Source organism: Salvia hispanica, chromosome 3, assembly GCF_029641045.1.
Source record: "Salvia hispanica isolate PSC_SH4W2 chromosome 3, Shi_PSC_v1, whole genome shotgun sequence".
In the NCBI taxonomy this organism is placed as follows: domain Eukaryota; kingdom Viridiplantae; phylum Streptophyta; class Magnoliopsida; order Lamiales; family Lamiaceae; genus Salvia; species Salvia hispanica.
Window position 1 is genome coordinate 53,188,958 of NC_142694.1, and position 72,089 is coordinate 53,261,046.

Genomic DNA, 72,089 nt, shown 5'->3' on the forward strand with positions numbered 1-72,089 from the left:
GTAGAATATCCACCATGGATATTGATCCTTCAGTTTATGCTAAAAGATAAATTTGGGGTACAATCATCGCCCTGGCCCATATTACTTCGCCAGGATCCAATTTAATGTTGTAAATATCTATTATAGATGTCATTCTCTTATTGGATGAATGCAAATCTGAGTTTGAATTCCAAACTGAACAAAAATTTATCTTTTTCAATATTATTATTTTATACTTTCAATTTCAATGCAAGTATTCTACACTGTCACAATATGGTTGGTAGGTTAGCCAAAACAAAAACCATATTCAAAATTAGGAATTATTTTTAGCCTCTAGATCATGAAAATTAATTATAGTAAATCAATAATTTTAAATGAAGCTATGGTCTTAAATTCAAATTCCATAAAAATTACAAATTTGAGTTAATACACATTTTTCTAACTAATGCATACATGTTAAAAGTGAAATTTCATTGTCAATTGTTTTTATTTAAAAACTTGTTTTTTGTTCAAACCCTACCAAGTGCCAACCTTAATGTATAAAGTAAATTATTGTAAATTACGCTTTCTGCATCAGGACCACGAAAGTGCAATTTCTTTATACGATAAGTTCAAATAATTTGGATTTTGTACACAAAGTGATGCTTTTATTTCATGATAAATCCTATCCTATAGTATATAAATTCACATGGGCATATGCATTCTCATGTGGCAATGCCCCATTACAGAGACGATAGTTACAAGAAAAGAGTAGGATATGTTAGATGGAGAGGAGTTGGTATATATTTATGAGGAATGAATTGTGGTAATTAATATTGGAATTAAAAGAGTAGTATAAAAAGGAGAATGTGATGAGACGAAAATAGAAAGGAAAAGGGATGGGTGGCCTGTGGGGACAAGAGCATTTGGTCTTGGAGTTTTGGGTGATACATTGCCACAATCCACCAATTAATGCGTGTGGGCCCCTCGTTTTTTGTTTAATTTTTTTTTAAAAAAATAAAAAAATGAAAATGTGAGTATGATGTTTATAAATGTAAAATGTGTCCCACTAGGGTTGGTTGCTTGAGAAATGCACAAGTCTTGTTTACGGCTGTGTTGACAAGTTGCTGTCAATCTCTACAATTCGTTATTATTATTATTGCTGCTGCTGTTTCATTTCTGGGATCTGCTGCCTTTTTTTTAAATGCTAAACCTATATATTTTTTTCATCTGACAAATCTTCTGTATAAGGATGTTGTTTCATCACAACTCAAAATATATTGGGCTCAGTAGCATTCAATTAGATTTTAATGAAGTTTGGGTTGGTAAATAAAAAGCAGTTTTTTTTATCATTTAAATAGGAAGGGAGCATATTCATGGAAAAGGAGATGAACCTGACAGTGAGCAATGTAAATCCAAGGATCTGTTTGGGTTTTAAAAATAGAAGAACCTTGCTGGATTCGAGAAAAAAACTAGCTTCTAGCTCCTATCTAGCCTCTGCCTTTCCCCCTTAGCTTTACCTTTGTAAATATTCCTCCCCCTTTCTCTATTTTTCCATTTCTTTCTACTCCATTAAAATAGAAATTATTTGCAATACAAAATTTAGTGATCATGTTTATTTTGCTACTACTATTTATACAAAATGTTGAGAATTATCCAAAATAGTGCATGCAATGCAACATTATTTAGTAGCCGTACTATACAAATAAAATAAAATAGTTATTGGAAAATGAAGAGGATAACGCCAAATGAGAAATGGAGGGAGAAAGGGATCATTCACGGGGGTCCAGTGTTTGGTGCAATAAAAATAAACACAATGTATAGTATATAAATACATATAATTGAAAAAAAGAAATACGTGGTCCATAGCCATGGGAATGGGATATATTCTGAGATTTGTAGTAATATGATAGCACGCGTTTTAAATCAAATTTGGAAAAAAGCTACTTGTCGCAATCCTTCATTTTTTTGAATTACTGCTTAAATTGAAAAATAAAATTATTAAAATTAAAGAATTGGGCGAAATAGAGTGGACGGTAGGGAAATATATGTGTTTGTTTGATATGGGAAGAGTTTAGAGTGGGGACAGTGTGAACTGTGAAGTAAGGTTTTTGCATTCAAATGTAACATTTCTCCTTTTACATTACCAAACAACAACACCTATAACTTCTATAAATATCTTTTACACAGAGCCCCCCTTCTCTCTTAACACCTTTACTACTTTCTAATCCTACCTCTCTCCCTTTACTTATTCTCCCCTCATCTCCACATCACACACATAGGTAACACCACCATCTCCAAATTATGAATTAAATAATAATAAATAAAATGGAAGATACATTATCGTGTAATTATGTTGTGGACCAATTAGAAAAAGTATGTTGAAAAATTTGGTCCTTTGCCAACCTTTATCTCTCTCTAGATGCTTGATGAATTGTTGACTTTTACTCCTAATCTGGTATGAAAATCAATCTTAGTCCTTAAATTGACGGTGACATTAATTAATCAATACTAATAATCGGTTTGTTTATAAAAACCGATCTCCCTTTATTGTGGAAAGATTTAATTAAGTTTGATTAATTAGATGAAGGGAGTGGTGAGGGAGTGGACACGTCATCGCATTTGCTACGTAATTATGCATACTTAAACACCTAATTTGTTCATTTTGGAGTAGCATTTGATTATGCCTACCAAAACATGCATGGGTGTGAATGGATTATGACTCTTCAAATTTAATATGTTCGAGGCAAACAGATATAAATCCTAAATGAATTAGTAGGGCCTAGGCTAATTAATTAATTAATTAAGGTCCTAGTAAACTTTTAATCGTGCTATAAACCCCCTTTTGTAGATGCTGATACATATTAACCTAAAAAGAAAAAACACATTGTACAACTTACAGCTCTATTCAATTAGCTAATTAAAATATTTATTTCACTCTCTAGCAAAGGACGCCTTTCCAAAACATGAGGGAATCTCTAATTTTTAGTACAGGCAGAAATAGAATCAAAATCAACAAAACAACATGTTAGTTATTTATCCCTATGTATTGGAATCAAGAATCTAATGACTAGCTAGGGTAAATGGCATTTAACCCCACGTGTTTCCTTCTTAAAATACACGAACACTAATTAACAATTATAAAGATATGGTGTAATAAAAGGCTACAAACAAGGCACGATTCTGAATAATTTTAAACTACTAGTAAAAGATATTGTTTGCCACTGCGAAATTTAAAATTAAGTTGATGGAATACTTCGTATACATCACCTACACACCTATGCTTCAAAAATGACTGTAAATGAATTACTAATAGAGTTGAACATTGACATATGTACTGTTATAGTCTTAGTTATATTTTGAGAATATTATTGGTCGTGTCCGTTTAAATATGTCATGAATTGATTAGTACGGAGTATTTCAGTATCCAGCTTAACAATGATCAAACCAAATATTATAATTACGAATCCAAATGTTTATATTCGCAACAAATCTAAAATATTTTTCTTTAATTTTCGTTATTCTTTAAAAATGCATAGACAACTGAATAAAAAAATAGTAGTAATACTATAAATTAATGAATTAGTATCAAGTCTTCTCGTGCTTGTATCCTTAATTATTGAGTCGACCTAATTAGGACACGATAAGTTGTATTATCACTTTCCATATATTACATTCATTCCATTCCTTGTCTTCATTATCTATTATGCAAGTTTGCGCCCCCCTCCACTCCTTGTCATCGCCACCATGGTCACCACCACGTCGATGGGTATATTACACCACAAGATGACTGAATCTTTCATATTGTAATTGTATGGTTCTTGTATCATGTTGAGTTTGTGTCGTTATCGTGTTATTACTGTGTTGTGTTAATATGAATAGGATTGTGTCACTACTATGTTGTGCATTACACGCGATCGAGGCGTGTCGGTTAGCCTAGGGTCGACTGACCACTTTCCTTTTTTTTTTCTTTTTAATAAATCAACCGTTGTGCTGATTTTAAGTTTTTGTTTTATATTTCTCAATGGTTCTTTTCTATATTTTTAATTCTTCGTTCTATAAATACGTTTATTCTCTCATTTCTCTTATCCCATCCCAATTTATTTAATTTTCTTAAAATTCGTCCATCCAATTCTTCTATTTCTCCACATGACAACATCAAAATTTATAGGCCCAAACAATTTTAACTCACTTAATATCGACCCAAGAATGCACTAATAATTCATGCGACAAACTAAATTATTAAACATGCAATTTTAACTCACTTAATATCAAATATGCAATAAACTAAATTATTAATTAGCTGAGAATCTATGAACAAGCAAGACCTTTCACAAGCTACATTACACAATTAAACACTCAAAATTATATTTAAGCAGTACCCATTATTTTAATTCTTCTGTTTAATTCACAAATATGTATGAAGTGTGGCCTTAAAAAGTGTAGTATGGTGATACGCAAGGAACTGTCTTTTAGTCTAAAATAACTATACGGCCTAATCTGCTGAGTTTTATATAGAATTGTAAATTCATCTCTGAATGAAGCAACCATGTGAATTCCCAAAAAGTAAAACTAACAAAGTGGTAAAAAAAAGTGTCATATTTCCCGACCATACCATATACACACATATGTCGTCCAGAGATGTTACAAACAATATGTCATCATCTCATTTAAATAAAATCAAATACTATATAATTATAACGCGTGTGCAATTAAAAATTGTGATTGATGATATTGAAATATGAAACGGACCGGTAGATGATTCCAAGTGGTAGACAATAAGTAGTTAAAAAATATAGTCGTAATTAATTAAGTATATATAGATAATGGATAAAGTAATTATCCAAGAGGAAGGAGATATTATGCAGACTGAGTAAGTCAGGTAGCTGGCAGTTGGGGGAATTAGATGAAAAAGCTGTGTTTCTAGGGATTTGTGAATATGCATGGGTTCCGTTAGCTTTGTCTGCTGAGATGGAATGGAATGGAATCCAACATACATACATATACATATACATATACATATACATATATATGTATGTGACAATGTGTAGTGTATCATCAATATCATTCACCCATCATCATCAACACCTACTATTCTGCTAGCTGCTTCATTCTTCCATCCCCATTTCTAATTTCTAAACAAATATATTTGAATGAAACATATATATTGGGGGTCTGCCCCCATCCTACACACCTACATTCATTCATTGCCTAAACTAACATGAATTAAGCCTGCATCTACACTCATTCATTTCCCATTCCCCTCTCACATATTACTCACAACATAAAGAAACCTACTACTCTACCTACTTCTCTCTAAACCTTGTTTTTTTTCATGGGGACCTCTCTATCCTCTATTCCCCCCAAAAAGTGAGAGAAATCTGCCTTGCTGCAACCCTCTCTCTCTCTCTCTCTCTCTCTCTTCATTGTGACAGCCGGACTCTCTATATGTCTTTCTAGTAACTACTTATGCTGTGTGAAATTTCTAATTAAACTACTTAGTAGTATTAATTAATATTATAAAAATATTGGTGAAGGGGTTTGGATTAGACACAAATTTTGTTAGCTAGTGAGACAGGCATATATATACATTCTTGGAGTTGTGGGATTTTTGGGATGTTGTACAGTTTTGACTTTTGAACTAGATTGTCACATCGCAAGAATTGCTTTGCTTATGACAACTTTGGGACTGCACCTAACTGAAAACTAAGTCCCATTTTTCTGCAATTCTTTTTAGTTACATTTCCATCATGTGTGTGTGTATTATCAATACACAATAGGTCTATGGAAGTTGAGATTCACATATAAAAAAGTTAATGCATTATGCTACAAGATCCAATTCTCATTAAATTTAGAATGTCAGTAATGTTAGTGACTGATCAAGATTCTAGTACTGCTACTTCTGAAAGTAGAGTTTTGTTCCCCGAGACAAGCACAAACCATTATGATTATGTTATGCCCACAATATTGCTACCTAAGAATTGGACACTCATTAATTAATCCAGAGACGAATTACAAATTTCAATTTGTGCGTAATTTTATGCTATCATTACTTCCCTGCGAAACAAAATCAAATGTCCCCTAAAATTCCATATTTTTTGGCTTGCCATGTAGGTAGGTTTTCTCCATTAGTGGTTAGAGTCCTTCTTTTGTGTGTTATGTTGTGAGAACCTATACTCATTTCAGTCCATACAAGAAAGATAAATCACATTTGAGAAGCATAGGTGAGATTTAAAATTGAAACCTAAGAAATATCCACTAGGGATTCTATGCATGGGAGTTTTCTATATTCTAGAGTACTTAATTATAAGATTTGCAATTCAATTTCTTCTATACAACTACACATTGATGATCATACCTTATTGGATCTAATTTTTTTAAATAGTTAAATTCATTGCTGAACTAGGGTTGTTTTATTGAAAAATAAACGAAAAAATTCAAAACCCTCGGACGTCACAAATCAAAGATTTAAGGGTCGAGCGTCATTACAACCTTTACAACGATAACCGGGAAATTAAAGAAGAGGAAAAGGATTCAATAAATGGGAAAAAAAGAGAGGAAGCTTTGTTCTTTCTTCAGATGAGTTCAATATGATAGCAGCATATGTAAATTAAAGGGGTTAGTAGTACTTAAATACTGAATCAGGCTCATCACAGCACCAGCATACGTTCAGACAGCAAGAGCATTATTAGTAATTATGAAAATCTGAGAATCATATTTAGTTAAATCGAACATTTAAAGCTGCCAGAGCATATTCCACATATCAATTGATTTGATATAATAAGACATATGATGCTGCACATGCATACAAGGTTTAAGCATGCATGGTTATTTTAGGTTAACTTTTTTCTCTTTTTCTCTCTACTGTAAAGTGTGTGCTTCTTCTTGACCTAAGCAAATCAACACTTCTCTCATATACAATTACAATATAAACTTCAAATAAAAACTCATATACTACAAATACAATTATTCACAAGAGTTTAGCTAGGTTTCATTCCAAACACACACACTTATAGATCTGTTACAAAAGTAAAATGAGGTAATGATTCTTGACTAAATTATGCTATAATCATAGGGTGGAGTGGCCACAGTGTATATGTTATACAATATCCATTTATATCAGCATTAAAGAAAAAGAAGATTATTGGTACCGAGTATATATCAGCAATGGCAAGCAACTAAAGCATGGTCCTGCACAATTTTTCACAAAGTACATACACAAAATGTATAAATATATGTGTGTGTGTATTATACAGATGCAGAAAGCTTTTCACTTGTTATACAAGTAGCTAATACCATAAGTAGAAAAAAGGTCCACTGATTGCACTATATGCTCATAGCTCGAGATTTATCAATTTAACGCCATTCTGTTATTTGATACTCCCAAAATAGACAGCCTTCATATAGAATTGAGATGAAAAATAAAAATTAAAATATAATCACATATTCATGGGAAGTCTCTTCATGTATATTTATTCAGCAATTACAAATACTTGTAATTAATGCCAAAAATGGTGGAATTTGCCATCAGCTAGCTGCATGCTTTTGCAACTAACATAAGAATTTAGGTCCTAAATGAAAATGCACAATCTTGAAACAATAAAAATAGGGCCACAGCCACAATTGACATGACAAGGTAGAGGAAAAATGATATTGTCAAGTCGAAGAGGAAACATCGGTTTCTAAGTAATTGACCATTTAACATCATGTGTGGAGATGATGATATAGATATACTCTTTTCATCTCATGTAGGGACCAAACTCACCAATTATATAGCTACAAGTTTTCATTGAGATGAAGTATTGAATTTCCCTTCTCCCCCTCACTATCAAATCAAACTGCTAATTCTTCTATTACTATATATCTCCACATAATTATTTTTCCATCACTTACATACATACATACCTTAATATATTTTCTCTCAGTCTCTCCCTCTCTCTCTCCAGATTCCCTTCTTGCCTCGTGTAAAACTTATCTGAAACCATACACACACCATGTTTTGCATATGTTAGGCACAAGATAGTGTATGTGTGTGTGTGCAGCATTCTTTATGAACCACTAATTACTAACTAAGGACTGTTAACTGCTATCTTTCCATAATGTCTGCGATTCAATCCACACCCTAGTAGTATAAAAAATGAAAACAAAAACATCTCTAATGAGTGTTAGGCTCTACTCTTATCTAAAAAGATAAGACCAACCTAATAGTATTTCATTTTAACAAGAATACTTAGATTACCTACACCAACAGGCACACCTTAAATTCAAATAAAAGTGTTAATTCATCACACTCATAAGTCCATATATGCATATAGCATGCAAATGTGAAAACATTTAGGAATTTCATCGAATTGGCAGAATTAAAGAGAAAGAAGAAGAGAATTGGTGAAAAGTAAAAAAGTAGAAGAGCAGAAAAACACAGAAAGTGGTGATAAATGCAAGGAAATAGGCGATGATAGTTGTACATGTACCTCCAAAAGCTGCGAAGGCAGCAGTAGTTGTGGGTGTGGAAGAGATATAAGCAATTAAGACAAAAGGGATAATTCTGCAATCTTTGTTGATTATGAAAGAATTAGAAAGCAGAAGTAGAAATAGAAATAGAAATAGAAATAGGAATAGGAATAGGAATAGTGTGTATAGTCATAGATACAAAAAACATAAAATAACGAGGGAATTGAAGGGAAATGTGTGTTTCATTTCATCTATTTATCCAGTAGTTGCAGTATTCTTTGATTTGATTGTACAAAGAGAATAGAATACTCAAAATCCCCAAACTCAACAATGCAAAATACCTAAATATCCAAATCCAAATCCAAATCCAAGGACATGGATCCCTTCCCTTTGTCGTGAGAGGGCGGCGCCGCCAGCAGCGGGTGGTGGGCCGCGGAGGAGGACAGGATATCGCATTCATCCGAGTCAGAGATAGGACAGTCCATGTTCACGCCGAACAGCCTAAGTCGCTTTGCTGCAGCTTTTCCCTGGACCACCGGCACCGACTCGAACACCATCTGCTCCCTCTGCCCCTGCCCCGCCGCCGCCGCCGCTGCTGCTGCCGTCCCAAACGCCGCTCCTCCCCTCAGGTACACTATCGACCCGGGGGGGCACGGGCTTCCGTTCACCACACTCCCGTACGCGTAGGGCCCGTACCCCGTCGGCGGGTGGTGGTAGTGGTGGTGCGTCGTCGTGTGGAGGTACTCCCGCGGCGGCGCGGGCTGCGTCGGCGGGATGAACAAGGGGCTCCAGGGGTGGTGGTGGAGGGCGCGGAAGGAGAAGTGGTGCGGGATGCTGGAGGAGGCGTGGAGATCCGGCGCGTCGGGGCGGCGGCGCCAGTCGATGAAGAGGCGGTCCTTGGCGAGGTCCCCGACGCCGCGCTGGAAGGAGACGATGTCGCCGGCGTCGAGCTTCTTCTCCTTGACGAAGCGGGACCATCCCTTGGTCATGACGTAGCTCTGGCTGCTGTTCCAGTAGGAGTAGCGGAAGCGCCAGGGCTTGCCGTTGCGGTCCTCGAAATTGAGGAGCAGGCCCTTCTCGTTCGCGGAGGAGTCGAGGGGGAAGTACTTCTCCGCGTGCTGCTTCGGAATCACCAGCCGGTTCAGCTTCCCCACGTCGCTCGGCGTCACCACCTTGTCGAACATGTGCTCGCGCTGCACCGCCGCCGCCGCGCCGGAGCTGCTGCCCTCGCGCCGCGCCTGATCCTCCGCCTCCTCCGCCTCGCCGTAGCTGCTGTAAGGCCTCGGGTGGAAAGACATGATTGTGAGTCCAATTTATGTCGAAACCTGCATCGATTTAGGGTTTGGGAGATGGAGAAAAGAGGGAATTCAGATTTAGAATTAGAGAGATGAAAAAATCGGTCTCGTCTCGATTCTCATCTATGTTTTCTCTACTTCTTCTTCTTCTTCTACTATGTTGTTGACCTTTCTCGCGAGTAGAAAGAAAGGGAGAAATTAAAAATAAATTAAAGAAAAAACAAAGATAGGATTTTAGAGAGAGAAAGTTGAGAATGAGTGTATGTGTGAGTGTGTGAGTGAATATAATGGATGCAGGTTATTTTCTTGGTGGGGTGCCTCGCCCACCCCAGAACCTGCACAGCGTACCCATTTTCTTTCAATTTATATATTCCTACCTAGGAGAGAGAAACATCGAATATATTGACTTCCTTTTTCTTTTTTACATATATACTCCATTAAATTAATTTTAACCAGAAAATTAAACAGTATCATTTCCTATAGAGAAAAATAAGAATAATTAGAAGTGATCAGAAGAACTAATTTAACTTTATACTGTAGTTTGAGCTTAGTACTACTATATATTTCCATGTAATTTTGTATACACGTGCGTATATCGTGTTACACTATCTTTTCAAACGAACATTTCTATAAATTTTAGATTTACTTAACTAATTAATATAAGCATGTATAAATAAATGCATTCAATTATTTGTCAGATAATTAAAAGTATCTAAATATAGGTCGCATAGCCAATTTAGATGATACTCCCTCCGTCCGTCGTTAGGAGTCTCATTTATAAATGACACGAGTTTTAAGAAATCTTAAGAAAAGTGGATGAAAGAAAAAGTTAATGGAATATGGGTTTCATTTGTATATATTAGTTTTAAATGAAATGTGAGTGGAATGAGTAAGTGAAAGGGGGACCCTATTACCATTTATAGTCAAAGTGAACCGAGACTCCTATTCGCGGATGAAGGGAGTATGAATCATTAAAACATAATGATGTCTAGAGTTAGAATAAATAATTAGCAAAACTTTGTTGAGTCAAGTACTCTCATCCCATAAAATTATACTATAAATTCATCTTACTATAGAAGTATATATAGATATCTTAAAATTATTAAGCGATGAAACCAAGAAGATATAAGAAAACAAACTAGATATACCCGCGAGATAGGATCGATTGTCCTCGCCATCAATGAAGCTCGATCCTTGGGGCTTGATTTAATCCTTCAACTCCTATATGAACTAAGGTATATGGAATATGGTAGATGATATTTAGAGTGTTGTAAGATGTGTCTAAAAGTATGAAAAAGTCTGAAAGAGTCTCTGAAATCGTCCACAAGGACCTCCTTATATAGATAGGAGGAGATTGGCTTGACAAGACAAGAGATCTAGGGTTTCTGCATAGCAAACATTCTAGCACGACATTGGGCACTCTCTGGTCTCGGACACATCCAAGCAAGTCGTTGGGTTGGCATTATTGTCAAGCCAGCGGGTCAAGGATCACTGGCTTGGATAAGTTATTCCAGGACACTCCCACGGAGCTTCGTGTTGGAGTTTGGAGAAGCCAACAAGTAGTTGGGTTGCTTCCGTCTCAATTCGATGCCAACTTTTGCACTTTGTTATCTCTTGTAAGTCTATTTTCGCATGGAATGGTCAATATATCAAAATAGAGAAAGATCAATCTTAACTCAAGTAATATGTTATCAAAGCTGAGCAAGTCTAACCCCTAAAATAATGGAAAATCCGTCTGGATCATTTATAATTAAGTGAGAATTAGATGTGATTAATGCATATCTAATTATGTGGTCTCCCTGAAGTGGTAGTGTGCACAAGTTCTCCCTCTTTATAGTATAGGAGTAATATATAAAATGCTTATATCTTTGTCCTAGAATCTTTATTTTTAATACTTAATTAACAAGAGTTTCTAAGGAGACATCCCAAAGCCTATATATAACCAAGTCTAAGAATGTGTATTATATAATTGTAAAAATATATACTCCGTACTAAGCAAGACTCTGTGAGCTTATTGATTAGAAGAGTATTTATAACAATTACTAGTAACAGTCTAATAAAAGTGTTATTAACGTGTAGGAGTAGTACTGTAGTAGATAGTACTTGCCGTTGAATTAAATTGTTAAAACAGAATTGAGACAATAATTAATTAAATAAATGGGTGAAATAGAGCTAAAAGTGAAAAGGAATTGTTTATGGAGGAGTGGGGGCCCATCGATTACCTGGCTGGGTTCATGTGAGCTCGTCCTTGTCATATGTGTGGATTTTATCACCATACTATATGCATACACATACTCTGTATCTATATGCACATGTCTATACAATTTAGATATATATATATATATATATACAATATTCAACTACACCCATCAAACTAACACCTCCATTATTTTATTCAAATCCAACTATGCCTAATTATAAAGGTCAGATTATTTAAAAGTATTCCTAGTGTAGTAACGGATGCATTTGCAGGCAGTGTATTCTTCTAATAAAATTTGAATTTAAATTAATCAATAGAAATATATTATTCTTGAATTTAAGATCACAATTAGATTCTATTAAGATGGATGCGACGTGCATTTGAATCTCTTAAAATGACTCTTTTAAATATATACAACGATTCATCTGGCATATAGGGAGATAATAGTTTAATTAATTCTTCTTCTATATGGAAATAGATTTAATATATAAACATGTAAATCCATATGTAAGATGCTCATGGGTAGAATATTTCGACGAAATGTAAAGACTAATTAAGATTCTAATTTACAATATTTCCGGTACGAAATTTAGATACACAATCGTTTATTGGTCACATTTAAATGTAAGAACTAGAAGCATAAAAATATACTAATATACTACTTCCTCAGTGATGTGTAACTTTCATAGCATATCTACACATAAATTAAAAGCCAGCTGTTTAGCTCGAAATTTCATTTGCAATTATGTAACTTGTCGGAGAGCTGCTCAATTAATTATCTATATGGCCAGGATTAAATAATTAAGCTACAGAGTATATAGGTATAGCTGTGTGGTGGTGAATATTAATTTATAGTACATACCATGATTATTTAATCACACACGCATATATATAGTATGATGCTGGATGCATGTTAATTTAATTAAATTGTAGACTAGTGTCTGTTCCTAACTAATGCCACGTCTATGTTAATAATATAAGTAGTTTGGGAGTTAGGGTTACTTACATTATTATTATTATTATTATTATTACTATTATTATTACTATTGTTGACTTACTGTTCAAAATTTAGTCCGTACAACACCCTTAATTTAGTTTTTAGTAGGATTTAATTAAATTAGGAGAAAGTCTTGCTCTTGCACACGTTCTACAGTATTATCATTTACTTTTTCCATGTTAATTACACCGACATAAATAAATATGATTTTAATGATGAGCCAGATTCCTCAACTTAATAGTGTTTTACGCCATATTTTATGAGTTTTGATCATATTTTTTTGTGGGAGAGAGTTGTACACATAAATTAACTGATGTCACACATGATTTCATCGGCTTGAGTTTCAGCAATTTTTTTAGGTTCGAATTCCTTTCGACATGTCATTAGTAATCCATGTAGAGTATTGTCGGCAAAAAGGGTTCAATTGTTAAAAATACTAACGAATTTCAACTATGTTTGATTTTCAACCCGTTTTAAAATAGTATTTAATTTTAGCAAATTAGACGTATTCAAATCTGTTTTATTGTTTAAAAATATTTGAGTTGAATTAAGTGAATCATTATAGTGTAATTATATAAAATAATTTCTCAACAAGCTCGAATCTACAGTTAATTAACGTAACTTGCAATAAACCATATATTTATTTATTGTGATTTGACTTGATGTATTAATATTCAACCAGAACGGTAGATGAGAAGAAAATCTGAGTTACTTAATTTATACATACACCATCAATAAATCAATTGTAATATTATCTACTTAAAAAGGGTATACTAAAACATCAACTACAAGCTGTACTCATTTTCCGATTTCCATTATTGATATAGCACACAACTGATAATGAATAAATTAAATCCAATCAAGTATTGGCTACGTGAAAAAAATTTAATTGGAGTATAACTTTCGTCTTTTAAATTTTCGATATGCAATTTAATGTAGGAAAATCTCACCATATACTTCTCGCTGTCGCACGTTATTAAAATTGATGCTACCTATACCAACTAAATTATTTACGTACTGTATCATTTAGGTAAAACAATTAATTTCATTAAACAACTGCACCACTTGAATTCTTAAAAAAAAAAAAAAACTGAATACACTTGAAAATTTAAATGCAAATACAAATAATTGATAAGAAATAAATAAAATTTCACTTGGGACCAAAAGAGGTTTTGCCTCACATGCATTAGACATAATAAATACAAGAAAAAAGCGAGGGCGATTTATTATTATAGATTGAGATGCGATTGAAAGTAGTAATAAACAGTTTGTCATTGCCATTACTCTTTCACTTTCCACTTCTTGCCCTCGCCTAAGCTCTTTTATTTCTTTAGGTGAACAGTGTAGCACTCTTTTCCAGGACCACCATTAGTCTTTACCCAATCTATATCACCTAATTGTAAAAACACACACACTAAACATCCATGTTGCTTAAAATTTGATCTTACATTAGATTTGATGAAGCCCACAACCCTTAAATTACTATACTAGGAGTATATGTTTTTGGCAAATTGTCAAGATAAATTATGAAATATAGTCAAATTATGGTTTGTCCCATACTTTTCAATATAGGAACGATAAATCACGAAGATTCAGAATTTCGCAATTATCTCATATGTCATTTTTCCGATGAAACCTGTGATGATGTGGCAACTAGATATCAAAATTATAACAATCGTTTCTAGGTAAACCACACGACATCGTTATGTGTCACGTTCTGTCTACGTAGATAAGTCTGGTTGCCACATCATCACATCACATAATTGGAAAAAAGATAATTGCAAAATTTTAAAACTTGGTAATTTATCATTCCAGTTTTAAAAAGTACGAGACAAACCAGAATTTGACTATTCTTCGTTATTTATTTAGCAAAGTGTCTTTTATCATTTATAGTCCTCAAAGTTATTAAGTAGAATTATTGTTGGACCCTCCTCCAATAATCTTTGTGGGCATAAATTAGATTGTATTTATGATTGTATAAACAAAATTATAATCGGGAAATGTCGGATTAATGTAGAGAAATGTGGGTGGATGCCCTAAATCTTGATATACTATATAATAAGATGGTACAAGTGTCCCGTGACAAGGGATAGACAATATCTAAAAATGTATGTGTATGGGTGTGTGGATGTGGACTTGTAAGGAGAGTTATGGACCATTGGTAGCATGATTAGTTAAAGTATATGTGTCTATGTGCCCCCTCCTCTAATGCACCTATATACATCTAATGCCTAATAATAACTCTTTCACATTAATTACACCATTTTTTGTGGTACATTTATTTATATCCCATATCTCATCAGATTCCATATTTCAATCAAACCCCCCCACTTTTTTTTAACAACTAATTCCTTTAATTATTTCCCAATTCACTAATACTCCATGCTTTAATACCTTTTTATTTAACTCCCAAATCCCAAGTCCCTCATCTATGCCTTCATTTTCAATTTCTTGTTTCTAATTTCAATATTCCTCACATATTTTCTACGTGTTTATGGATTGATAAATATACTTTATAGTATAAACTTCGGAATTATTTTTTATAAATGATGATTATTAATAAAAATAATCAAACTTTGCAAACATATTCAATTTTGGCTTGCGATTGAAAATTTTGACTTTAAAAAACTGAATCAAACTTGTTGAATTCTGGCGTGGAAAATACAATGATAAGGTGGGATTCAAAATGACTTAAATGATTGTGCTCTTTTATTGCAATCAATGCAATTATATTTGTGTGACGATAAAGCCTATCTTCATTTTAAATTGTTTCTATTTCAATCAAGCAATTAATTGAGAGTTTAATAATTATTATTGATCATTTCTTAAAAGGTTAAGTGAGAATTCTACATGGCTCCATTCTAAAATCTCTTGATGATAAGAAAAGTCGTCAATGAAATTTATATTAGTAGTTTTAGTTCTTCATTAAAATCAATATGAGATATTGTTATGATTATTTTTTTCTTCATATGTTAACATTCTCCTTTAAACCCTTTAAACCCTTCGAAGTGAATATTGGATGTGTTGGACTTTTTTACTAATAAAATTGGGCCAGCCCTTTATTAGAATTAGCCCAAATTTAAAGCCCAAAAATATTATTGGGTCATTCAATTTTTTTTAGTTTCAGTCTACATTTATATTAGTTAAATTTAGTCTATAATCAGCGATTCACTCTAGTAACATGGTAGAAATCAATATGATTTCATCCTAAAATAATTGGTAATAAAATTAGGGGCTTATGAAACTTATATACCACTAGTTTCAATTTTGTTTTTACATGATATTGATATTAGATATTGTTATAGTTTTTTTTTTATTTGAAGTGCCAACACCATTTTCATTCATTATATATACTAGGAATCTAGCGAAACAATTCCACTTTCAGTTGATGGATTCTTGGTCACGATGACAAAATGTATATTTTCAAGAATTTCGACGTCTGTGCTCCAAAATTCAAGATTATATTTAAAACTTTAGATATGTGACATGTTATATTGATCATAATTGAATGTGTGTAATATAAATAAAAACGGTACGCTATACATATAGCTAGCTAGCTAGCTAGTGTTTAGTTTTTGGGAACAAACCGTTGAGATTAACGCGGCGAGTTAAATGAGTCACTCATAAGATAGGATCATCACTAAGTCAATGTGAGACAAAATTTAATAGTTTTAATACGTCATCTCATGTGTGGGCCGGAATGATACATCGGTCTTCCACCCGTGAGGTAGATAGATAAGAGATAAGGAGAAATCCATCATCGACTTGGGTTCGCTCTGAAACCATATTAGAATTGAGTCACTCACCCCCTTAAAAGGCCTTATAAGGAAAAAAGTTATCCATATTTATATAAAAGAGTTAAGAAGGATCATCACCAAGTCAACATGGAACAAGACTTTAAGAGTTTTAACTGGCCGCTCATTCTTTTGGAAAATCATGCCTGCATTGAATTAGATTCGTGCTATGATTATTGTAATGTAATATTATTGTCCTTTACATAAATACTTCATCCAATCTCAGATAATATAATTAATTAACTATAAACGGTTATAACAACAAATATAGCTATCACACGTTTGTAATTAATTAGAAGATACAAATGAATGTGTCCTAAAAAAAGTAAAAAATTAGATTAATTTGTCTTTCATTTAAACACTTTTTTTTGCTTTTTAATTTTTTAATTTTTTTTAAAACAATTTCAGCGCATGTAAATGTGTCTTAATTTTTGTGTTCCTAAAAAATACTAAGTTTTTTTTAGTGTAATTTTAAAAATAAGAAAGATTTCTTGTGGATGCTATTAGAATGTTGTTTTTCCAATTGAGACTGTAATACTCTTCTTTATATCATTTCAGATTTTTCTCATAATGAATCTCGAATGCAATTCTATTTTTCAACTATTCGTGTATCCGCGCGTATAAAAGTTCATTTCTAAATCAGAACATTGCTCCAGTGTTTTTTTTTTTTTTTTTTTTTTGTCAAAATGTCCAAAGCTCAAGTACGTACGATTTCAGTTATCCAGAGGATGACATGCTTTTGAAACCAATCTCAAATATTAAGATAGAAAATAGCCCACTTTCATTTTCCATACATTAAAAAACATGTACTAATATTCTTTGGGAAATTTAATAATTTATGCATAACTTTCAATAAGAGAGACTTATTACACACAAGAATATATAAAAAAAAAAAGTAAAATCGAAAGATATACTAGAATCTATGATAGATTGACTTGTTTCACCAAATACATCACCTAGACTAAGACAGCAAAAATAGACGCAAGTCACAAAAATGTATGATTGAAAATTGAATTGACCCATATAAAAAATTAGAAACAAAACATACTTTTGGGCAAACATCAATAAACAAAGTTCTACTTTTACGAAAAAATAAGACTAAAATGATAACCCCATACCGCCAGGTATAGATTTTAATCGAAGAAGAAAAAAAAGAGGAATTAAATTTGGTAGCCAAGAAGAGCTGAGAATGCCATGTTCTGTTTTCACATGTATAGTTTGATTCCAACTTCATGAGACATTGGTGCGTGCCTTTTATTTAATTCACCCTTTTTGGCCCGGACAACTTCACAGAATAAATTCATCTATTTCTTTCTTACAATTCACTACTATGTTATGTTTCTTGTCTTTACGTGTAAATGATACTAAAACAATAATTTTTATTTAATTGGTTGTTTGTCAATATAAAGCTCTGTGGAGTGGAGATGATTTTTGAGAAAAATGGGAGTACTACAATTATTATGCATGATTTTTTAATACTATTATATAGATGAGGTGGAGGACCAGTACTTATTCCTCTTGAACATGAGATTGTGTGTATTATTATAGGACGGTTGCTGTCGAAATAGGTATATATCTCGTGGATGTGTACTTGTAATTGAACGTATATATGTATAAGTACAAAAGTCGGTTTGGTGTGGATATTTGTGTATAAAGGTGAAGAATTTTTAATTCATTATACTATAAAACTCGAATTTTAAGATGAATTTAAAATTTGAATTTTATATAATGAACTAAAACAAAAATGAAGTAAAAATGATCTAAGGGGGGGCTCTATTTTAATGACTTGTTTTTGTAATTTGTCTTTTTGCATTTAAAACTGATTTTGTATTGACACATGTCTATATTTGTTCTATATACAATGAGTGTTCATGGAAGACGGCTGGGATATCAGTTTTTTCTAATACAGTCAAATTAACAGTGTAAAAATGATTTTTTTTGTTTCAAGTTATATGTGATTATACTTTATACTAACTCGTCCCAATATATAAGATGGATTAAAATAAATATTTTAATATTATGAGAATGTGAATATGTGATAACACTTGTATTAAAGGATTAAAGCATAAAGTAACTATTTGCACAAAACATAAATTACACTGAAAAAATACAAAAATTGTCATCTCCACGATACTAACTTGGGTTTGCATTCATCCAGAAAGAGAGATGCATTGTTATACATAGATTCTTCATCTTTGAAAATTTTAACTAGTTTCTTATTTTTTTTGGATGATAAATCGCGGGTAACACCCGAAGCAACTTTACAAATATAAGAAATACCTAAAGAAATACCTAATTTATCATGAAGAAACCAACTATGAATGCCTTGCGTGGTGATATGTCACTTAATTATAAATTTTCCAATTTTCAAAAAAACTTTTTTTTTTCTAATGAGTTGGGAGTGAGACAGACTTATTCTCTCCATTAACAATATATTCCTTCCGTCCTACTCAATATGTCCACTTTTCATTTTTTAGTTTGTCCCACGTAAGATGTTCACTTTCCATATTTTGAAACAAATTCAACTCTCCTCTCTCCTCATTAAAATACCCAACAACTTTTTCTCTCTTTACTACTTCTTCCATCTCCCATTAATTGGCACCAATTTTCTTTTTCAGCCGTTCTCAACTAATTGACACCATTACTTTTTGCTACTTTTGGTAATATACTCACATTCTACTAACTCATTTCACTCACATTTTTATTACTCCCTCCGTCCATGAAAATTTGTCACTTATTTCCATTTTCATTCGTCCCAAAAAATTTGTCACTTTTCACTTTTATCATTTTTGGTAGTAGACATCATATTCCACTAATTCATTCTCAGTCACATTTTATTATAAAACTAATTCATAAACGCAGGACTCACATGCCACTAACTTTTTCAACCCACTTTTTACTATATTTCTTAAAATCCGTGCCGAATCAAATGATGACAAATTATAAGGGATGGAGGAAGTATAAAATTCATATATAAAAGTAAGACACACATTCCACTAACTTTTTTTACCTTTTGTACTCACTTTCCACTATATTTCTTGAAACCCATGTCAAGTCAACCGATGCCAATTAGTGGGGGACGGAGAGAGTATATTACACTAAATAATTTTTACTAAAACTCCGTGCCACTCAAGATCGTGGACATTTTGAGTGGGTTGGAGGTAACACTATGTTGCAATCACTTTTTCTTTTTATCGCTCTTCTAGTTACTAAAAGTGCATTAAAACTAGTATCGTTTTAAAAGTTCATATTTTTATAGGACGTAACAATACATCTGATGGCTGAAAATAGTTCCTAACTTTTAGTACCATATAAAAGTTTTTACTTGAACTGTTGAACATTACTATATGTATGAGTATAGACATCGGTGGATTAACATAAAATCATTAAATGCATCCAAAGAATGGAATTATATAGCTATAAACTAACTCACCTAATAATAATAATCATTGGCTTAAAACAGAAAGAATGAGAATTTCTTCGTATTTGAGTTGGAATTTACACACATTGACAATATTAGATAAAAGTCGAACATTTCCGCTGTTACTAGAATCTGTTTTTAGGTTATTCTATAAATATAAACCTACCTACTGAGTGCACCACCATTCATGAACTCATCCTTCTCAACACAAAAACGACAAACGCTACAAACAAGCTAAGCTCAAACCCTAATGAAGTTTTCGACACGTCACTGAATGCCCCTTTTTATAATTGCACTTGATTATTTAATGTACTTAAGAGACATTTAATTATAAATAGACACTTGCAACTGAGATGTCTCCGTCGTCATCAAATCTGACCATGCTGACGAATGAATTTATCGAAATAATTTATCATCGAGCAAATGCTAATCACTTTTATCGAGTGATTAATTAACTGGTTAATGCTCCTAGGAGTATTATATAGCGATTAGCGATGACTTAATTATATTAACTAGTCGTCGTTAAAGTGTGATTAAGAAACTAATTTGAGCCAGTTTTGAAATTCGAACTTACTTGCCTTGAGCCATCAAATTCCAGCCCATGTCGTTTTGTCTTGTTACAACTAATTAATTTTAGACCCTTAATTTTATTAACACATGCTGTATTTGATAATTACTCGTGGATGATGTGGAAGTGATTTTAAACAAATTAAATCACGGCAATTGTGATTGGAGAGCATTATAAAGAAAGTTGGCCTACGAAATTTATTTGAAATGTATCTTAATTTGTTAGCGACGAGTCGACGACAACCTCTATACTTATTTTAGGGGGACCTAGCTCTATCAATTTTCTTATTTTGGAATTTTATTAATTTAACTTTATTCATTTTATAATTTTTGTAGCAATTTTTAAATCTGCTTGTTCATTACTAAACTATTGCTTTCACTGGATTTTGTAATTTAAGAGGATTCCGAACAAGGATAGTTGGAAAATTGATACGGCACAATCATCGATAAATAGAACAATGTTATTGATGAGACTAAATATGTTTATAATATAGCAATATAATGGTATTTCAAAAAAATTGTTATTGTACTAATTAATTTGTTGAATAGTAGTACTTCCTCCATTCCCTTTAGCAGTACCATTGACTTTTCTGCCTTTTTTTTTGTAAAAATGATAAAAATAGTTAAAAAGGAGAAATTGTAAATTAAAAGAGAAAATAATATAGAGAAAAGTCTTATCTACATTATTGTCTCTCTTACTTTATTATTTCTCCACTTTAACTATTTTTTATTATTTTTACATAAAGCGGGACGGAGGGAGTATTAAATTTGAAACTAGCCCACGTTGGAAAAAAGCGCAAAGATTAGACTTTTTTTTTTTTATAAAGAGATTAGACTTATTTTATCGACAAGGTCTGTAGTCGCATTTATTTATTAATTAATTACTATATCATCTAAAACTTTATGAGAACATTATATATGGTCCAAGTTGGTCGGTTTCTAACTTTTGAAACTGTATACTTAGTCTTTGAAAAATAAAGTGGATCAACCTGTGTGTTGAATTTTCTTTATAAGTTCATGGGAAACTATAAGAAAAAGAAAATGCATATCGAATCTTGAGGGATATCGATCACCGACTATAAAACCATTTTCAAAAGTATTTTTTTATTAAATTAATGAAGGTTACTTCATTTGGTAGACTAACATGCCAAAATTCATATTGTCGTTTAGATATATCTCGAATTTTGTAATTGTAACACATGGAGAAATGAGAATACACCATCATTCAAAATATCCAAGAATTACTCATTTCTTATCATTTAAAAGAAATATATGCGATATGATTAATTACATATACGCTCAATTGAGAAGACAAAACTGATTGATTTTTTAAAGAATAGTTGGCCAAATAAACAGCATGTAGGGTTAAACACACAAACAACATCTTTGTGAATACAAATAATGATTTTTTTGTAAAAAAGAAAGGTTCAAACCACTCAAAAGACGATAATTAAACAAATATGTACGAAGTCTACAACAAGTAAAACAAGTCCAAAAGGAACAACACCCTTTAAACCAAAAGAGCTTCAACAAATGGAGCAAAAGTATATGTGAGATATCGATCGAGTAAATGACGAAGCAGAACTTAGCTAATAAACCCTAATTAATATTAAAACTAAAATCTAACAAATTCTTACAGGAATATATGATAGATATAAAAGACAACAAAAATGTGTTCTATACAAAGATATGCGTACCTAATCATTGGGATAGTAACATGAACAATTAAAAGGTATTGGAAAGAAAAATGGTAAGAGTAGAGACATGTATTGTGATTGATCAGATAAGTCATTCATAAAGACATATGAAGCACAACTTTTGTATATTAGTTTTAGGAAGGAAAAAGTGTTTGAGATAACTTAAAAATGTAATGGGCAGAGCTGCAACTTGCAGGCCGATGCAATTTGGTGCTAGCCTTTGTAGGTCATGGACCACTCTCTCTCAATACCTCCAAATCTCATCATATCATTGCCTATCTCTCACACACTCACACACAAACACACACTAGCAAATAGCAATAGTACTTGTATATATGAATTAACTAATGTATGCATTTGATGATAATTTTTTTTTTATTTAATTTCTTTCTTTCATTCATTCTTTTTTGTGTGTACACGTGGTTGGGTGGGAATGGATTCTTGGAATATGTTCTTTTCATTGGATAAACTGAAATCTGTATTCACAACTTTCCACTTCCTATGTAATTATCATATTAACTTTCTTGATTGAGCAATTCTTGATCTTGGGGCACTTGGATTGATTAGATTCAAACTAATCAGCGGATGTCAAAATCCATGTAATAAATTTGTTTGGGGACGACTATATTGTGACAAGGAAGTTGCTAAATCCTTGAGATTTCAGTTTCAGCTACTGTTTGATTGATCATGATTGATTTCATGTATTGAGGTATATATGGAGATCATTTTCATGAACCTATTCAAGTCCAACCAAGCCCCTTTATAGATATACTCACTCCAATTCATGATATACTAATATAAAGAATTTATACGTAAACTAAACCTAATTAACTATTTTTTCTCTTATTGAAACCATGATTATTTGATGAAAAACACAAAGATATGGAGTACAATAAACGTGGAGCTAGAGTAAATGTATAAATTATATTATGATGAGTGAACTTTCCTAATCTAATAGTTTTTCTTGTTATCCAAAAAATCAGAGGCACACTCTAGTGTATGCGAATTCATGATGTTCCATTAATTAAACTTGGATAATTTAATTTATGAATTAATATACCTGAATTGAAATTGAGGTCGATATATAGAGCCATATAGGAGAATAATGTAGCCATCAAGTTGTCATTTTCCACTTTGTGAATGGGCTGGGCCCAAAACCAATTTCCAATCCATGATCACAAGCAGCCCATTATTTGGGATGCTTAGATGTGTCAATGTTGAATCTCAATTAAAGTGGACTAGGTATAGAAAAAAGTTACTAAAATAAAAATTGCGCATGAAATAAATGAGCTTAGAACAAAAGAAAAGAATATAAGTAGGATCCAAATGGTGATATTTTATACGAGTAATGTAATGAAATGAGCTATTAAGGGGCAAAAGAGTAAAAGTCTAATATAGGAAGGAGGAGGGTTTATGAACCAACCAAATTTGAGCTAGGGTTTAGGGCGATCGGCAGAAAGTGAAATCAATGGATTCATTCTCCTCGCCGTCAAGCGGATCATCTCCAAAATTCTCAACGGATGACATCATGACTCAGCTCAGGACTCAGCTTGAGCAGGCTTACGCCGAAGAGTTTCTCGAGGTATCACTGCCTAATTTCAATTACCCAAATTGTCTCCCTTCTTCTGTTTGTCTCTCAATTTTCCGAAATCGATTCTAATTTTCAATTCCATATTCGTCCATGAACTTTCAGAGATTCAGGAGGTTGGAATAATACAATTGAATTCAGCGATTCATAGTTAATTTGTGCCTTTTGCTGCCCATGAATCACCACTTATTGTGCCCTTTCTACGATAGAAGAGGGGCAGTGTTTTCATGTTCCATTTTGTGTTTAAAGCATGTGGTTTATTAATGTGCCTCTCATACTAATTGTTAATAATGTTTTGGCATCAACTTGGTTAAACCATTAATTAGACGCTTTTTAGGTCGCTAAACATAGGTTTTTGGACTGGAGTTTGGCTAGACATATCTGATTGGCTTTAATCAGTTATTGGTTTATTGCTTGAAGTATATGTTCATATATACTTCCTGGCATATATACTTGTTTAGCCCAAGTTGTCTTTGGATGAGTTGAAAATTTCTAGTGGTAGTTTAGAAAAGAGAAGGTCGTGCGTTTGATTTATACTTTTAGCACTACCTTTAAAATGATCCTGTACCATGTTAAGGGCGACTATTAAACTGGATAGGGTTGGGTTACATTGAAAATCTTTTAAGATGGAATCAGCAGACTAGTTCAAGAATCTACTAGAAACTGCTGCTATGTTTCAGTTTCAACATGTATCGTTGATAACTTAGAGATTCATTAAAAGGTGATTCCTCTCTCTGTTATCCTGCTCAAGCTTGAACATCCATTTTTTTTGCTCAAAATTGCAAAAAGCCCTCTCGATTGTACAATTTTATCATCGAAGAAGATGATAGTAGTTTTAACTTATGTAAGAAAGAAACTGCTTTTGATGATTTGATGTCATACACTACATATATTGGGGCCTAGGTTAAAAAGATTAAACTTCAGTGTTAAGTCTAAGCTGATCATCCATGAAAAAAGGATAAAATTCATCTTGTAATTTAAGCTTTCAGTTATTCAAATGGTGTGACTCTTTTTGTGCATTTCCTGTGTTCCTTATATAACTTCTTTGTGTAACTGCATGTAGACTGTTCGAGGAAAGTGCTTTGACAAGTGTATCACCAAACCTGGCAGTAGCTTGAGTGGGAGTGAGAGCAGTTGCATCTCCAGGTGCATAGATCGTTACATTGAGGCCACTGGTATCATTGGCAAAGCCTTGTTTAACCAACGCTGAACATTTTTTCTGGAACGAAAGCCATTGCAGAGTCGAAGGATGATTGTTTTTAGACTTGTGCTCCTTTATTATGACTTTGCATTTCTTCATCTCAAGGTTGAATCCAGAGTGTTTTTGGAATATAGTAACAATGCTCCTCAGCATAAGCTGTACAATTGTTATGCTACCTAGATTTGAAATACTGCTTATCCAAATAATCTTTATGGTTATTCTTCTGTTATGCTCTGTCGATTTATTTTAAATTGTGTGCCAAAAGCGTGTGCTGCCTAATTTTCAACTGTAGCTTATCTGAATAATCTTTATGGTTATTATTGTGATAAGCTATGTCGATTTATTCTAAACTAATTTGTTAAGCTATTCCAAATAATCTTTGGAATATAGTAACAATGCACCTCAGCATAAGCTGTACAATTGTTATGCTTCAGTCTTTGCATAAACAAAATTTTGGTGAAAGGAGTTTCAGTGGAAACATGCAAATCATACTCTCTAAAATGAGACTTTTATAAACGTCATATTTCGAGAATCAGTATACACAATCTACTAGAATAAATGTTACGTAAACAAATTTCAGTTGTAAAAATGGGCAAAACAATGATGAATTTGCCAGAAACTAACATCAAAGATAAATACTTAACAAGTAAACAGAAAAGATGTTCAAAATGGGTACTTTTTCATAAAGGGGGCTGAGAATTACAGAACATTAAATTGTTTTGATGAACAAAGTACGAAAGATAAACTGGCATTTGGCTATGCTATGCTTCCCTTGGCATGTAACAAATTACAAGTTGTTTCTTCGGAAATCTTCTGTGCAGTATCACTCAAAATCCAAAACTCAACAAAACAAAATTACAATGACAAATCATAAAAAACAAGTTGTGCATCTTTCCTTTGAATTCATTCACTTCCTTAAGGTATGCATGATGTACTCGGCGTAAAGGTCCCTACATGGTCAATACATACAGATTTTACGGGATGGAAATATAAAGCTACTTCCTAATTTAAAAAGATGGAGATTCGAATGGCAATGATAATGAAAAAACTTACATGGAGTGCTGGATGGCTTCTAAGGCAGTACCTGAAGGCAAAAACTCATCGACTGCAACCTCCTTGTTCTCGTTCTTCTTATCTTATTACTGATTAAGGAATTTCATAGTACACCTAAAATTATCTTTAGTGAAAAATTAAACTGGAAACATATTATAGGATACAGTCTTCAAAGAAGCGCCGGATTTCAGCAAGACGATGAGGTGGGAGCTGGCTGATGTCGGTATAGTGGCGATACTCAGGGTCATCAGCACATACTGCAATGATCTTATCATCTCTCTCTCCCTACCCAGACAAAGAAATTTAGTGTACAACAAATAGAAACAATGCATTTCATATTATTGGTTGAATTGCAGTACCTGATCAATCATCGGCATCAGGCCTATGGCCCGGGCTCGTAGGAAACAACCAGGAGCCACAGGTTCCTGCAAAGGAGATTACATTATTACAGAAGGGTTGGAATAGTTGAACAGATGCACATAACAAGATTGGAAATCCTGAAACTATGTCTGGTGTATCGAACAGGAAGGGGTATAAAGATTAGATTGAAGATATATATAGGATTGAGTATTTAAGGGATTAAATGACCAAACTTATTTAGATTAGCATTATACTACTTCTATCAGTCTAAGCTATCACCAAAAGCAAACACCTCATACTATTATGAACACTTGATAAAAGTGTTTACCTGCATAATGACTAAGACATCCATAGGGTCATTGTCTTCACATAGAGTTCGAGGAATGAAACCATAATTGTGAGGATAGACAACCGACGAATACAGTATACGATCAACCTGCAGGGTCATGATTGAAAACAATAAATCAAAATTTGTTTGTGCATGAATGTCTGTTCCACATGCAATGCATGCTTTCATATTTCATAACAAACCCATAAGTACTAATACCACAAAGACTATGCCATAATCATACCTTGATGAGACCAGTTTTCTTGTCAAGCTCATATTTCACTTTGCTTCCTTTTGGAATCTCAATCACCTGAAATGAAAGGTAACTCAATTTCCCAAGAAATGAAAGAATTTGCAAAATCAGAAAGGCTTCTTTAGCATCACAATTTTGCCCTCTTCTATTAACAGGGTCCATGAGGTTTATATAATGTTAAGCAAATAATTATGTGATTATCTTTGAAATTACTCATAAGCTAACGCATGTGGAAACAGAAAATCTCAAGATCATCAAATCTATCATATACAGAAATATCTGAATATTTATAGTGCCTGAGATGCAACTGCACAGTTTAATCTCATATTTCAAATGTGAAGACATGAGTGAGTCATCAAACTATATCTCATGCTTCAATAGTAGTATGAAAAAGGATAAAGATTACATACAACATTAATAATTTCTGGTGCTCCAGGTCCTGCAAATATATACAGAGAAGCGGTTAATCACACCATCGTAAAGAAGTATCAACAAAATTAGTCCAAAACACTGAATTACCAATCTCGAGATCATGCCAGGAGTGAGCAGCAACTGATCTTCTTGACAAAGATGAGAGGATCCTCTCATTCAGTTTGGGAGTTGGTTTCTTTTTAGCTGAGGACTCGCTTCCATTTTGGTTGCTCATCTTTTTCTGAATCAAACCACCAAATCAGCCACCAGCCACCATTAACTAACACAACACAAATCTCCCAAACTATATGCTCCAATCATGACATCAGAAAACTTAAAACATTAACATCACTGATTCAAATACGTTTATAAACATAAATTTGATGTCAGAGCGGAAAATATCTTCTTCTTTTTCCGATACAGATCCGATGCGTGTGAGAAAACGTACAAGGCACATCAACATGGATTAAGAAAGAGATATGAAGAAAATCGGAGTAACAAATGTTAATGCACATGAAGATCGGGTAAGTAACAATTAACAAATCGTGTGAAGTGTAGATTCGGGATACAAAGTTATGATTTGGAGATGAAAAGAAAAGCATACCGGAAAAGTAGGAGAGTGGTGAGAGCAGAAATTGGGAGGAAAATGGGGTGATGGGTTTGTGAGAGGGGTTTGTTTGGGTTTGTATAGAAAAGGATTGTCAACTCCCTCCACCTAGAGTCCAATCAGCATAAAGGTATAGTAATAGTGGCTTCTCACGATACCATACATTATAATTTTATTTTAATCCATTTTTATGATTTACGAATATGCCTGCTTGTTTCCGCGTTTTTGTGAGTTGGATCAACCATATATTCATGGACACAAATGATGAAAAGATATTCATGGCTTATTCTAATCTTGATTTACTACAAATATATTATGTATAAAGCAGCATTATTATTTCAAAGGTATTCCGTTTGTGTTGTCAATATTGGATAATGAATAATGGATCACCGATCAAGTCATGCATTTTTTTTCTAATTATCTTGTACTTTGGTATTATACTTTTGACTTGGCTCTACTACATTTCTACTGTTTTTCTTCCTTTTTTTTTTAAAGGGGATCTCTACTTTATACTCTATTCCTCCCATAAAAATGGAGATTCTGGAGATGGTATGAATTTTAAAGCAAAATGGATAGAATGAGAGAGATAAAAAGGAAATAATTGTCTCAACCTTATACTCTATCCTATCCATTTTTATGATTTAGGAATGCTTGCTTGTTTCCGCGTTTTTGTGAGTTGGAGAGGATCCATTCCACTCTACATGGTGACATAGGGATATGAAAAGGTCAAAGATATCCACGGATCATTCAAATCTTGATTTAGTAGTACAAAATATTATTGATATATAAAGCAGCATTATTTTGAACAATTGGATGGCCGATCAGGTAATGCGTTTTTTCACAAGTAAAAATGGCCTTCCACCATTCTAATGATCTTTTATTGTTTTATTCTTCTCAAATTTCAAATATTGCTTCAAATGACAAAAGGGATTTTTATGCCCAACAACATAATTAAGTCATTATATTCTCCAAACTTTGTATGCAAAACGACAAGAAAAATTTTGTGACCCAACATTATTAAATTCTCCTATGAGCTTTTGAAAGTGTTTGACGTGATTTATAGTATGTCATTGTTTTTATACAATTTTTCAAAGTTTATAGTTATTCAAAAGTCTTGCTTCAAGAGATTAATATTATCCTACGTTATGAAGCATTGAATAACATTTTGTTCTGCAACACTAATGCTCATAATAGCAAATGCCAATACTATGAGAGCTCCAGCACTATTTTACCTAAATACAAGACCAACACTCTGTTTCTGCTTTTAATTAGGTAGGGTCAAAGTAACACTGTTTCTGAACAACTTTGAATGACAATCTCATTTCTGCAACGGACCTTATATTTTTACTACTGATTTTTAGGGCCATACATTATTTTTTACTTGTTATTTAGGGGGAGTTTCTGAGGTGAAATTACTCACAAAAACTTACAAAAACACAACGAATCAAAGATATTACGGTAAAAAAAAAAAAACACTGGTGATTCATCAATAGAACTGAGCAAATTATATATACATATAAGAATTGGAAATTCTAACTCCTAAGAAGTCATTGTAGAGCCAGCGTTTGGGCTAAAACTTTGTAACAAACATGCAAATAAAGTTTCTTCAATCTAAACCAAGATGTGCAAACGCAGGCGCTATAAATCTGCAGAATATTAAAAATCTCCCAAGTGCAAAGTTTCTTAAAGTGCAAATGAAGCTGCAAAGTCAAAGACCCTTGCCCTTTCTTTATAGTCCCATACATGAAAGGGGAACACAGTCATTCAGCAATGCATCACATATAGAATGGAGTTTCCTTAACCTTTTCTACCAGTGCCAACGAAGGGAGTTTCACCATCTCAACAACGATGCCTGCTAACATGTAGGTTTCCGGTAAGTAATTCCTTTACAAATAGAACTGCGGAGAAAGTAAATCATGTGAAGGCTATTAGGAAGAACAAAGTAACAAAAGCATAGAATGAAAATAGATAACGGAAGTGGTTCCCAAATGAATAGAACATGAATATTTTCCAGGAAATATAATGTTTCAACAAGTCCACCTGATTGCTAAATTACGGGGCCTGTTCTCGCTCTATCTGGATTGTTACATGGCTTATGTTGTATTCTCGCTTGATGTAGTCGATGACTTTGTCAAGAACCATGTCAGCATCGGCCTCAGGTTTAACTTTGACATGGCAAGCTAATAGCACTTTCCCCACAGTAATCGCCCATATATGCAATTCATGGATTGCAACAACCTCATCCATCTCACAAAGACCTTTCTCAAGGCTTGTGGCATCAATCTCTCTGGGAGTGCTCTCCATGAGGACCTCAAGAATATTGCGCAGCATCCTAATTGTGGTTCCCAACACAATTGCAGAGAAAAGGAGAGTGCATATAAGATCGATAATTTTCCACTCAGGTTTATACCAGATAATAGCTCCACCAATCATAACTCCAACACTTTGTATGGAATCTCCAAGCACATGAAGGTAAGCACCCTGAATATTTATATTTCGCTCCTTCTTCTTTTTGTGTCCACCTTCCGCCTTATTGCTCTCCTCACTTGATTTGATTAGCAAAGGCTCGCTTGTATCTACAGCATGTACATGATGATGTTCATCATGCTTGTGATGCCCTTGTGTAGAACGATCATACCGGGTGACTGTCACTCCATGGCTGTGTGTGTGGTCATCCTCTGAGCCATGATCATGATCCCCGTGTCCATGATGATCATGGCCTGAAGCGTGCACATGATCATGTCCGTGGCCATGTCCATGATCATGTCCGTGGCCATGTCCATGATCATGACCCAGCAAGACAGCCATGATAATATTTACAAGCAGTCCAAAAGCAGACACCAGAAACATCAAAAAGCCTTTAACTTCACCATTATCTTGTACAAGTCGCACAATAGCTTCATAGACAAGGATCCCAGTAAGAAGCCATATCAATTGAATTGAGACCAGTGCCCCCAGTATCTCTATCCTAAAAAATCCATATGACTGGCGTGGGGTAGCTTCCCATCCCGCAGCCCACAATGAGAACAAAGAGATAGCAAAGGAAGCAACATCTGATAACAAATGAGCCGCGTCAGTCAATATTGCCAGACTATTGGCTTGGATACCCCCAGTAACTTCCACACTCATAAAGATGACACATAAAACAACTGCAGTCAAAAGTTTCCTCATAGAGGCAGAACGTTCTTGTGCATCCTTAGAGCTTGTCTTGGCATCAGAGAAACCACATGCTGCACCCTCGCAACCCTTGCTTCCACCAGAGACCCTCTCCGTAGATGGTGCATCAGTACAAATCTCAATGAGATGTCCTTCCACTGAACTTTGTGCCTCCATCTAAACACAGGAAAGTTTCATCAGTCAACAATCCCACAAATAATATAGTTACCAGGAGTTTCTCAAGAAGTAATCCCTTGAGAACATCATAAAGTGAAAAATCAAGATCACAAGCATAAAGCACTATACAATATCAAATTAGCTCCAATACGATTAAAACTTAGCATTATGAGATGGTAAACCTTTGATATAACAATTTTACACCGGGCAGCAGAAATTTGAAATACCCCATAAAGATTAAAGAATAGTTTTAAATAAATATTTCCCATAGTTGATATAGCAGGTAAACTATATTAAGAAGATGCCTACACTGGCTAAGCACTGAGCCTATAGTTAAAAACCAAGCTGAAACCAAAATAATTGAAGTTTAAAGTCCCAAGCACCAAACAGGCCTAACTGTGTATTTTTAACCAGACACCAGAGTTCGAGGTGTCTTAAATTTTTGTTCCCAATCAAATCCATTGCCTACAAAAGTACAACCCAAATGCAGCATAAAGTGGCACCAACATTTCAGCTACAGCTAAATTCAACAAAAAATTGCACAGGCAATGGTCAAAATGTGTTTGATAAATATCAAGCAATATATATTGAAAAAGAAGAGAAGAGAATAAGTAAATCGGGCTGGATAGTAACTCGAATCTAATACAGTACAACTAAGATTTCCATTATATCAATATACTTAAACTTAACAAGACAATTAGTCAAGATTTAATGCACAGTATACAAGCTTAGCAGCATAAAATGCTGAACAAACACTTCAACAAAAGATGCAAGATCTTGAAAGTGTGGCCTCATAGATTTTAAGCTGAGTCTTATGAAGAGAAGAACCAGTTCATAAATTAACTAATGGCCCTACAAGAACAACATCTGCAGCAGACTCCTATTTCTCAGTTTCTGGTCTAGAAAATAGAATTAATATAAGTTACTCCACAGATAAAGTAACTAATCCATACTGTCAATAGTCTCCTAGCAAGTTTATCATAAAATTAGAGTAGCAAGTTACTCCACATATAAAGTAATTAGTCCATGCTGATTTTTTTCATATTAGTATACACAAGAACTAATCAACAAAATATAAGATGCAGATATACATATCCATCACTTTTGAAAACTCAGAAATTATAAGAATTGACCTTATTGCGATATACAAATTTGAGAGATGAGGATTGAGCTTTTGTCGTTTAGAGACTCTCAACAAGAATTCTAAATCCAGTGAGCAACCATCATGCAACTCATGTTCAGTGATCCAAACAGAGCAATGAAAAGAAATAAAATATGGAAGTAAAATTTAAACAGGCATATTTCCAATTCATATCCAGACTATCATTATCTACCAAAAGAATCTCACACCCGCAAACAAACTTTCTGAAACGACAAAATCAGTGAATATAATTCATGAGTTGAACATGCCACTTAAATCCAAACAAATACGAAAACGAGAAGGCCGCGATTAAAAAAAAAGGTAACAAACAAAAGAGACATTATTATCTCCAGCCACTATCATTTTTATTGTTAAAAAAAAAACTCGGAACAAATCGAACTGCTTCCATGGATCGCGGGAGCAATTGAATTCTCAGAAACTAGATATCAGACGCCAATCAACAAAAATCATATAGTGCGTAAGGGGATAGGATGCGAAACAAGGAAGTAATTAGAGTATTGATCTCATTCTTTTTTAAAAAAAAAAAAAGTGGCAGAATGAAATTATATTATAAGAGGATCGAGAAAGTTACCTTTAGAGCTATGATTCGCCGCAAAACTCCGAAGTTTTGCGAGGGCGCCGAGCGACGATGTATCAGCAGCGCGCAGCGAGAGAGAGAATTGAAAACTTGGAATGGGCTTTTTCTGTGGCAGCTGCTGTACTTAAACTACCAACAGCTAGATTTTATATTTTTATTTTTATTTTTATTTATTTTGGCTACGATAATGATTGGATCTATAACATGATCTTTTTGTTTCCAGAGTTTGGATGTGCTTTAATTTATGCTTGTTCCGATTTTTTTTCTTTTTATAACAGAAACTTATTAGTATAATCTTTTTTTCTTTACATTGGGTGGATTTTTTTTTTCTTATTTAGGGGTGAGTATAATATTACTAGTTTCGATTAATTTATGAATTTTAAACATATACCGATATACGAGTCATGTACAAATCATTCGGATGTGTTCAATTGATGTTGTGTTATGGAGTAGTATATATCAATATCATGTGTAGTTGGATTTATTTCGTATTGTTGTTGACATGATGCTAATTTAAAATGGGTAGGTAATGTGACAGGCTGACATCCATGGACCATGGTCATCTTGTAATTTGGGATGACAAATAAATGCACTTTTCAGTTTTCAGATCCGTTTTAAATAGTATTATATCATTTTTCCAGCAAAATATGTCATATTATAAAACAACATAAAATTTTACGAGGTTTTATTTTGTACTACACCCTCCGTCCCTCCCTCCGTCCCGCTTTAGCAGTCCCATTGATTTTTCTGCCCTCTTTTTATAATAATGATATGAGAAATGATATATTAAGAGAGAGAATAATATAGAGAAGAGTCTTATTTACCATTTCTCCACTTTAACTATTTTTTATTATTTTTACAAAAAGATGGCAGGAAAGTCAATGAGACTATTTATTATCACACTCAAACCTATATGATATAAGAGCATCTCCAATGACTTTAGGTCAGCCACATGCTAGCCACTCTCTCTCCCTGCCACGTCATCAACACTAAAATTCCAGATGCCACATCATCATTTTACTCAAATAGGCTAGTCTAAAGCCAGCCACAGACTAGCCGCAATAAAAATAATTCAAAAACAACTACATTTATGGAATTAAATTTACGATACATTACGGAATTAAATTTACGAGACATATACGGAAAAATTCATTCATTTCATTAAAAAAAAGAGGTACATAGATAAAAAAAAAATACATGATTTTTTTTTTTAAAAACGGGCTACCACACACGAGCCCCGCCGCTCTCTACTCCTCATCCGGCACTCCTCCCCGCCGTAGTCCTTTCCGTGCGGGCAGTTCCTCCTGTAGGCTGCTCTAATCTTAGCCCACATGTTGACAATCCGCTGGTTGTTCGCAACCAGCGGATCGTCGCAAACCGACAACCACGCCTTGGCCAGGGCGACGTACTCATCCTCCGTCCACTTCCTCCGCGTGGGGCTGTCGTCAACAGCCGGCTGCGACGACTCGCCGACCACCTTGCTCTTCCCCTTAGTCTTCTTATTCTTCGGTGCGGCCCGACCCACTGGAACGGGAGTGTCCGCCTCCCAATATCGATCCCCAGCTCATGCAATGAGAAACGGTCATCCCCAGTGAACTGCGTCTCTACTAGGGTCGACGTTTGAGATGAAGCCGTCAAAAAATCAAGAGAGGGACGATAGACCGTGCCCCCCCCCGGCAATGGCGTATATATAGTTTTTCAAAAAAATTCAAAAAAAATAAATAAAAAATGGGCGCTGGCCGATCGGCACGCCACAATGGCGGCCAGCGCATCGGCGAGCACATCGGCGAGCGCCTGAAAATCGGCGTGCGCTCGCCGGTTTCTTTGCCGAAATGTTGCTGGCATAATTCGACTAGCCGACCAGTCACCGGCTAGCCGCTATTGGAGATGCTCTAACTACTTATAGTCAATAAATCCAAAAAAATATTTAAAACTTTTAATCCACATATCAAATAAAACACTAATATCAGATACATAAAAATAAATCAATATTTATTTATATCATTGATATCTTGCTCCTAAAAAATACTAGTGGTTTATATGAGCCACAATCCAGTGTATAAATTTCACCTTCAATTTCATATTACAATTATCAAACAAATTCTCTAACCAATACATATAACCATAAGTATTAAATATCATAAACAATTTCACATCCATGCGTGTATGCCTCTCTATCCAGTTTATTACTCCCTCCATCCTACAAAAGATGTCACACTTGTGGGACGACACAAGATTTTAGGAGGTTTTGTTTTGTGTGTTAAATGGAGAGAGAAAATATAATTTTTATATTCATGTGAGAAAGAACTTTTTTCCAAAAAGAATGTGACATCTTTTGTGGGGCAAACTAAAAAGGAAAGCGTGACATCTTTTGTGGGACGGGGGGAGTATTATGTGACAAATCAAGTCTGGTATCTGCCCGGGATTTCCAATATGCCAATATGATTTATCCTGAAGGTCCCACTGTGATTGACCCGAAGGTCCCAATATGATTGACCCGAAGGTCCGTAGGTCCAATATGATTGACCCGAAGATCCCAATATGTCCATTGTGATTTCAAATTTAGAACAAGACCGTTACAGATCCTCTTTAGTCATATGATTTATACGTGCCCAATACCAAAAGTAAAAGTATCTATTGAATATCTATATCATATTCCAACAATATATTCCAATACAATCTATAAAACACATCTTGCACCAATCCAATATACATACTATAATATTCTACCATCACTATCAAATAACACAACCATATTAAGTTCGCACCATATAATCCGATTATTCCCTCTAACTAAACCAACCACATAATAAATATAAAATTAGAAACATGATTTATACCCAGCTGATTACTACTATTAATCGAATCGTGCTCCTAATTTAATCTCCTGCTCTAAAACTCTCCATCTTTGTTAATTTTTTCTTTTTTTCTTTTTCTTTGCTCTTCGGGAACTTTTCTAATACTCCATAACTCTCCTTCTACTCACCAAAAATGGTACGCATATATTTTTCCTCCTATGTAGAAAATAAGGTTGGCTTAGCTGATTAGTCATCTCATTTAAAATATTCCACATATGCACAAAAATCATGCATTCCTTTTCCTACTTACACGTGTAGTATCCTATTTGTAAAACTTACTATTATTTTAAATAGGGTGGCAATCGTGCGTGTCGGGTCGTTATTATGTCGACACAATAACGACACAAACACGAACACGACCCGTTAAGAAAACCTCAAACACGAACACGAACACGACCCGCTACCCTCAGACACGAACACGACACGAACCCATTAACGACACGAACCGTTTCGGGTCAACACGACACGAACACGATACGAACCCATTAATGACACGAAAATAAGTATTGAAAAATGAAAATAATAAGAATAATAATATTAAAATATTATGTGTTAATAAGAATAATAATATTAAAATATTATGTGTTAACGGATAACACGAACACGACACGAACACGACATGAACACGCATTGTTAACGGATAACACGAACCCGACACGAACACGATACGAACACGACACGAAATTTTCGTGTCCTTAATGGGTCGATCTGATAAGGACACGAACACGATAAGCTCTGACCCAAACCCATTAATTTCGTGCCGGTTCGTGTCGTGTTATCGTGTCGTGTCAAAAATTGCCCGCCCTAAATTTTTAAAGCGTAAACATAATACTTTTAAAAGCCTAAAGTTTGATTACTTTCAAAAACTATATAAAAAATGCACCCCATGTACATATAATATACTCCTATAAAAATAAACATTACACATTACAAAACTAGTAACTTTCGCATAATATATTAAAACATCATTTTGATACTTATCTATTATTTTTTTAATATACATAAACGACAATTTAATATTTAATAATCATAACAACATGTTATTATGTAAAATAGTAATATGATTCGGGTAAGTGATGTTTACTCCGTTCACGAAAAATAAGACACATTATGAATGACACGAATTATAATGTGGAATTAGTAAAGTAAGAGAAAAGTCACGTAATAGTGTTAGTGGAATGTGAGGTCCATATAATTAGTAAGAGAAGAGTAAAAAGTAAGAGAGAAATTGAAAACTTTCTATTTTTAAATGTGCTCTATTTTTCGTGGATAACAAAAAATGACAAATGTGTTATATTTTCCGTAGATGGAGGGAGTATATTATTGTGAGATAGAACTTTTTCTAAAAATGAAAATGTGATATTTTTAGTGGGACAAACTAAAAAGGAAAGTGAGATAGTATCTTTTATGGGACAGAGGGAGTAGTATACATTAGAAATGTGATTTTACTAATCATACCCAAGTAATCTCTCCATCCGTGAATAAGAATCTCATTTATTTTTTGTGCGAATTTTAAAAAATATTAAAAAAAAGTAGGTGAAAAAAGTTAGCGAAATATGTGTTACGTTTATATATATTAATTAGTGTTAAATAAATGTGAATAGAATGAGTTGGTAAATCGTGGAACTTAGTATATTACTTTTATTTATAATTAAAAGTTAACTGAGACTCTTATTTGCGTACGGAATAAAATAGAAAATGAAACTCCTATTTATGGACAGGCGGCAGTAATATCCAATCATTACCAGAACGGCCTTATGATTGGATACAGTATGATGATTATTATCATTCAATATCCATCCAACATATATAGGGTAAAGGCCTGAGAAAAAGTCCACACCCCATTATGGTTACTGAGCAAAATAATTATGAACGAGTCTTTTAGCTAGCGACTTCCTCTCAATCATGATGAGCCATATTTGGAAAAGTTGAAAGAAAAGTTTTTGAGTGCAAAACTTTTTTTTAATTAAATATTTATTGATGAATTTGGAAAGTATTGGAAAATAAAAAGAATTGAAAAATGGGAATCAATCCGTTGGGTAACGAAAATTAATGAAAAATGTGTATTCTTGCATTGTTAAGAGTTACGTATTGATTTCAAGTTGAAATAAAAGTCGTCACCTGAAGGTGTCTTTATTTGTTATTGAAATTTCTAGCTCGAACCACCCGAGTGACACATAAATAAGAGTCTGATTATCCGATAGAATCACGTGATCAAGTTAAATTTTATCTTGCAAGTATTATTTTATATCTTGATAAAATATTATTCTAGGATTATTTTATATCTTAATACCAAGATTATATCGGATAATCAATATGATTCTAGGTTATATCTTCGTAAATACATAATCTAGGATTAAGATATCCTCTCTTCAATTCTCACTTTTTTTTCATTCTCAATTTCACCATTTCTCTCATTTTTTTCCTTTCTATTTTTCATTCTTCAATTCCCTCTTTCGTTCTGCGTCTGTCTGTTTCTTGCTCGATTCTAATTTTTTTTTCTCAATTATACTTCTTTCAATTGCCATTCAACAATAGCTTGGAATGCTTACGCTGATTGTCAAATTTGTTCTCAAATTTTGACCCACCAACTTTTTAAAACCATTAGCCCCAAATCTGAAAATTTGAGACTTTGTCTTCTGATTCATCTGCAAATTTGATATTTTTAAAATTTTAGGAGAAGTAAAAAATTACAGCTGAGAGATTTTTGGATGCTGAGAAAAAAAGGTTGTGGAATTTCAATTTCTTTGATTAATATATGTTGTCTTTTGGTTAATCTTTGTTTTAGAGTTTGAGTTAGGAGAAAAAAGAAGTGAAATCTTAACTTCTCTCTGCAAATTTGGGGTTTTTAAAATATTAGGAGTGAGAAATTACAAGAGATATGTTGTGGAATTTGAGTCTGTAGAAAAAACTATGGAATCTCAATTTGGAGAAAAAATTTAGCTTTGAGATAAAAACCTTATGCAGATGAACTCGAGAATCAGATTTGGCAAGAGATATAAAATGTAAAAGTAATTAACAAACAATAATGTATTGTAAAACTGAAATAAAATGGAAAAAAAGTGACGCTCACGCTGTTTGAGCGCTCAGCAGAGCAATCCGCCTCAAAATTATATCTTATATAGTACTATGAGATTAAGTCAATCAATACCGAAGTATACGAGGTGATCAAGTTATTGAATTTTTTTGGCAACTTTTTAAAAGAGATAAACTATAGTAACTTTTTGTTGATTTTCAATTGACCAAATAATTCTGTACTTTTGAAATTAGAATAGTAAAATGATTTTTTTTTTCAGTTTTTCACGATTGTCTTATAGTAGTAATAGTCAAAATAAAAAACAGTAATATGATACAATTAAATATGATGTGATACAACAAAAGATGTTGATCTGAACAAAATGGTGTCATTCTATTTAGAGTATTGATTAAAATGACACTGATTTTGCATAAATTCTCCATTATTAAATGCATCGAGTATAATAGTATTGCTGAAATAAGCATATGTATGAGAACCTCAAGAATATTCCGCAGCATTAAAATTGTGCTTCTCAACACTGTTACAAAGAAAATTAGTGCGCATACGTCACCATTCCTGTCATCACTCATCAATACTGATTGAGATATTATTTGCATAGTTTGATATATAGTACTCCCTCCGTCCCAGAGTATTAGACTCGTATACTATTTTGGGGTGTCCCAGCATACTTGACCACTTTCTATTTACAGTAAAAATTAAAGAATTTAAGTAACACCCTTATTACAATTAGGATTAAAATAATGTTAATTAATTCAATGTTAATTGAATGGAAATCGGCCCAACCCACCAACATCATTTCATTTTTGTGTCTTCTCTCTCTTCCAGACTCAATCCCTCATTCTCTCTCCACGCCTCTTCCAAAAAAAAAAACCCTAGATCTAACATTTTCTCTCAAATTCACGCATCCATGGCTTCCAACGACGAAATATGTGAGCCTAATCCAAGCGATGATGGGTGGGTTAACCCCCGACGCCCCCTTACTCGCTCGCCGTCGTGGTCTGCTGGCAGTGGCAGTGGCGGAGGAAAATCACTCGTCGTGGTGCAAGGAAAGAGGAAAGCTCCGGTTGCCGACGCCACCACCCCTGCCATAAAGAAGTTCAAGAGCGGTCAGCTGAAATTAAAAGATCTGAAAGCTGTGTTCCAACAAATATCTGACCATGATGCTGCTGCCGCCGGCGAAGATCCTTGCGAACGTGATATATATGCACCCGTGCATTTTTATGGCTTCAAATAAGGTTAAAATTGATGAGATCTTTCCTCTGTTTTAGTTTCTCTCTATCTGAACTTGCTGAATTTTTTTTGTTAAATTTGCTGAAATTTTTGATTAAATTTGCTGAATTTGTTTGCTGATTTTGCTGAAATTTTTTGTTAAATTTGCTGAATTTGTTGAATTGTTTGTGTTTGTTATATCTATGTGTATTGTTTATATGCCTTGAAATGTGTTATTGGTTGAAGATGAGAAGTACTCACAATTGAAGAATGAACACATACTTAAAGTCTGACTAAGATGCTTTTTATTGTTGGTGTGAATTATGATGGTTGTGTAAATTGTTGGTGTGTGAATTTTTTATAGATGTACTACAACCAGCATTTTTCATCAAAAGCTTTGTGCACAAAAGATTTGTTACACCTACAATAACAAAATATTGACATGCTCCTACAACATGTTTACAAAGTACATGTTGCTACAACATCTCTCCAAAATAAGATTCACAAAAGTTTCTTACCTTCCCAAAAGATGCATAGTTGCAGTACTTCTTACCTTCCCAAAAGATGCATAGTTGCTACTGCAGTTACTGCTCATTGCTGAGTATTTTCCAATTCCAAATCTTGCACAATCCTTCTTATTCCTTCATTATGCCCATGCCCTTGTTCTTCCAAATAAGCAATGCAATCTGCAACTAGCTGTGTAGGAACTTCTAAGTTCTGAGGCAGTTGGTCAGATCTCCTTAGAGCATTTTTCCCCATATGGGGAATCTTGTACCTGTTCTGCCCCTTACACTTCATGATCTCAATCATGCATCCTTGAAGAGACATGAAAACATTGTCTAGACTTATAGGAGATAGTTCATGAAATGATTTTTCCACAGCATTCAATAAATCATCCAATGTGTTGCATGCAGTTTGTTGCTGAAGTGATTGTATTGCTCGAAACCACCCTAAGTCATTCACATTAGTATCTGGTGAGTTAGGGGGTTGTTGCACCAGCTTCATGTTGAACCCGTTCTGATTTGCAGCAGCAATAAAATCCACATCTTCATTCTTAATATGTGGCTTTGCATTATCTTGTTGGATATTGATTTGCTTACTTGCTCCCTCCGGCCATTTTGCCATGATGGCTGGAATAATCTGTTTTTGCATTCAATTCTTGATTAATTGCATTGCATCCCCTCAATTTTCATCATAAGTTGAATGTGTAACTAGAATGCATACATTAAATGCATGCATACAAAAATTGAATTGTAAATTCTTCATTCAATGCATGCAATAAAGTTAGTTTAGAAGCATTAAAAACACTTGTTATCACTGTAACATGTAACTGCAGCAACATCAAAGTTAGTTTAGAAGGCCATACCTTATTTATTACACAGTCCTTTGTCACTTGCTTTGTGATGCTATCGATTGGTTTGGTTTCTATTGTTCCTGCCCTTCTGTTTTTGCTATTCCTCTTTGCTGGAACCCTTTCTATGAATGGAAAAATACCTATCTTACCATCAAACAGAACCTCTCCGTTTCCTCCAAATAATGGTCTTGCAACAGCGCACATAAACATGATTTTAGAAATGAACTGCTTATTTTTGCATGATCTGTGTGGTTCTTCCTCTTCCGGTGCCATATAGAACCTATGTGTACCTTTCGTGATATAGAACCATTTTTCATCAATGTGGATTGTGTTGTGCATATCTTTGAACTTGAGTTTCCTTAAAATCCTATCCAATTCTAAAGCCTCTAGTGTGAATCTCATCCTCAACAATTTGTTGGGGGCTGTTAGATCAGGCTTAATGGCTGATGTATGAGCTCTAATCAGCCCTGCTTGCACCCATCTTCCTACTGTACTCTTAGAGCATCCTAATCCAACAGCCAATATTCTGATACTTCCTCTTTTAGTGTAGTGCAAACTTTTAAGTAAAACAAGATCAACTTGAATACGTCTGCTACATGGTTTGTTCTTCCTATGATTGATTACCTGCATTGTTTCTCCTCTTGCTCTTTGTTTTGTAGCTTCTGACCAATATCTTGTGCATGTAGAAGCTGATACGTTAAACTTCTCCCGAGCTTCCTTCATCGTGCCTCGCGGTGGCTTGCCGTTTATGCATCTCTCATTGATGAACTGCACAATTTGTTGCTGAAGCTTTGTACATATACTTGTGGCAGATCGCTGCATTCTGGATCTTTTGTGTTGTGTGAATGTAAAGTAGGTGTAAGAATATTTATGACACACTGGAGTATTTATGTTAGTCTATGGCGCCACTAATAGTGATTTCACTGAAAATTTGAAAATTTTGAACAGATAGCATATGTGGCAGAAGTGGCGCCACATTTTTTAACTTGAAAATTTCATCAGGCGCTAAATGTAGCGCTAAATGTGAATCAAAGTGAATCAAAATTTCAATTTAGTTTTGATCTTTTCCTAGTCATTGATTATTTTAATGTTTGCAATACATATTGTTTGAATTATGCTCAATTTGAACTTGACGTCGCATTTAGCATTCATTAAATATGGATACTTTTAATATGAGTAAAGTTAATTAGAAATATGCTTCGAAATATCAGTAAGCTAAATACATGCATACAAAAAATTAATTCCATTTATTTTAAATTTAAAAATAAAAATACATCATATCACCTAATCTACTTTATTATCAACTTCACTTACACCACTAAACATCCCCTCCTAAAATCCTGTGTCCAAAAGAAGTGAGTCAAGTACTCTGGGACGGAGGGAGTAGTAGTTATTTATACAATGATAAAAGAGAAATTAAAATTGAATTGTCCATGGGAATTAGAGATGATCTAGATGTCTCCCAGGTTCAAATATGTCAATATAGATACTCCATAACTTTAGTTGTTTATTGATACTGTATAGAATGCTAGCTAGTTAATAGTAGTATTACATATTGAAGAGTATCTTTAAAACGACGACATTATTTTTTTTTAGAGTAAAGGCTCAAAGTGGTCCTTAATATATGACGATTTTATGATTTTGGTCCAAAACATTATCTTTTAAATTATTTGGTCCTCCACAATTGAAAACGGACCGAATTTAGTCCTTTTTGGATGGCACCGTTAAAAATTGACGGTAAATTCATGTTTAAGCTATTTTTGATGGGATTAGGTAACTAAGTACTATGTTTTATTAACTACTCCTACAAGCTAAAGTATTATTAATCATTTATCTAAAAAAAGCTCTGCGCGGTGGCGGAGAGGCGGCGCACCGCCGCGTTCCCGCATCATACCGGCGGCGGGAGGTACTTCTCGTCGTAGTTCTTATTCGAGAACATGGACGCGATGGAGAACGACACCGCACCACCGCCAATCGAGCAGAAGCAAGAGGGTTCCGGCGACGGATCTCGACTGAAGTCTTTGCTGGATCAGAATATTATGAAATTGAAGTTCAAATTGCAAAACAACACCAAATTAGGATTCGCCGACGGTGTCAAATATAAGAGATTCAATTCCAGAGCTCAAATCCCGATCGATTACTTAGAAATTCTAGAGTAAAACACCTCTCACGAGCACGATCTCATGAAAACAGCTGGGTGGTGGTCGTTGCTTGGATGGGCAAACTAAGAAGGAAACTTCTTTGCAACCATTGCCTCTCCAAGTTCAATTTGTTGTAAATCCGAGCCATTTTCGTTGAATTTCTATGTTCCATTTAAGAGGAAGTCAGCCCATTTTTGTTAGATTTTTTTTTGTTCTATCTTCGATTTGGTTCGATTGTTAGGGTCGATTCTGGTTCAAGGCTGTGACGATTTCCAGTTGAATTGGTGTTCTTTCTAGTTGAATTTTTGGGTTTTAGCAATTGCCGGAAATTTCAGTGATTTAGCTGCACACAACGTAAACGTTCATTTATCAAATCATTATTATTTCATTACTTTTTGATTAATGAAATTAATGGGATTTTCATTATTAACAAATTAATTTAAGTTGAGGAGCGCGGTGGAGGAGATCGTGGCGTCGATAAAAATGTTGGGCGAAGGATTGTGAGGATGGAGATGGCGAGAGATGGAGGCAGCGAGGATGGAGATGGAGTAGAACGAAATGATGCTGGAATCCCAGAAGCAAATTGTTCGATGCATTATTGAAGGGATTGTTTCAGCTCAAGAACAACAAGAAAAGGGTGAAAAAGTGAAAACAGACCCATCTGCATATTCACCTCTTACTATATTTTCTTCTTTTTTTTCCAGCTAATTTGAAATGCTTATAATATATGGGGTTTGATGCGTAATTTAGTTTTAAATAAATTAAATATTCTAATTAAACTCATAATCCAGTCAAAATAGCTTTAAAATGCGTTGACCGTCAATTTTTAACGATGCCGTCCAAAAAGGACTAAATCCGGCCCGTTTTCAATTGTGGAGGACCAAATAATTCAAAAGATAATGTTTTGGACCAAAATCGTAAAATCGTCATATGTTAAGGACCACTTTTGGCTTTTAGTCTTTTTTTTAATATTAGAAGATGTTTGTAAGTTGTTTGAGAGGGTTAACAATGTCTTTTTGGCCTGTATAGTGAAATGTCTTCAAAAAAGTTGAAAAATAGCTTTATCTTTATCGCTATAATAACCAATTTCAATATTTTTAAATAATAAATGGATTATCAAAATCTCATAGTTACATTGACATAATAGTCTTCCACAGATAGACTATTTCAAAAAATGGAGAAAACTATATATTATAAGAAACCAGGTTCTGCATGCTTATTAGGAAGAAGAGAGCAACTAAGGAAATAAATAAAAAAGTAGATGAAAAATACAGTATGCAATTTTCAATTTATTTGAATAATAACATAGAACCAAAAAATAGTACTCCCACTACTATAATGATAAAGAGAGACAACAAGAATCGTGAGAAAGCTGTATATGCCTATTGCCTATATTGATAAAGAGAGAAACTAAATGGATGTACGTAAATAAATAAAAACAGATGAAAAATGGTTGAGTTTTTAGTCATCAACAACCAATTCATATATTTTTTCGAATAATAAAACTGATTTCCCGAAATCAGTGTGCCATAGTTACATAAACAATTCTAGTCTTCTCCATACAAAGATAATTTTACAGAAGAGAGAAATTACAAATTTTAGTAAAGCGGTTCTTCTGCCTATAAAGATGAGAGCAACTAAAAGAATTAAAAAAATAAAAACAGATGAAAAATGGCTCTATCTACTTGTCACTGACCAATTTTCAGAAATCAATATGCCATATTGCATATAAATCAGTTAGTCTTTTGCAGACAAATATAATATTGAATTCATTATGCAAATATATTGCTAACCTATTTTCTCGTTACATCATTATCATAACCGTTGTCAATGACGAGGCTGCCTTAGAGTGAAATTTTATTCGGGAAAAATATTTAAATAATGGTAAGTTCACGTTTCATACTTTTCAAATGCAACGTGGTCGGTTGTTTCAAATTAGTATATTACAATCAAAATAAATTTATAAGTTTTTTGACTCACTCACGTTCAGCTGTCAAATTTTTTATTTGAAAATTATTTATTATACTATACCATAATTACCATTTGAAACCAAAAGTTATTGTAAAATCATCAGACTTAATAGTCAATTATATTACTATTAAGTAATGAAACCAAGATTATATGCTAAAATGATTATATCTCCTATTTGGGTATATTAAGTTCTAGTTAACAAGTTTAAAATTATATTAAAATAAAAATTGAAGTTTATGAAAAATATTAACAATTAATATAAAAAGGTAGTATAAAATTATATGCGAAAATGCTTTGTTACTAATTTTGCACGATTTTTGTATTACGTACAAATATAATAAAAACGTCATACGATGAAACTACTTTACGTGCCAAATTGTATAACTACTTTACGTAGCAAGTGTGTATCACTAATCACTTAATTGCATTAAGAATATCTTAGAAGACATCATGATGGGGCCATAATGTCAATATTGGGCCGGGGGGAATCTCCTACGCCAACTTTCCTACTTCATTCCGATAAAATAATCTTAAAACATGTAAGTCATGATGGGATTATTATTTTATTAAGTTGATGGTGTGGGTTAGGAATGGAGTAGAAAAGATGGTGTAAGAGATCCGATCCGATATTGGGCTAGCTAAGGTAACTTATAACAGTTGTGTAATATTTTCTGATATGTCTTATGAATAGAGAGTGGCAAAACAAACAAATTTATCGACATTAAAATTAGAAACATGAATTCTTGGATCAAGACCTACATACAGCCAAGCAAGTACTTATGTGCTAAAATTAAAAAAAACATATTCTTATTTTCAGAATAAATGAGTCCTTGATCTAATTATACAGAAAAATAGATTAAGTTAGGAGCCCATTTAGAAGTTAAATTCCAAAATTATCTGAAACAAATTGAAATAAAATTATAAATTTATGAACTAATCACTAATGTACTATTAAATCAAATCCAAAATAATGAAATAATTAATAAAATAAAATTAGATATTCAACTTATGAATTTAATTAATTGTCGGACTTAATTAACTGCACTTCCATTAATATGAAGGATTAATTAGGTCGATTATTAAATCAAAACTTCAGACTACTTGTTACTACTTCAATTATTTATCCAATATATGAATTTTATCAATTGGGCCCACGGCCCAAAATTACATTACCCAAATAATTTAATTAGTTATGAATCCAAAGATTAAATTAACCAGATTCAAAATAAATAAACAAAAAAAGGATCAACCCCGATCTCGTGCAAATCGGGGTGGGGGGTTCGACCAGGGACGAATTAAGCATTAAGCTTGAAGGGGCGAATCCCCCCTACTCATATCACCTATATATAAATAATTTGCTATAGAATTTTTCATTTTAATCTTTCATTAATTCTATTCTTTAATTTTTAAATATTAACCTTCAACATTTTGAAAAAGTGTAATTTTGGGCGATATGGAAATTGAAGCGGTGTAAGCAAGAGATCAATTGCTGTTAGTGCAGTTGGCAACAGAGGGGCAAATCTTGCTACAATGAGTCTGAGTTCAAATTCCACTGTTGTCGTGTAGTTGTTTCCATCTCTCAGGCACAAGTGTGAGGCCTTGGGAGATGGGCTTCTGGCCCCCAAATGGATTAAGGCCTCCCCCTTAAACAACCTCCCCTGTGTACCCTGATTTAACGCCCTCACATGATATTGGGCTGGAGTGTAGGGGCCGCCAAGACGACGGAATCGCCTTTTGCTGCAACGAAATGGATAACACAAGTCGTATGACTCATATCCAAAGACAACTCCAAACGACGTAGTATCTGATTGAATCAATTTGCCGAAAGCACCCGAGATCATACTACGCCGAATCTGGACCCCGTAATGATGGGCTGCGGCCTGGATTGCAATTAAAATGTTTCTGAATAACTTTTATCTTTTATCACATCTTTTCTATATACAGGATTAGCAGGGGCATATTGGTCAATTCTAATGTAGTAAGAGAAGTATTTTCTTTAGTCTTCATAGTTTAAAATGTGTAATTTATTGCCTCCTAACGTAATTGTGTTAAGTTCAGATAACGTGGTACTAGAAATGGTTATTTTCCTTTATATTTACCGTTGTATTGCATTTTTAATACAAATAAATAAATAAATACTTAAATCCCTTTAGAATAATACAAGTGTAGGAATTAGGATGGTCTACAAATCCACCATCCCTCCTGAGAGATCAAAAAGTAGGGAATATTAAGATTATAAACTAATTCTCAAATTTATAAATTGTGAAAGAGTAAAGATCAAAATTGATCCTTAACATATGACCATTTTACGTTTTTGGTCTTAAAAATTAACGGTCAACGGGTTTAATTCCGATTTTGACCAAATTAAACTTTTAATTCTGATTTTTTACTCCCTAATTAATTCTATAATTATTTTAATAAATAATATGAAAAAATAAAAAGAAAATAGTTGACCTGCGCCCTCTCCCTCCTCCACTCCCCTGCCAACCTGACCTCCGCCGCCCTCTCCACCACCGCATTCCTCATCGACGCCGACTCCGGCGACCGCCTCATCAACGCATTGAACGACATCACCGCCAGCATCAGGCAGTACCCGATCGCCGAATTGACTCCAAAGAGAACCGCTCCGGCGATCTGGCAGGGCCCCCAGCGGCGGCCACCGAGCTTGTTGAGGAGAGGAGCCTCGGCGGCGGAGGAAGGAGGGGGTTTGGCGACGGAGAGGAGCTTCAATCGGAGGCGGCGCTTCTCCATGTACTGGTAGAAGGCGCCGAAGAGGAAGAGGGCGAAGAGAGAGAGGAAGTAGCCCGACCAGGAATTGGTCTGCCATGAATCGAAGAGGATGGTGACGCTTCAGCCCCATTAGAAGGTCATGTGCATCATCGTTGCAGATGGAGGAGGAATTTGGGGTTTTTTGTTGTTTTTTAGGACGGGTTGGTTGGAATGAGAGATTGCGACGCCGAGGGAGAGGAGAGAGAAGTAGAGGACGGGGAGAGGACGAAAGCAACGTCGGTTTTGGAGATGAGTGAAGTGAGGGAGGAGGAGAGGGAGGTGGTGCGCTGGAGGAAGCCGGAGTAGGTGAGGCTGTCGCCGACTCTAAGGAATGCGGTGGTGGAGAGGGCGGCGGAGGTCAGGTTGGCGGGGGAGTGGAGGAGGGAGAGGGCGCAAGTCAACTATTTTCTTTTTATTTTTTCATATTATTTATTAAAATAATTAAGGAATTAATTAGAGTGTAAAAAATCTGAATTAAAAGTTTAATTTGGTCAAAATTGGGATTAAACCCGTTGACCGTTAGTTTTTAACGGAAATGCTGACGGAGGACCAAAATGATCAAATTTCCATATGTTCAGGACCACAAAATCCAAAAGATAATGTTAGGACCAAAAACGTAAAATGACCATATATTCAGGACCAATTTTGGCCTTTACTCGTTGTGAAAAACTTGTCCTAGTGGGCCAAGTATAAGAAGAGTCATTATATGGAGTTTGAAATAGTTTGCCACTTTTTCAAAAGTCATTAAAGCGTGTTACATTCTTCTACATATTACTCCCTCCGTTCCATAGTAATGGAGACGTTTCTTTTCATCACGAAAATTAAGAAAAATTGTGTTAGGTGAGTTAAAAACTAAGAGAATCAAGTGGAAAATGAAAAAGGTAAAGTGATGAAGACAGAAAAAAGTAAGAGAAAGTAAAGTAAGTGTGAGAAAATGTGTTGACTTTTACTAAAATGGGAAATGACTATATATTTACTATGGAACGTATCAAAATGACAAAATGATTCTATTACTCCTACTATAGAACGAAGAGAGTACTATTTTGTTCTTATTAATTACGTCCAGTTTATATTAATTCGTTTAATAATATGTTGAGATTAAATAAAAGTGCAAATGCTTGAATGAAAAAAAAAAATACTAATAAAAACCTACTCAAATAAACTTTCAATCATTTTCAATAATGATAAATGTACATAAATTGTATTATAATTAAATTTTTTGGGTATTTCACATTGAAAATTCAAGTATAAATATTAATAAATTTCAAATAAATTACTCCACATACTAATGATTCTGCAATAATTAAGATTTTAAGCATAATTAGTGGATCGAGTATTTGTTTGTCAAATAAAAGAAAACGAGTCTTACAATTTAATTTAGGTATTAAATTTAGGATCTTGATTATTATCAGGGATATTTTAAAAATGATAAAATTAAACAATTTGATTGATAATTTGATACTTATATTCAATTGAATCATCCGAGATTTCAATTGTTCTTAATCTTCTTATATTAAACTGAATCATAATTGAACAGTTTAATTGAATTTTATTTAGATCCAAATGAGTATTTATGCTCTTAGTTAATCTTAAATTCATTTGAACAATTTAAGTCGATTTAACAATCCAATCAAACATGGATTCATTTAAAATTCAATTGATTTTAGATCCAATCGAATGATTGGGAATATTTTTTTGATAGTTGATTCAATTTAACTAATCAAATGAATATTGGTTTCAACTGAATAATTAAGCTTAATTTTAAATTATAGTTGAATTTTATATCTAATTAAATAATTCAGTTATATTTATATTCAATTTATAACAAAGATCCAACTGAAGGATTCTGATATTTAATTTGAATTGAACTATTTATTGAATGGGTAGTGATAAATTAACAAAAATTGTATATACAAATTTGGATATTTTAGGTATTTTACCTTCACAATAAATTTATGATTATTACTCAATTTATGGTATTACATAATTAGCCTTCTATGCTCATTATGGAAAATTAAGTTTATCATAATCTTTATTACACATTTAGGAAACGTTTAGTAATCAATTCCATAGATACATTAATTGCATTTCTACTTATAACAAACGACTGCATCATTTTATACAAAAATTTTAATTTATATTTTTAGTGTTATCAACCAAAGAAATAATTTTATTTTGTATCTGATTTATTATTATTAAATAAATAATTCTTAAAATTTTAAGTTACAAACGAATACATGGCTATATAGTTAATATCTAAGTATTATAATCCAACAATTTAATTATAGTCGTACACATCTAATTATTTTATTATTAAATAATTTTTAAATTTTTAAATTATAGAATTAACTACATGCATATACACAAATTTATTTGTGTTACCATCAAAAAAATAATCATAGCTAGTCTTCACATCCAATGATTTTATTATTAATAATTTTTAAAATTTCAAGTTATAAAAATGACTACCTTATTATATAATTAATATCATAGTGTTAATAATCCAACGAAATAATATTAATATATTCCGCATCTAGTTATTCTATTATTAAATAATTCTTTTAATTCTAAGTTATAAAAACAACTACATGCATATATACTTAATTTCTGTGTTATAATAAAAATATTTAATCATAGTCATTCACATCCAATTATTTATTATCAAAATGATTTTATAAAAATGACTACATGCATATATACTTAATTTCTTTGTGTTATCATCAATCAAAATAATCATAGTATTCCCATCAAATTATTTTATTATTAAATAATTTTTATAATTCTATGTTATAAAAATGAATATGCATATATACTTAATTTTTAGTGTTATCATCCAACGCAATCATAATATATTCACATCCAATTATTTTATCAATAATTAATTTTTAAATTTCTAAATTCTAAAAATGACTACATGTATATACACTTAATTTCTTAGTGCTACCATCAAATGACATAATCATAGTCATTCACATCCATTTATTTTATTATCAAATTTTTTAAAATTTTCAAAGTTACTAAAAAATAACTACGTGATTATATACTTAATTTCTTAGTGTTATCTTCCAACACAATAATAATAGGAGTATCTCATATCCAATTATTTTATTATTAAATGCTTAGTACTTAAAATTCTAAGTTATAAAAACGACTACATCCATATGTACTTAATTTCTTAGTGTTATCATCTTGCAATTTAATCATAGTAAATTCTATTATTATTAAATAAATTTTAAAATTTTAAATTATAAAAATGATTACATGCATATAAATACTTAATTTCTTAGTGTTAGCATCAATGAAATAATCAAAGTCTTTCACATTCAGTTATTTATTACTGTTAAATAATTTTAAAATTCCAAGTTATTAGGACGATTACATGCATATATACTTACTTTCTTAGTGTTATCATCAAACAAAATAATCATTCATTCACATTCAATTACTTCATCGTTAATTTTTTGAATTCAAAATTATAAAAACGACTACATGCATATATACTTACTTTCTTAGTGTTATCATCAAACAAAATAATCATGATAGTCATTCAAATCTAATTATTTTATCATTAAATAATTTCAAAATTCCAAGTTATGAAAATGACAACATGCAAGTATACTTAATTTCTTGTTATCTCGAAATGATTCTAATAATATTACTACTCCTATTAAATAACTCTTATGATTCTAAGCCGTAAAAATAACTGCATGCGTATATATACTTACTTTCTTAGTGTTATTATCCAACGAAGTAATAACATTACTTCACATCCAATTATTTTATTATTAAATAGTAGTAATTATTAAAATTCCAAGTTAAAAATACGACATTATACTTAAATTTTTAGTGTTATCATCAAAAGAAATAATCATAGTTATTCACACCTAGTTATCTTATTATTAAATGTTTTTTAAAAATTTTAAATAATCATAATCATTCACATTTAATTATTTTATTACTATAAAACTCCGAATTCTAAATTAAATCATTTAAAATTTTAAATAATCATAGATATTCCTATCAAATTATATTTTTTTTGTTATAAACATAAATTTCTATAAGAAATTAATTTAAGATTATAAAATAATTAAATTTTCAATCTATTTTACAATTATTTAAGTACAATTTTAAAAAAATAAAAAGTACTTGCACCCTGAATAAGATATATTTACATGTATATGGAATAAAATGACTAGGAAAACTATATGTTGCAACAGTACTACTAAAACCGGCAAATTTATTAGGCCTGCTTAACCGGTTCTCCGGTTTTCGGGTACCCGGAATCGGAACCGGAACCGATCGGGTAATTGAAGAACCGGAACTGGAGACCGGTTCCGGTTCCGGTTCTAATGTTTTCATAAATTCCGGTTCCGGTTCCTACCCGGAACCGAATAATATATATTTGATCTGGTTTGACATCACAGACAACTCGTGGGCTAACGTGAGAACCATATTTCTTGATACTAAGTGGAGATAATGTAATTGTTGTTATATATAAGTTAAATCTAGTTTGGTGTCAGATTAAAATTAGGTAAATAATAAACAACTTTTCGTTAATTAGTATACTTAAATTAAAATTAAAACTACAAATCGGTTCCGGTTCGAAACCGGTATCGGCCGGTTCTTACCCGGTCGGTTCCAAACCGGAACCGGACGGTTCCGGATCCGGTTCCGGTTCCGAGATTCATGAGATTTTGCAACCGGATACCCGGTCAACCGGACCGGGTAGAATCGGAACCGGCCGAATAAGCAGGCCTAAATTTATCATACTTCAATTTATGAAAAGTCTCTAATTAAATGGCACCATTTTGTTCCATTGGTCAACCATATTTTTCATGTTTCCATATATAATCCATGTAATTGGTAGTGATTTAATTTAACAAATATAACAAAAAGGGTAATCAAGTAAAGGAATAAGTAGTTTATAAGAAAATCGGTTTAAATAAAAATCGGTTTAAAATTTAAGGGCATTTTGTATATACAATTTTTGTTAATTTATCTTTATCCTTATTGAATATTGGACTCAATTAAATATTAAATTTAAATTTAAATTCAATATAACTAAAATATAATTGAACAATTAAGTTGAATTTTAGATTCTTTTTAACAATTCAAGTTAGTTTAGATTATTCTTAGTTCAGTTAATCTGAAATCTACTTAAAATATTGAGATATATTGATTATGATTTAATTCATATACACAATCAAATGGATATAATATTCATTTGAGCCCTTGAGTTTACTTTTAAATTTAGTGTAGTCAATATTCAAAAACTAAGTTGGAAATTAGGATCAATTAAACGATTCAACTTAACACGTTCAAATGTTATCTACGAAAAACAATTACATATCAATAAACAATTCAACTTAACCACGTCTAGGTAGTAGTAACAACAATTACATCTTAATCACATTAAAAAATAATTAATCAAACACTTAATATCATTAAGATTTATTTTGATGATAAACAATTTACTAATTGATCTATATATTTTGCACTATTAAGTCTTGACCATATAAAAAATTTAATGAAACAAATATTAATGTCATTACGATTTTTTTTTACAAACCCAATAGTTAGATGAAAATAATTCATTGCTTGGTCTATCTAATTCTGTGTTAAATCTTAAGCACATTGAGCATCTAGTTAGTTTAATAAAATACTAATGTCATTAAAATTTCCTTTTTAAATTAAGTATTTGAATGACATTAATTCACTAATTGATATATCTATTTTGTATTATTAGATCTTAACCATTGGGATTCTTTCATAAACCAAACAGTTTGGATGAAAATAAGTCAATATATGATCATCTATATACTTTTGTGATATTAGATCTTAAACATATTAAAAACAATCTTTGATCAAACACTAATGTAATTAATATAATTTTAATTAAAAAATCCAAATTTAAAATTATAAAATTAAACCTAATATTGAAATAAAAGAACAAAGTGAAGGATGACAAAGGGAAGAGGAAGAAGAAGAAATTTTTTGAAATAATATCAGATTTATATTAGATCATTGAAATAATACTTATCATATTGAAACAATTAAAATGTGAAAAGTCGAAATTGCCCAAATGCTCAAAAGGGCATTTTCGGATAAAATGACCAATTTCGAAAATAAACTCTTAGTCCAGGGATATCTGGTGATATTTTTAAAGTCCAAGGACTATGAGCGAGATAAACCCATAGTCCAGGAACCATTTTTGTAGTTCACTCATAATAATAATAGTATAAAGAGTGGGAGAATGAGAGAATATATTATAATATCACTTTTGGTACTAGTTTTGTGTATGCCTAAAATATCCTCTATGACACAAATTGAAAAATGTACCCCCTCCGTCCCATAGAAATAGGCCTTTTGGATTTGACACAAGCTTTAATATATAATTAGTAAAGTAAGAGAAAAAAAGAAAAATTAGTTAAAATTATGCAGTGGATAGTGGCACTCATAAATGATAAAGTAAAAGAGAAAGAGAAAAAAGTTACCATAAATGAATATGGACTATTTGTATGAGACGGACGAAAAAGGAAATATAGTCTATTTCTATTGGACGAAAGAAGTATTTCTTTAGAAGACATTTTGAGATAAAAATTGCAACAAATATAAAAAAATGTGATTTATAGATACTAAAAACGATATAAAATAAAGATTAGGTATAGTTAACTCTAGTTTGTAAGCCTTTTATCATACTATAAGATCATACTTCAAATCAAATCATAAGGTTGCGTTTGATAGATCTCAAACAGAAACCACAGTAAAAACTTTGTGAAACGACCACACAAATTTCACACATTTATTCCGTACAACAAATAGTAAAAAGCAACCCGATTTTAAAAACCCGCAAATCCACGGGCCCGGAAGATAAACCCCGCGTCTCTCAGAGCACATCGCCGCCGCCGATCGCGCGCCTCTTCCCATAGGACGATGGGCAGTAATTCCTATCCGCATTGAGATCATACGGCGGCGTATCGGTGGCGAGCCACTGCTGGAAGGTGAAAGTCTGTTGCGCGCAGGGTAGGTGGTGACCAGGCGTGATGCGACCCGGAGCCGTCGGAGGCGAGGTGCATGTCGCAGACTGGTCCGCCCAGGCACGGGGCTCTGCCGCTGAAGATGTCCATGTTTCCTCTCTCGAAGTAGTCGTATCCGCGGCCCATGATCCCGCCCCATGTCTCTAGATTGCCGTTGTACATAGATAGCCTGATGATCGAATCGGTGCCGCCTTTAAAGATCGACCCGGTTTTGACGTACAGCGTGTACACACACTCAGGTCCACCCTGCGTATTTTTTTATTTCAATTTTCCATTCTCTAATTCATCGATCTAATCTGGACAAGTAATTAACATTGTTTCAATACAGAGAGACACTTACGGATTTGCATATGCTGAAGATGGAGAGGAAGACGAGGAGATTGATTAAATGGATGCTGCGCGCCATTGCTGCGTGTTTATGTTTTAGTGATCTGTTGAATATAAAGGGAATGGGAAAACCGAAAAGAAAGGAAAAGGTAAGATTACTTAAATCAATAGTATATATTTAGGGGGTGATCGGTTGACAAGATTGTATCCGAGATTAAATTTGTAGTGTGTTTGGTTAATGAGATTTATCCCCACAACTCAATCCTACATGGATAATCATGGGAATTAGTCATAGCTAACCCCCTATGACTAAAATAATCTCACAACTCAATCCTTGATTGTATCTTTGTATTATTTTATCTTGGAAACCGAACACCACCTTATTGAATTAAATTAGTACTACAGTTAAATGTATACCAAATAATTCCCCCTCAAACATGGATTTCAAATTTGGCAATATATACTACTCCCTCCATTCAGTCCTAGTCGAGACATTTTCTTTCATCACGGAATTTAAGAAAAAAAAATGTTTATTGTGTTAAAATTTAAACGGAGGAAGAGAAAAATAAGATAGGGAAAATAAAATACAATACGACAGAATGAACTAGGAAAGGAAAACTGAGTTAGTCATATGATTTGGTGTACATATAATATTTTCTAGTTGGTTATAACTCCATAATTGAATTTGCCATTCAACGAACCATTTATATTGGCTAGTAGTACCTAGCTTAGTAGCTTGTATATAATCAATAAAGATAAAGTCATCATATTTTTTAAAAGAATATCAGGTTTAATAATCATAATCAATATATATAGTACTCTACATATGAGGTTCTCAAAAGTAAAACAAAATAATTGTGCAGACAATAACTGAAGTGTAAAAACGCACTAACACAAACATAATGATACGTGCGTGCCACGGGAAGACGTCGTGATGGCTTAACCAAGCGTACAGCCAGACATAACGGTAGCAGCAACGTAACGTGGCTCTACCCTGTCTTAGTCGCGGGATGAGCCACGGATGAGACAGCATTGCGGTTGGGCTGTCGTGGAAGGTAGCGCGCACTGGGAGGAAGAGCGGCAAGCCAACACACCACACGTCCCTGATAAACACGGATTTTGCATGTTTTTAAGGCCTAGATTTGCCTCGTTTTGAATGCCAATTATGAAAATTATGTTCTTAAATTGCATAAGTTATACATTTTGGTATTTTGACGTGTTTGTTGATAAATGATAGAAAAAATGTGCAAAAAGGCCAAGGTGCAACAACCTCTATTCAAGACCATTTTTCCAGCGAGTTTGAAGTCCAATCAGTGCTTACTACATACTCCCTCCGTTACACAATAATAGATGCATTTCTTTTTGCGCATTCATTTTGAAAAAATAATTATAAATAGTTAAAGTGGAGAAAAAGTAAAGTAAGAGAGAGAATATTGTAGATTAGACCTTTCTCTACATTATTCTCTCTCTTATTTTACTCTCTCTCCACTGTAACTAATTAATATCATTTTTTCAAAACGAGTGCAGAAAATGAAATGCATCTATTACTATGGAACGAAGAGAGTACCATTCTCTTCCTCTTTGAAAGAGCTTCGCGTGGGTACCTTGAACATAAATCCCCAATGCGGACTCAATTGCTTGTGTCTTTTGGACCTCTACAATATGCACAACTTTGCACTCTATCTTCATAGCAAGTTCTTCATCTTCACGACTCTTCATAGCATTATAGATAGACAAAATGTGTCGTTTTTTGCCCATACGAAGAGTGAGCTCTCCTTTTGCTATATCTATCAATGCTTTTCCCGTTGCTAGGAATGGGCGCTCTAGGATAAGCGGCACATTCATGTCTTCCTCCATATCCATCACTACAAAATCGACGGGAAATATGAAGTCGTGTACCTTCACTAGAACATCATCAACAATTCCTTTAGGATAGGTGACTGATCTATCTGCCATCTGCAGTTTGATTATCGTCGGCTTGAGAGTGTCGATCTTCATCTTTCTGAAAAACGATAATGGCATCAAATTTATGCTCGCCCCCAGATCACACAGTGCCTTTGTTTGTCTGTCATTTCCAATGACGCATGAGATATTGAAACTCCCAAGATCTTTAAGCTTGGAAGTTAGCTTATTTTGAATTATCGCACTACAGTTTTCAGATATGTTCACCGTCTCATAATCAATCCACTTCTTCTTCTTGGAGAGCACATCTTTTATGAACTTTGCATATGTAGGCATCTCTTGCAGAGCTTCCACCAATGGTATATTAATGTGCACCTTCCTAAAAATATCGAGAAATTTGGAGAATTGCTCATCCAGCTTATTCGTCTTCACCGCAAGGGCACTCTAACTCTCGTAGGAATGGAGAGAGTGGGCATCTTTTCTGGCACTGCGTCTTTCTTGGTCTGAATGTCTACCTTATTTTTTCCCTTGGAATTCTCTTCTGCTCTGATATCTTCCTCTGTAGTACTCTTCTTTTCCTCTACGGGCATGGAAGGTCCTTCATAGCTTTTACCACCTCTCAAGTGTATGGCCTTGCAGTCTTTGGGATTGTTTATGGTCTGTGCTGGTAATTGGCCTGGTTGATGTTGGACTCCCACAGCTTGAGAGATCTGACTTATCTGATTGTCAATGCTCTTCATATGTACATTCAAGCTTTGCATTTCATTCTCAACTTTTCCCAGCCTTTGATTAATAATCTCCATGCACTTATCAATTTTCTCCATGTACTTGGTAGTCTGAATCATGAATGCTGCCAAGATATCTTCTGTAGTAGGCTTCTTCTGCTCATCGACCATTCCATTAGTTACTGTGAATCCCGGTGGTGGTTGCAAAACATTGTTAGGATTCCCATAGGACGGATTGGGATGCACCTTGTTACCATAGTGGTTATAGTTACCACCCCCTTGGTTGGGGCGATAGTTGTTGAAGTTCATGTTATTCCCTCCTTGGTGCACATAATTGACACCTTCAACTCCTCCTTGGATCTTTGGCCCTGACTGTCTCATCTCCATGATCCCCAGTTGAGTGGTCAAAAGATCTAGCTGCTGAGACAGTTTGTCTATTCTATCATCTTCTATAACAGAGGCCACCCTGTGTGACTTGTTTCTTTCATTATTTCATCTTTCATCAATGGAAGCTACTCTCTCAGTCACTTGCATGACATTATTCTCTCCTAAATGAAGCCCGCGCTCCAATTCAGTTCGCGCATTGCTTCTGGAGTACACCCCCTGTAAAATGTTATGACTTGATGCCCCAGACTTAGGCCATGCTTGGGGCATCTCTTCAACAGTGTCTTAAATCTAGCTCATGGCTTCTCGGATTGTCTCATGAGGCTTCATCTGGAACTGAATTATCTCTACTTGCCTCTTTAGAACTTCGTTGGGTGGGAAGTACTTCTCCAAAAATAAATCTACCATGGCATCCCACGTTCTAACAGATCCTGGTCCCATGTTATCGTACCAGTCTCTAGCATCATCTCTCAAGGAAAATGGGAATAGCCTTAATCTGATTTGTTCATCTCTCACCCCATTAAGCTTCACCGTGTTACATATCTGAATAAAATTGGTGAGATGCTTGTTGGGATCTTCATTGGCCTTCCCCAAAAGCATTAGCCTCAGCCATATTAAGCAATCCTGGCTTGAGCTCAAAATGATTGGCATCGATCCTATCGTTGCCAATTGGTGGATTCTCTACCTCTCTGTAAGCGTACATGTTTTGCACTGGCACGATGGCTTGTTGTCCCTATTTTTGTTTTAGCTGTTTCACCACATCTGCAAGTTGTAATTGGAGTTGTTGGACTACCGGATCTGGATGTGGTGCATTGTTCTCTTCGTTGTCCGCCTTTATTACTGCAACAGGAGTAGAAGGTTCTCTCTTAAGAGGTAAAAGTGATCGCCCTTGGTTGAGCCTTCTCTGAGCGTTTCTCCTTCGGTTGGATGCTTCAATCTCAGGATCGAATAACTCTAACGGTTGCCCCTTAGAGTGAGTGAGCATACAACCTGAAAAGAAAAACACAAAAGTAAGAATAACTCTAAAAAGAAAAGAAAAAAATAAAGCAAGTAAAATCTAGACTAGTAATCTTAATTTTTATCATGATATTAGGCTATAGTAACACAAAATTGTCCGCGGCAACAGCGCCAAAAACTTGACTAAACTTATTTTTAACACAAGTATACCCGCAAGTGTACGGGGCTAACGTATCAAATAGTAAGCAAAGAGTATCGTATCCACAGAGACAATCAGTGTCAACCTAATTACCACGAACCAACCTCAACTACTATCTAGATGAATCGGAAAGTTTGGGTTTTCTAAATCTACTTAAAAGCAACGTAAAAACAATTAAAAACAACTAGAGAACTAAAAGCAAATAAGAGAAAACAGATGTAGATCAAGGATGAGAAGGGTAGAATCCTACGGAATGGATAACAACTATCATATGCTCAACTAATTTCCAAACTATGCCAACAAAGGGCCTCAAGGGTTATTAAGCTATCACTAAGGTAAAACTATATCTTTTCTCAAAGCATATAATTTGTAGATTGCTACCTAGAACCGAAGTGTCCTTCCTAGAACCAAGGTAACAACTCCTAAAAGCCCCTAAGATACTTAGCTTCATTCAAAGGCTCAAATCTGTCGATTATATTGGCAAAGACGTCAACTACTCTTCTTTCAAATTAAACTACTCATCTCCCGAGTATTGTAGTAAAGTCCACATGCATTTATAAGGTGATCAATCAAATAAATGTATAAGCACAAGAGAAGTCAAAATAACTACATGAGCCAAGGCATAGAAAAAGGAAATCAATTAAACATAAGAATCATTGTATCTCCCCCGTAGAACTCTACGAAGGATTTAGCTACTCATGTTCAACACAAAAGTCAAAGAAATATTCAAAGAAATATTTAAAAACATTGTTTGAACAAGAATAAAACTAAAAGATGAACTCCTAGAATCGGATTAGGAGGATTGGAGGCCTTGTCTTCAATCTTGCGATGAATGCTCGTCCTCGGCTCGTTCTTCTCTTCTTTCTAGGTGAAAAAGTGGTATTTTTTGGGTGGGAGGTGTGTAAGTTACGTTTGGAGGCGTTTCCTAGGCATATATATATACCTAAGGTTGACTTTGGGCCCGAAATAAACTATCGGACGAAGCTGGCGGGTCACCAGGTTGGGTGTGCGTCGAAGCTGGCGAGTCGCCAGCTACTTACGGCATTTTTCTCGTCCTTTTCTGACGGTCGCCAGGTTCGTTTGCAACGAACCTGGCGGGTCGCTAGCTATGTCACTGCTCTGCGCAGTCTTGGTAAAATGGCCATAACTTCTTCTATCGAACTTCGATTGAGACGTTTAAGATATCCACGCGAAGCTCTTTCGAAGATGAAGAGAATGGTATGCATTACATGCGAATCGGACTTCAAAATCCCTAGAAAATCTGTCTCGAACATTGAGCAGCTGCACATCCCCATATTTTGTACATTTTTCTACACATTCTTCACAAAATGGTCAAAATACCAACATAATAGAGAAGTAGCTATAACCATGTCTCAAAGTACACAATATATGATCAAAACCAACTAAAACTATCCTCTAAAATCATGTAAAATCCAAGTGAATCAATACAATATTAGTACAATTGTTATCTGCAAAGTTTAGTTATTAAGAAACAGAGGGATGAAGATGCTTTTTTCCTAGCATTTGTTCAATATCTAAGCTTTACAGTAATATAAATCTTCTAAAACTGATAATGAAAGTGAAGTTACAAAGAATTTCTTAGCTTCTGGCACAAACTGAAATTACTCATCCCACTATTAATTCAAGGTTGCAAACTCATATACATACCTGAGTGCCCAAAAACGAAGATAAGAAGTTGTATTTGAAACAGCCCCGAGAACAAATTCGATTGTGTGTATAAGCTGATGTACAAAAACTTAACTGAACTCAAACTCCTCATGGCCATGGCCATTATTGTGGTTTGCCCCTGATTGAAGAGACTCCTCGTCTATTTTTGCATTTTAATTTGCTAAATTTTATTGAGTGGCATATATATATATATATATATATATATATATATAATATGTATACATGCAATTTCTTAGGGCATCACGAGGATGATGCGATGGACGGTGTTAGTACAAACCTATCCCACATTGAACATTTGAGGGAAGTTGGAAGGTGTGTATAACTCCTGTCCAACCCCAATTAGTTTGAGGCCTTTTGAGAGTGACCCAAAAACAAATCCGTGCGGGCTTGACCCAAAGCGGACAATATCAAACTAATGTTTGCCGACGCCAACAATCGTGACAAGTGGTATCAGAGCCAGGTTGGCGTCTGGTCTGGTCCGATTTGCGAGACCCATGTTCGAGTGGGGCCGACGATCCTGACAAGTCTGAGTCGGGCCCATTATGTGTTTCAATGTGGTCTCAGTTTGAGGGGGAGGTTTGTTAGTACAAACCTATCCCACATCGGACATTTAAGGGAAGTTGGAAGGTGTATATAACTCCTGCCCAACCCCAATTAGTTTGAGGCCTTTTGGGAGTGACCCAAAAACAAATCCATGTGGGCTTGACCCAAAGCGGAAAATATCAAACTAATGTTTGCCGACGCTAACAATCCTGACAGACTGGGTGTGCGTAACAGACGTCTACTTGAGTTCCATTATTCACAAATCCAGTCTTAAAAAGACGGATTAGAGACCAAATTAGGGTTCTCCATTTTTTTAATCTTGTGGTTAGGATTAATTTATAATTAATTTAATATTTTATTCAATAAAAACTTTTTAATTTTTTTTTTAAAAAAATAAATTTTTTTAATTTTTTTTTAATTCAATAAAAACTTTCCGGAGTAAATAATGTACTATATTCACTAAAAATGAACTAAATGAAGTATGTTATGAAGTAATTTGACATGTTATTGAAATACATTAATGATACAACAAATTTTAGTGTTAAACGTTAAGCGGTAGTAATGAACGATATTCAATAAATAATGAACCAAATGAACGTTAGTAATGAAGTAAATATGACATTTTATTGAAATACAACGTTAACTGTGTTAAACATCAAGCAGTAGTAATGAACTTATTACTTCATTCAGTCATGCTATTACTTCATTCCATTAGTTTATTACTTCATAATGTGTTATGACATATTTATCTTTCAGTTGATGTAAATTCGGTATGTAATGAATGCGAAAAATTATTTCATAACATACGTTCAATTAGTTCATTATTTAGTGAATAGTGTTCATTATTTACCCCAACAAGTTTTTATTGAATAAAAAAATTTTAAAAAATTAAAAAAATAAATTAAAAAATAAAAAATTTAAAAACTTTTAAAACTAAAAAAGTATTTATTGAATAAAATATAAATTAATTGTAAATATATTCAAACCATAAGATTAAGAAAATAGAGGGCCCTAATTTGATCTCTAGTCCGATCTTTAAGAAGGGTTCGACATTGATTACAACTCTATTTCAGTATATATCGATATACTAGTACAATTATATATAGTGTCGACGAGACGTGATCAATTGCTATTACTCCATAAATTTGGTACTTAAACCATTTATCTTCCTTTTACCTTCAACAATAATCAATAAGGATAAAGTCATCATCATATGTAATAATCATTTCTAAAAAGTATCAGGCTGATATTTTTGATACTGTAATCAATAACATAGTACAAATGGGTTCTGAAAAAATAAAACAAAAAAATTTGTGCAGATAGTAATTAACAGTCTTAAGAGTTGGAGTAAAAAGAAGGCAATAAAACAAACATAACGTGTTAATATTCCAATTTGGAGTGTGGTTTGGCGTTTGATTCACGGGAGGGCCATTCAATATTTTTCAACACAATAACGTCTCAGTAATATACAACGGACCACCACTTCAATCGAAACAAGTTGTTTGACATGTTATATTTGCTAATTGAAATATTCTCCAACTCTGATTGTTTAATGAATTGAATCTATGTTATTGATGTTTAATACTCCATTCGTTCCATAGTAATAGAGTCATTTTACTATTTAGGTATGTTTCATAGTAATAGAGTCATTTCTCCTTTTAGTAAAAGTCAACACATTTTTCTACACCTACTTTACTCTTTCTTACGTTTTTCTCTCTTACTTTTTTCTCTCTTCATTTCTTTATCTTTTTCATTTTCCACTTTATTCTCCTTCTACTTAACTCACCTAACACAATTTTTCTTAATCTCCGTGCCGAAAAAAAACGCCTCCATTACTATGGAACAGAGGGAGTACTTAGTATTTCGTAAAGAGTAAAGGCCAAAATTGGTCCTGAAAACATGGTCATTTTACGTTTTTGGTCATAAACATTATCTTTGGATTTGTTGGTCCTGAACATATGGAAATTTGATCATTTTGGTCCTTCGTCAACATTTCCGTTAAAAACTAACGGTCAACGGGTTTAATCCCGATTTTGACCAAATTAGACTTTTAATTCTGATTTTTTACTCCCTAATTAATTTAGTAAATATTTATTTAAAATCAGATTTAAATCTGTTTTAGGGCTTCTCACATCGCATTTTCTTCATTTCATTTCATCTTCTTCCTTCCTCTCATCTTTCATCTTCTTCCTTCCTCTCATCTTTCATCTTCTTCCTTCCTCTCATCTTTCATCTTCTTCCTTCCTCTTCCTCTCAAACCCTAGTTATGGAGCCGATCTCCGCTTCCCCGGCGCCACCGTGGCGGAGAATCCGACGCTGGCCGATCCGAAATCGCAGAGCTTGCAATTGAGGTCGCCGTCGAGGAGGACGTTGGAGATCTTGATGTCGGCGTGGACGACGTGAGGGGAGCAGGTATCGTGGAGGTACGCGATTGCGGAGGCGAGTTGGAAGGCCACGGCGACGCGTTAGGTCCACGTGAGGGGAGTGGTTTTGGAATCGTGGAGCTTGTGGTGTAAGGTGCCGTTGGGGACGAATTCCATGATTATGGCAGGTTGATGGTTGTCGTCTGCGTAGGCGAGGAGTTTGACGTTGTTTGGGTGGCGGAGGTGGAGGAGGATTCAGAGCTCCTGCTTGAAGGCCTCGTGGAGGCGGTGGCTGGAGCAGTAGACTTTTATCAAATTAATATATATAAATGAATATTTACGAAAATATATTTTTGATTTTAAATAAATATTTACTAAGATAATGAGGGAATTAATTAGGGAATAAAAAATCAAAATTAAAAGTTTAATTTGGTCAAAATTAGGATTAAACCCGTTGACCGTTAGTTTTTAACAGAAATATTGACGGGAGGACCAATTGTGATCCGATTTGAAATGTGCATGACCAATTGTGATCCGAATTAAAATGTGCAGGACCAAAAAATAAAAAAGATAAAACTTTGAACTAAAAACGTAAAATGGACATATGTTTAGGACCAATTTTGACCTTTACTTTTTCGTAAATATACTTTTCAATATATTGACAAGTTGAGTTAAGTGTATTGTATGCAACTTTGACTTCAATTTTTTATGTACTACTACTATACCAATCCGGATCACCTAATGCATTCCCTAATTCATTTCCTTCCCCAATCCTCACATACATGAGAGTGGACCTGATAGGGACCTGATATTCTATTTTATTCCGGAAGGGAGCTGATATTCTCTCCGTATATTTATTTAGTTTATTTATGTTTTAGTATTATTTAGTTGATATGATTTTATTTACTTTCCCTAGTGGTTAGGATTTGATTTGCTTTTGATTTACTTCCCTAGTTTATATGAGATCTTTTTTTGTACCACACATATTATAAATATGTGTGGAGTCTTTTATTATTATCAAGCAGAATGAAGAATTAAATTATTAATCTCGTTCTCTCTTCTGGCGTGAAAACGTCCCATAGAACCTCAACTAGGGCTGTTCTCTTTTTCTCTCTACAAATTCACTCAAATAATTCCCCCGATAGGCTTATTCTTATCAAATTGGTGCTTTCATTGAGATCTCATCCTCCTATTGATTTCTACCACCATGTCCGTCTTGCTGTCAAACTCTCCTCCAGACTCTCCTCCTCGGTTTTCTGGTGTTAACCCCTTGAGATGGATTTTGGATGTTCAGGAGTATTTTGACTATCATTTGTTTTCTGATACTGATCTTTTGTTTTTTGTGAGGTTATTTTTTGACCATCCAGCATTTGTATGGCTCCACGAGTATCGACGCTCGAATCCTAATTGCTCATGGCAAGAATTTCTGGATGCCGTTTATCATAACTTTGATGAGGATGCCATTTACTTCGCTGAGAAGAATAAACTTCTCAACAAAATTTCGGAGGCAGTTGCATATTTAGCAAAAAAGGAGGCCATGGCTAAAAAGGAGGCCACATCTGATTCTGTCGTCGAGACTATTGCAAAAAATGACGATGTGTCAACAACAAATGTCAAGTCTGATCCCGTCATCGACGAGACGGAAAAAGATGACGACGAATCGCCTCAAGCGTTGGATGAGGCAATGGCTTTGGTGGAAACCAAATGTCCTCCATAATCTCATTGCCCAAAAATCAATGTTGTCATCATTGGTTATGTCACTGAAATCGCTGAAGAGATCTCATGGCCGAAAACGGTTTCTCCATCATTCGTTGAGGTCACAAGCGATGCAATTTTATTTGAAGATCTAAACAAAGACAACGAGATGGAAGATTATTTTTCCGACTTCCACCTTGAGGGCAAGGTGGTTTTCAACGGTGGGGGAGTTGATAGGGACCTGATATTCTATTTTATTCCGGAAGGGAGCTGATATTCTCTCCGTATATTTATTTAGTTTATTTATGTTTTAGTATTATTTAGTTGATATGATTTTATTTACTTTCCCTAGTGGTTAGGATTTGATTTGCTTTTGATTTACTTCCCTAGTTTATATGAGATCTTTTTTTGTACCACACATATTATAAATATGTGTGGAGTCTTTTATTATTATCAAGCAGAATGAAGAATTAAATTATTAATCTCGTTCTCTCTTCTGGCGTGAAAACGCCCCCTAGAACCTCAACTAGGGTTGTTCTCTTTTTCTCTCTACAAATTCACTCAAATAATTCCTCCGATAGGCTAATTCTTATCAGGACCCCACTATAATATAATATGTTTGTGAGGGGTGGAGGAGGATATGGATTAGGGAATGCATTAGGTACCGGACCGCTACTATTCTAGTTGAGTTGAGTATATTAACTGTATGTAAAGAAATACAAAAGGCAAGAAAATAAGAATCGAGAGAATTTGTGTTGACGTGATAGGGAAGCGAAAGCAAATGCACAAAATGAAGGAGAAAATGAGGATCAGATGTAAAAAATTACTCCATTCGTCCCTAATAATTCGTCACCATTAACTGGGCACGAGATTTAAGAAATGTAATAGTAAGTGAGTTGAAAAAGTTGGTAGCATGCGGATCCTACTTTTATAAATTAGTTTTATAATAAAATGTGAGTGTAAAAGAGTTAGTGGAATGTAGGGTCCACTACTAAAAATGATAAAAGTGAAAAGTGAAATTTTTAGGGACGAATGAAAAGAGAAATAGGTGACAAATTTTCAGGGACGGAGGGAGTATAAAATGATTAGTAATAGGTATGCACAATGTATATTGCTCAGGATTCTAAAAATATAGATTTTGGGATGGTAGAGTTTTAATATAGTACCAAATTTTTAAAGTATTATGAGAAAAAGAAAAAGAAAACAATTAACACAGTATTAGTGCATAACTTCATAGTGGGCACTAGGCACACAACATTATTTAGTAGTACTCCACATAATGTCTCCGCCTCATGTATGTACATGTCACTCATGGTATGTGTGATAACGTTGAGTGAAGGTCGTCAACCACCGAAAGGGGCGCACATAGAGTTCTTCACAGTGCATTGAGCTCTCAACTCATGCCCAAATGTTACTTTGAAATATGTCTAGTTTATCTTAATTGTAAAATTTTCTTTATATTCAGCAGAGAAGAAATGTAACTTAACACGGTCCTTAATTGCAAACAATTAATTTAAAATTTTGTGTTGTTAAATATGTTGACACTATGCGAAACATGTTAGTTGTTCAAATTTTTTAAAGTTAGTATGTTAAACAATTTTTCTCCATTATAAGTAGTTAATTAAGAATTAATTAACCAAGTAGTCTTCTTATGGGTGCGACCCCAAAATAGTGTTTTGATTATTGTTTTGATTAAAGCAATGTATATATATATATATATATAGTCCACCATTAATTCATTACACACATAGACATAGCCATAGAGAGAGAGAGAGTATTGATATCACAACACAAAAGAGCACAAAACAAAAGGCGTAAACGTGATGAAAGCTTTGTGGAGAAGTGAAAAAGAGTGTTTATGTATTGGGGAAGAAAGGTGAAAATCTGGAAGAATATTTGCGTTGAGAGGTACGTGATTTAATTACTGAATCGTGCGTGCGCCATCCAATAGGAATATCATTTTCAACAGATATTCACATTTACTATTTACACTTGGGAATTTCATGAATTAATTGTTGGGGGGCCATCACCCATGCCCATCAAATACTTTTACCTTGCCAGTCTCAATCAAGAGCTATGAGTTTCAAGTTAGTTCCCGGCACATATATCGCCTCTTAATGACTTGCACGTTCCCCCCCACCTTATACTATTATTCCATTATTTTTTATTTCATTACCTCAATTAGTAATACTACTCCTTCACAGATGAAACGACAAAATTTTATTTGACATTTGTGTTTCAAAATTATAATATACCAACTTAGTTATTTACTGTTGATTCACATTGCATGCTTTAGTACTATTATATTAGTAGTAACTCTCTCTCTTCTCTCAGTGTTTTAGAGTGATCCTTGAGGCTTGAACTAAATACTGCTATGTAGTTCTACATGCTTATTATAGTATTTTGTTGCACTTATTCTGTGTTTTGTGCTCTCTTTTATTTTTTGTAATTATTGTAAAAAGAAGCAATAAAACAAACAAAATGATACGAGCGTGCCACGGGAAGATGTCGTGATGGCTGAACCAAGCGTACAGCCAGACATAAGGGTAGCTGCAACGCGGCTCAACCCTGTCTCAGTCTCATCCTGGCAGGACGAGCCATTGATGAGCCAGCATGGCAGCTGGCTTGTCACGGAAGGTAACGCGCACTGGGAGGAAGAGCGGCAAGCCAGCACGCCACGCGCCCCCCACGTGGTGCTCTGTTATTGGGGCGTGATGCGCACTCGTGGTCATTTTCCAACATTGTTTTATTTATTTACTTTTTCCAAATTTGAAAAATACGAAAAAAAAAAAAAAATAACTAGTCATATTTTCTCTTTTTTCAAAATTTTTTATTTTTTACATTTCAACAATCACCTATAAATACTTTAGTTTTATCATATCATTCTTCTCACACGGTCACACCAAAACACTCACTACATCTAGTGAAGGAAGCCAAGGAGGGAACAAGAAGGTGGTTGGAGCTCAAGGAAGGGAATGAGGCGAATGAAGTCAGACGACCCCCACCCAAGGGGAGGATAAAACTTTAATAACCATGTTATTCACGGCCACAATTGCCGACACTTATTGTACGACGCCTTGCCAATTAAGAGCACATAACCAAGCACTTGAGTTTCTCAGGGTCAATTGGAATTTCCGCCATAGCCGCCGAAAGAGTAATTTTTTGGATTTAAAATGTGTAATTTTTAAATTTCTAGGATTGTATTTATATATTTTTTAATTATGTAATTTTTGGTTTTTAAATTAATTCGTTTAACATACATATTGAATCAATTTGCTAAAAGCGCCTGAAATCATACATATTGGGCAGCGAGTAAATTTTAGCTGAATCTAGGCCCAGTAATGATGGGCTGCAGCCCGGTTTTAAATATACTACTAGTAGTATGTAATTCTTTAGTTTCAGTTTTGAAAATGTGTAATTTATATTTTGCTTCCTACTATAATTGTTTTGACATAACAGAGCAGTTGTATAATCGAGACAAATAGAAACGTAGAGATAAAAATTTACGTGGTTCACCAACGTTGTGTTGGCTACGTCCATGAGCAGAAAACGGAGAACATATTATATTTAGATTGTTTTCAGATTACAGAGTTATATGCCCTACTTCTGTATAAATAGGCACATACGAACTAGACCCAATATAACAATTATGGCATAAAATAGAAACATAGTCAAGACCTTTTTTTTAAGTATAGCATTTGAGTTTCCTACAATACATTCTTCTACTACTATTTTGTTCTTATTAATCAGGCTAGCAGGTTAAATAAATCCGTTTAATGATATATTGAGATTAAATAAAAGTACAAATACTTGCTAAAACGAAAAATTTGTACGAACCTACTCAAACAAACTTTAATACTCCAATGCTTCTAGAAGGAACAAAAATAAAATAGGTTGTCTAACCGCTTGAATTAGTTACATTAAAACAAAAATAAAATATCTGGATTATATTAAAGTTTAAATTATACTACTATATTCTGATCTGACATAACTGAAAGAGTGGAACTTTGGACTAAAATCAAATCCATTGCTTCTAGAAAGAACCCATGCAGTAGTTAATTACGAAGCTCTGGAATTAAATATGGATCTGTTTGGGACAGGTAGGCATTCTTCTAGAATGCCATCATCTTCTAATGCCTGTCTCTATGGATGTGGATAATCAAGTACAGCGAATTTAACAAAGACCTTTCCAATTCATATTATTTGAATGTGGCATGTAGTATATTATAACGATATTTATTTAATTATTGCTAATCGTTACTGCATAACTAAGAATTATGTTGGTTTACATGTCGTTTGATTTTTATTTTAGTTGGATGTGAAGGAAGGTGGAGCTTCTACTCGCCACATCATCATCCACATGTATTGCTTGGCCAACCGATTATCTAAAAAGATATGCGCCTATTTTTGCATTTTAATTTGCTGAATTTTACTGAGGGGCATATACATGCCAATTTCTTAGGGCATCACGATGACGAGAGGGGGTGTGTTCATACTGCATACAGTATGTTATACTATAATTTTTAAATAATTTGATTTGATTATACATGATTTACATTTACTTCATCTATTTTATTTTCAAAATAGTTACCTTTCCAAATCTATACATATATAAAAGGGGAGTTTTGGGGATATTTATGTAATAACTATTAGAATTTTAGGGGTATTTATGAAATAGCCATTTAAGCTTAAAGCTATAATTTCTGATATCATAATCTAGCCATTTAAGAATAAAACCGATTACTATATAGACGTTGCCTTCCACATTTTGTAACTGCATGCCATGAAGATTTAAAATAAATTTAGCTTGGCAGTTACACTATTAAAAAATTTGTAACTGCTAGAATTGTGTTAATAATAATTATGTTCATTTGTTCATACATGTATCATTCAGCTTTATAATTGACGCGGATGTTACTATAATTATTATCATAATTTCTAAATTATTTATAAATGTGCATGAAGCCAAGAACGTGTAGTAACGGTTACTAATAGTTATAATATTGTATTCCATGGAAGGTGTGAAATGATTCAAAAAAATAACTCCCACCCGTTTGGAAAAAATCCATTCAATCTTTTACACATGCAAATAAAGAGAAACCTACGTTAATAACAAATTTAATTTTAACCTAAATGGAGAATTTGAAAAGTTTTAAAAGAGCCTCATATTTCATTTTTTACCCTATAAATATGACATTTGATCTACTCACACATGCCTACTTACCTTATACAGTTCAAACTTCATCTTTTTGTTCTTCCCATGAGTAGCAAGGTTGATACCATGGTACTATTCCACGTCTTGCTCAATGATATAGAACTAACGAAAACTGATTCGATTATCAAGGTTCGTTGTATCCATGTCTATGAAGTTACCGCTCCTAGAGCCAAAGAACCAATGTCGTGAGTTTATGCTTTTTCGTTATGTTTGTTTTTAAATGCTTCTCTGTTTTTAAATGTGTGCGTAGCCGGATTGTAAAGGCTTCTCTGTTTTTAAATGAGCAGCGAAATGTTTTGGAAAATTATCCTAATTAGTACTTTTTGGGCTTATAAATATGTTGGGTTGTCCTTTATGTTAACACAACAAACGAGTCAATAGACAACCTTTTTATGTATAAACAGGAGAGCATGCGGTGATTGATAATGGAGAACTTGAGCTTGGCGAGAATGGATATGTGA

The 72,089-nt window shown here is 33.8% G+C and overlaps 6 protein-coding genes and 1 pseudogene across 14 annotated transcripts; 1 reads left to right on the forward strand and 6 right to left on the reverse strand.

Annotated features, from left to right (window-relative positions):
* Positions 1-6,911: 6,911 nt before the first annotated feature.
* Positions 6,912-10,015, reverse strand: LOC125212164 (B3 domain-containing transcription factor NGA1-like). 7 transcript variants are annotated; one of them, XR_016136514.1, is made up of 4 exons: positions 8,751-10,015; positions 7,864-7,933; positions 7,255-7,355; positions 6,912-7,149 (listed from the first exon to the last, which is right to left on the reverse strand). XR_016136514.1 is itself a non-coding variant. In XM_048112253.2 (2 exons), exon 1 carries the CDS (start codon positions 9,705-9,707, stop codon positions 8,751-8,753), a length of 957 nt encoding a protein of 318 aa, XP_047968210.1. In that variant the 5' UTR covers positions 9,708-10,015; the 3' UTR covers positions 7,550-7,933. The 7 variants fall into 7 exon arrangements, 1 of the variants encoding a protein (XP_047968210.1); XR_007174622.2 differs by lacking the exon at positions 7,255-7,355 and adding an exon at positions 8,430-8,510; XR_016136516.1 differs by lacking the exon at positions 6,912-7,149 and adding an exon at positions 8,430-8,510 and having other exon boundaries at positions 7,158-7,355.
* Positions 10,016-23,747: 13,732 nt separating this feature from the next.
* On the forward strand, positions 23,748-25,387 carry LOC125212444 (mitochondrial import inner membrane translocase subunit Tim13-like). Its single transcript, XM_048112617.2, has 2 exons — positions 23,748-23,962; positions 25,032-25,387. Exons 1-2 carry the CDS (start codon positions 23,849-23,851, stop codon positions 25,176-25,178), a joined length of 261 nt encoding a protein of 86 aa, XP_047968574.1. The 5' UTR covers positions 23,748-23,848; the 3' UTR covers positions 25,179-25,387.
* A 442-nt stretch (positions 25,388-25,829) lies between these two features.
* Positions 25,830-28,312, reverse strand: LOC125215597 (soluble inorganic pyrophosphatase 1-like). Its single transcript, XM_048117055.2, has 9 exons — positions 28,179-28,312; positions 27,683-27,815; positions 27,574-27,602; positions 27,155-27,220; positions 26,911-27,018; positions 26,582-26,647; positions 26,387-26,507; positions 26,223-26,304; positions 25,830-26,119 (listed from the first exon to the last, which is right to left on the reverse strand). Exons 2-9 carry the CDS (start codon positions 27,807-27,809, stop codon positions 26,077-26,079), a joined length of 642 nt encoding a protein of 213 aa, XP_047973012.1. The 5' UTR covers positions 27,810-27,815; positions 28,179-28,312; the 3' UTR covers positions 25,830-26,076.
* Positions 28,313-29,640: 1,328 nt separating this feature from the next.
* On the reverse strand, positions 29,641-33,402 carry LOC125218348 (metal tolerance protein 1-like). Of its 2 annotated transcripts, none has more exons than XM_089069165.1 (3): positions 33,248-33,402; positions 30,222-31,514; positions 29,641-30,033 (listed from the first exon to the last, which is right to left on the reverse strand). In XM_089069165.1, the coding sequence occupies exon 2, from the start codon at positions 31,512-31,514 to the stop codon at positions 30,234-30,236; it is 1,281 nt and encodes a 426-aa protein (XP_088925291.1). In that variant the 5' UTR covers positions 33,248-33,402; the 3' UTR covers positions 29,641-30,033; positions 30,222-30,233. The 2 variants fall into 2 exon arrangements, with proteins under 2 accessions (XP_088925291.1, XP_088925290.1); XM_089069164.1 differs by having other exon boundaries at positions 29,641-30,079.
* A 7,546-nt stretch (positions 33,403-40,948) lies between these two features.
* Positions 40,949-42,535, reverse strand: LOC125210366 (uncharacterized). The gene is made up of 2 exons (XM_048109923.2): positions 41,724-42,535; positions 40,949-41,497 (listed from the first exon to the last, which is right to left on the reverse strand). Exons 1-2 carry the CDS (start codon positions 42,531-42,533, stop codon positions 40,949-40,951), a joined length of 1,359 nt encoding a protein of 452 aa, XP_047965880.1. The 5' UTR covers positions 42,534-42,535.
* A 1,064-nt stretch (positions 42,536-43,599) lies between these two features.
* LOC125210367 (uncharacterized) lies at positions 43,600-48,574 on the reverse strand. The gene is made up of 2 exons (XM_048109924.1): positions 48,312-48,574; positions 43,600-43,735 (listed from the first exon to the last, which is right to left on the reverse strand). The coding sequence occupies exons 1-2, from the start codon at positions 48,572-48,574 to the stop codon at positions 43,600-43,602; spliced, it is 399 nt and encodes a 132-aa protein (XP_047965881.1).
* Positions 48,575-55,304: 6,730 nt separating this feature from the next.
* On the reverse strand, positions 55,305-56,087 carry LOC125209694 (PLAT domain-containing protein 2-like; annotated as a pseudogene). The gene is made up of 2 exons (XR_016136303.1): positions 55,970-56,087; positions 55,305-55,875 (listed from the first exon to the last, which is right to left on the reverse strand). The product of XR_016136303.1 is annotated as a PLAT domain-containing protein 2-like (transcript).
* Positions 56,088-72,089: the final 16,002 nt, after the last annotated feature.

Bases quoted from the DNA above. Each gene is read 5' to 3' on its own strand.
- LOC125212164 (XM_048112253.2), bottom strand. From the start codon at position 9,707: ATGTCTTTCCACCCGAGGCCTTACAGCAGCTACGGCGAGGCGGAGGAG.
- LOC125212444 (XM_048112617.2), top strand. From the start codon at position 23,849: ATGGATTCATTCTCCTCGCCGTCAAGCGGATCATCTCCAAAATTCTCA. The intron at 23,963-25,031 runs GTATCACTGCCT...AACTGCATGTAG, and splicing joins ACGCCGAAGAGTTTCTCGAG to ACTGTTCGAGGAAAGTGCTT.
- LOC125215597 (XM_048117055.2), bottom strand. From the start codon at position 27,809: ATGAGCAACCAAAATGGAAGCGAGTCCTCAGCTAAAAAGAAACCAACT. The intron at 27,221-27,573 runs GTATGTAATCTT...CTTTCATTTCAG, and splicing joins CACCAGAAATTATTAATGTT to GTGATTGAGATTCCAAAAGG. The intron at 26,508-26,581 runs GTACTGCAATTC...TTGTCTGGGTAG, and splicing joins TGATGCCGATGATTGATCAG to GGAGAGAGAGATGATAAGAT.
- LOC125218348 (XM_089069165.1), bottom strand. From the start codon at position 31,514: ATGGAGGCACAAAGTTCAGTGGAAGGACATCTCATTGAGATTTGTACT.
- LOC125210366 (XM_048109923.2), bottom strand. From the start codon at position 42,533: ATGCAGCGATCTGCCACAAGTATATGTACAAAGCTTCAGCAACAAATT. The intron at 41,498-41,723 runs GTATGGCCTTCT...ATGCAAAAACAG, and splicing joins AGGACTGTGTAATAAATAAG to ATTATTCCAGCCATCATGGC.
- LOC125210367 (XM_048109924.1), bottom strand. From the start codon at position 48,574: ATGGAGAAGCGCCGCCTCCGATTGAAGCTCCTCTCCGTCGCCAAACCC. The intron at 43,736-48,311 runs GTTGGCAGGGGA...ATTCTGATCCAG, and splicing joins GAGAGGGCGGCGGAGGTCAG to CAAAGACTTCAGTCGAGATC.